The sequence below is a fragment of the Tachysurus vachellii genome, chromosome 14 (assembly GCF_030014155.1).
Source record: "Tachysurus vachellii isolate PV-2020 chromosome 14, HZAU_Pvac_v1, whole genome shotgun sequence".
In the NCBI taxonomy this organism is placed as follows: Eukaryota; Metazoa; Chordata; class Actinopteri; order Siluriformes; family Bagridae; genus Tachysurus; species Tachysurus vachellii.
Window position 1 is genome coordinate 11235162 of NC_083473.1, and position 72089 is coordinate 11307250.

A 72089-nucleotide genomic window follows, 5' to 3' on the forward strand; every position below is an offset into this window, starting at 1 on the left:
AAATATGAAAACCGTTGTGTATGAAACTTGGAAATGCAGTGAGGCAGACTGTGGTTTTATTTTAATCGTAGCAGTGACCATGACTTTGAGCATAATAAAATCTCTGACACCAAGTTAGATTAAAGTGCAAATGTTGATCACATTCAAACTAACCTTATGATTCTGAGCAATACCTTTACCCTGACTAATCATCCTTCTAAAAACAAACTGGTTTAAGCTGAATATATTCTCTGAATTCATGTATTCATATGTATTCAGATGTCTTGTTATTACAAATAAATAAAAGTTGCATCATGTCAGCAATGCAATATGCCTTTCATGGTGTTGATTTTTCCAGAACAACCTGTGTTACAGATCATTAAATGCAAAATACTGTTTCGGCTTTGACTTTACTGCATAACATAACATCTGTTAAACAGCTCCATCAAGCGTGTGAGAGGGAAAACTCACATGATCAACATTAATAAACAGCTACAGTAAGGGTGTAAGATGGTCATAGAGGGTGAGCTTCCAATTAAGGGAAAGGTAGTGAATAATCCCTCAGGCCTAAATCAGTCCCAGTTCATTTAGAAATCTGTGAGCATGTTCGGGTTACAGAACTGACAAAAACAAGTATTAAGTGTCTTGTATAGTATTATGGACATATTCTGTAGTGAGGCTCCTGTAATCAGAGATGAGTAAGATTTCAGATATAAGTATTTAATGCAATACAATGTAATGGTCATAAGAGGGCAGCACTTTCCATTTGGCAAGAGTTCAGGAGCAGCAAGGCAGTGCCAGTGTTCATATTAGCAGAAGAACAAAAGCTTTTGTTTATCACATATACATAACAGCACACTGAAAATCATTTAGCCCTGATTTTTAGGAATTTGGGTTTAGTCATCATACAGATCCCCTGGAGCAGATAGAATTAAAGGCTGTGCTCAGTGGCCCAGCAGTGGCAGCTTGAGATGCTAGTGCTTAAACACCGACCTACTGATCAGTAACGCAAAGCCTTAACCAAGTCAATATTCTAAATCATCATACTATTCACTAGCTAGCCACATTGGAGTTTGTCTAATATACATAATATATGTTTATGTTTGTGTATATTAGCAGTATGCAGTAGTTAAAAAGTCTAAATACAATAAACTATAAAATGAGAAAAATAAGGAAAGAAAAATGCTGATGTGACAAGTTATAGTCAGGCTATGTCATTGGCTCTACTCTATTTCATCTGCTTTGTCAGCAAGTCGGTAACAAACATATTCATTGCCCCATACAACGAGTATAGTCTCCTGAGACTACCAATGTGTTGCAACCTGGAACTGAAATAGAATTTATAGGAATTTTCTTGTCATGAATGTAGACAAAATTACCTGAGGGTCATTATAAATATATCTGTTTCTGGAATGCTGCATGATAGAGAACACGTGTACAGTAAAACAGCATGAGGACCAAGAAGCTATCGAAGCAAACCTAGGACAGCTAGTTCTGGAAAAGAATCAGGGTTTGATATTTTTAAAAATCCCAAACACTGAACATTATAATGAGCACCGTTAAATCTAATATTAAAAAAAATGAAAAACATTCCACAGTCACAACTTGGCCTGGAGGAAGCCATCTAACATAAGATAGTGACAAGGGATGTGGAATTATTCAGAAAAGAAATGAAACATTCAAGTGTAAGAGGATTGAAAGTGTCAATTCTTCTGTTTTACCAACCTCCTGATCCCAGATAAGTCCACTTTAACTCACAACACTATACAACTCCAAAAAATCTCTGAAGCGGATGAATACTTATGTCAGACATGGTACATTTGATGTAGTTTTGCCTAGACCTGAATGTAATTCCCTTCTATGATCATAGGCAGACTTGTAAAGTGAAATGTTACATATTGAAGCTGTGCAGCTGGCTGTGGCATCGTGTCAGCTTTTCTATCAAAATTCAGCTCACTAGCAGCCTGACCTGGTGCAGCGTCCCACTCCACACTGGTTTCTTTTAGAATCACAATTCTACACAGGAAATGTCTTTCCCTTGGCCAGAAACATAGGCCTATTCCTCTTTTACTGATGAAAGAAAGACTCTTGTTTCCTGTTTCCTTTTCTTTAAACTCTTTAAAGGAATTAGACTAAAGCTAAAAAGAAGTGAAAACATTAGTAAGCAGAGAAAGTATCACTAAGCCCTTACAGCCTACACATATATAGAACCCTTTAGCAGTCCAAGGACCTGATGTGTTTAACATGGGTGGGCAATTTCAGACTTTACATTATTCATTAGGATCCATAAATGGGATTGTGGAAATCTTGGCCACATCTTTTGAGTTCAAGGGCGAACGCACTCACGTTTTTGTCACATTCTTGTCACCTTGAGTAATTTGATATTCACCCTAGTGGCCTTTTATGTGTACAGATAGGATGACATGCTGATTGAGTGGTATCAGGCTGTGTAGGATAGTTGGATAATAACATGCTCAACTTTCACTGTGTAAAATATAGGCTCCAAAGGTTTACCCTTGAGATCTACCTAACACTTAAAACTGGCTTATCACTGTTTTTTTTTTAATTTTTTAATTTTTTCCAAGACAAAGGTGGTAGTTAAATGACACATACATCTGATATCCATTGCATTGTAACTGCATTTATTTATTCTACAGATTGAATGACATTCATAGCAATTTCACTACAGGAAATGAGCAGTATGGTAACTGACTACAGAACAGTGTACATGAAATAAATGAAAGTAGTGGATGTGTAGAAAAGTAAGGCAAAATACTAAAATATACTGAACAACTTAGATATTAAGAGTATTCACTTACAGCACAATCCTTGCTTTTTTTGATGGACCATTTATAAATGATGGATTTATAAATACACTAATAATTTAAAAAAAGCATGTATTATAATTAATACATAATTTCAAGTGCAAGTTACATCTGATATTTTTTTATAGTTGAAATATTTTGACTGAAATATTTTATTTAAGAGTCTATATGAACTGATGACCACAGCAAACAAAACAATCAAAATGTCAAGCAGAAAACATATTATAACTCCCAAAGTCATTATCACATTTCACCATACTACAAGTTAGCATACATATTTATGCAAATATAAACAATTTACAAAAATATTACAGCGAATGAATAAATTCTGAGATTCAATCAGATTTGCTAAAGCTCAATCAGACTTGATGTAAAAACAAATGTCATATACACATATGTTTACTCCCAGTAGATTTCTGGATTGTACCAAGAGTGATATTGCGAAGACCTAGCTGTTTGTTTTTAAAATGCAGTAAATCTAGAAGCTTGATTAAAGGATAACTCTCATCGCATCTTCCCATTTATGGATGCTTCAATATCTGAGTGCTTATGAAGCTGTATTTTAATGACTACAAACTCAAAGAAAACCCAGCTGTTCTTATTAACTATTCAGAGAGTATCAGAAGTGACCGTATTACACAAAGCACTTGTTAGAAGCAAAAAGTGAACCAAAACCTGCAAGCTAGTCAAGTTTTGTTACCCATAGCTTACTCAGTATAATAAAGACAGCAGGTATACACAGACACTGTCATCAATACCGCATTCATACTGTGCTCTTCGACACCCCTTTGTCTCCATAGACAAAAACAGAACAAGTGTTGACAGGGAGTGTAAAGTGATCAGTCATAGCAGGGGTCGGATGAGGCCTTCTGTAAGCTGGAGGCCAGAAGGAAAGAGAATCTTACCACTGTGTTGTCCAGCATTTCCTTACTCAAAAAGCCCCTCTCTATGGATTAGATTTCCAGGCAGCCGTCTTTAACTGCACCTGTTCTCTTCTACAGGACAGGCTCTAAACAAAGCTTTTAGGCTCTATGATGGTGGGACGTTTGTCTGAAACTGTGAACCTGAGCAGTTCTCGGGGGGAACACATGCAGGGTAGGGTTTGTTAATTTCTGAAAGCAGAAGAAAAGCATGGAACTCAGATCTGTTGCATTTAGCAGACCAAACACACTGAGTTCTTTTGAATTGTTCACATGCAACAACAAATAATCATATCACAGAGCCTGTATACAACACTCTAATTTAACCTGACCATCTCAATGTTTTTTATAGGTTATAGGTTTATAGGTCTTTAAGAAAGCCCTATCACACAGCCTAGGATTTACATTTTTTAACTTTAATAAAAACCTTTTTTTTGCTTCAAAACCTCAACACTCTTCAAAACGAAAAATGTGCTTCTCAAGGGATCAGTTCTTGATTTCTAATGGAGTTTTACTTGAAACTCTTTGTTGTTGAGCTGAACACAGCACAAAACAAAGAATGCTTTAGTAAACTCCTTTTTCTAGAAGTGAGTTTTTCGCTTGCCACATATTGAGCAAGATACATCAATCCTTTGTCTCTTGCTCAAATTATGTCTAAACACTGAACTTGGAAAACAGGACAACACATGATAGCTGCAAAGAAACCTTTTTTTTAGATGACAATGCACAGAAATGCATGTTTCATACTGACTAAGCAAATGTTTTGCTGACTGCAAAACTGTTGATAGGGAAGATGAAGCCAGTGAAACTGCACACACCTCTGAACTTTGGTGCCGGGCATGTTACAATGTGTACATGTGCATGTATAACTCTAATGTATCTTAATTTTTACCTTAATGTCAGCAGGGCTTTGTATGCTTCAATGATAGGGACTTAAAAGCACTTTTGTACGTCGCTCTGAATAAGGCCGTCTGCCAAATGCCATAAATATAAATGTATGCTGGACTGTTTACATATCTAGCCCAAGTACAGTACAAAAGCACCCAATAGCATTTGTAATATTGTTCCCTCTTGTTTAGCAGCAACAGAAAAAAAAAAGATGCTGATCCCTTTTATAGATTACTGAACTGGAAAATCAAAGTATCGCAAGTCATCTGGGCTGCACAGTTCGAGCTGCACAGTCCACTGTATGTGAAAGTGAATGGAAGGGACAGGTTTAAATAGACATTTTCTATGCACACACATTGATTAAAATCCTCTTCCAAGCACAGTGCGAAACTCAACAGATTAGTGGTTTGTATATAATGTATCTTAAGTTGAGTTTCACACACATTGTGAGGCATCTGCCACTAATTTCCCAAAATTAAGGACATTAAGTGAATAAATAAAATTGTGGGCAAGTGTACAGTGTGAAAACAGAGTATTAAAAAAAAACCCTAATAAATAAATAAATAAATTATTGGATGTGGATGGTTTGATCAGTCTGGTCATTCCTGAATTGTCTATCTCTTGTTTGTAGTAGAGATTATTTGACAATCATGAGGATCATGTAAGACAATATTGTACCACTGCAGTCTGATTGTACTTCAAACATGGAGATACCATAGATTTGACAAAAAAACAGACTTTGAGAAGCATATAGCAGACACAGTGAGAGGAATTACCAGGTCTGTCTAAATTACAGCTCAGTGCTGTGCACCTGAGTGGGCTTTCTGTTAAAACTTGAATAGGCCATGACCTGTCAGTAAAACAAAATATAGGTGTAGTTTAGTTTCTACATCAATACTATTTAGTTGTACTATCAATACAGTTTAGTTGTAAATCATTAATGTATCACGGCATCTGTAGATATAATCACACCTGGATCAGAGTATCACTATTTTTACACATCTGTAGAAGTACAGATGATTGACTATCAAGGTTTTCTTTTCAGGTCCTCTGAAGTGAATTTTCCATTTATAGTGGCGTTAATCTGTTTTTTATTTTTGTTTCACACTACTGAGACTCACATGTTAGCTAGGACAGAATTACAAATATTCTCTTCAAGAGATATCGCTGAAGATTAATTACAACAATGGAATGAAAATATGGACATGTCTAAAACTGTGAAGGTGACCTGACAGGAAGAAGAGTGGGTTAGTTCAGGGTGGATGGGGTGAGTGCTAGCAGTTGGCCAAAGGTGGCCAGCATATGTGTTAATGATTGTAAGAGTTCGGGTGATTGCATGAGCTACATTATATGTGGGGCATATTACTCTTTACACCAGCATGTAGCTAACATTCATCATAACAGCTACATAACTCCCATTTCTTCAGACCAGCTGAGACTTTAAATGTGGGGTAAATAGAAACATATAACAAGTTGTGTGGCTTTTGAGCAAAACACTATTTGAAACATAGCAATGCTGTCAGCTCTTAGAAAACACAGAGAAGAACACAGAGAACACATGTCTTAATCCTATTCATGCTTCTCAATTTCATATTGAGCATGTCTGAGATTGTAACACTGGGCAGTAAAAAAAAAAGTGAAGAAACTGGACTGCAAATTAGGTTTGGACTGAACCACAAATCCAGCATAATCTCCTAGCACATACCATAAACCATAAATTCTCAAACAGTGGTAAAACCCCTATAGACACATAAAACTGACAGAATCATTCTGTGGATGGGATGTTTAAGATGAATGGTTTGGGGAGAATGGACCCGGACAAGTAAAGCCGGCAGCCTCTGTAGGTTTTAAGCTCCTCACATTCTCTTCCTGGAAACATCAGCATCCTGGCACTCCACAGCCGAAAGGGCGATCAGCATCTGTGCAGCATAGTACGTAGCCATGATGATGGCACGTGAGTGCGGCACAGGGAAGCAGAACTTGTTGACGGCAATGGTGAGGTCCGACACCATGAATAGAACAGCTCCCAAACAAGCCGAAAGTTTGGTCCATGTCCACAGGTCGTTGGCCAGCTGCACACCGGCAATGGCCCTCCAGCCCATGAAGCCAATCAGAGCAATGTAGACGGCCACCAGGTATGTGAAGGTGCCAGACAGATAAGGGTATAGAAGGGTATAGCAAAGACCTGAGATAGTGCCGATGACCAGGCCTGCTCGTAGGTTGAGTGGTTTCATCCCAAACGCAGATGAGTACAAGATGTGGGTAATGGCAAACATCAGCAACCCTGTTACAAACAATGGTTAAAGACATCATAAATTAAAAAAACAAACATTTTGCATGTTGAATATGCTTCATGTGATAATTGCTCAAAAGAACCTCAGTAATCAGTTAAATTCAGGGTTCTACCAACTACAAGAAGACTTGTCTTTACATCATACTAAAGAGATAAAATGAAGTGTAAATGAAATTACCATGACTGAAGTAGCCCTGCTCCTGCCAGATCAGAAAGGCGTCACCTAAAGCTGAGAATATTAGTCCGGCAAGGATCTTTCTAGCACTTGAATGGGCTACTAAAAAGCTGATGCCATGGGCCAGGAGAAAGACCCAGAGACAGAAAATAGGCAAACATTTAATAAGGGCACTGAACCAAGATGGGCTGGAGGTGGGCAGCCACAGCACAAAATAGACACAGGTGGCTTTGAAGAATGGCACCAGCTTTGGGCCTTCACTTTTCACCTGCACAAAACAACAGGACAGTTTCAGAAAAGTCACAAAATATATGGATGTCAGTATGTGACAAAACACAGTCCAGTTACGTCTATTCGAGGTCAACTAGTGTATCAGTCTCAGGTTTTCAATGCTCATGAACAAGACTCAAGGGAGGTCTACAGTAGTATCTATAGTATTGTATAAAGTACAATCTAATGAGTTCAATACAAAGGATTTCGTGTTTGCTTGAACAAAATATTTAGACACACAGGGAACAAAATCAACCAACGAGTATTGTTTTTACAGCAGGAGGGAGCTGAGTATCAAATCCACAGTGTTCTAGATCACTTTGGCAGGGAACAGATAGAGGAGGTGGTGTGTCAAAACAAAACAAAACAAAAAAATGTACCCTTGTGCCTACAACCCAAAAAACTAACACAGAAGGCAAAGAGGCAGGATAGGGAAACTCCCAGAGGATAATATAAAATAATCATATCACAGAGCCTGTATACAACACTCTAATTTAACCTGACATCATATCAATGTTTTTTATAGGTTATAGGTTTATAGGTCTTTAAGAAAGCCCTATCACACAGCCTAGGATTTACATTTTTTAACTTTAATAAAAACCTTTTTTTTTGCTTCAAAACCTCAACACACTCTTCAAACGAAAAATGTGCTTCTCAAGGGATCAGTTCTTGATTTCTAATGGAGTTTTACTTGAAACTCTTTGTTGTTGAGCTGAACACAGCACAAAACAAAGAATGCTTTAGTAAACTTTAGTAAAGTGAGTTTTTCGCTTGCCACATAGTTTGCAGAGGCCAATGCTGTGACACACCCACTATTAAAAACAAATCCATAATTATTACAGTTTTACAAAATGCCAAGACCATTGTTAGGTTACCAATAAATGATAGATAAGAGGCAACCGTGCATTGTATTTGTTTTTGTTCTTTCTGTATGGCAAAGGCTGAAAAGATGGGTACTGTATAGTGCTCAATGTGATGATAACTGATACAGGATAACTGATACACCTCTGGTGCCTTAATGGTTTAAATATTTACAAATGCCATAAATATCAGCTGGAAAAAAGGGTCACATAATATCCATACACAAACTGTACACTGTGGAAGTGATGCAATGGAAAGTTACTTTAGGTCCCCTAAGGTATAAATGTAAATATTACAGCTTGTAGTTTTATCTTTGCTGCTCATTTGTTCCCCTTCTGCAAAGATGTTTGCATCATATAAGAAAATGTTGCAAATCTGTATACCGCTGCTTCCTGAGTGCATAAACGTGAAGAATAATGAATTCACCCTGGTATTTCACATATAATCCATATCAAACAGCATGAAAGATTAATGCTAGATCAGTAGATTAAGCAGAAATTTCCAAGACGACAGATAGCATTTCTGTCCAGTCTCATTTTCACTTTTTGTTGTTATGATTCTATGACTATATGTTACACATATTTTATAGCCTTCAAATGTTTCATCTGGTCACTGCATGTTCGAGAGAGTGATGGTGAATTGTCCTGAGTGCATCAGAATTTGCGTACTGGTATCTGTTTAAGAATTTGTCTGCTTGGCTCTTTAGCCTGCTAATGGAAATAGGAACTGAAGTTAGGTTGTTCCACTGGAAAAAAGGCTATTGTTAGCAAGTATATATTTTAATCAGATTGTACGCCTGCAGTCTGGGAAAGGTCAGAGAAGGTTGAAACAGCCTGAACAAGACACAGCACTTCAGCATCTCTCCCAGTAGTTGTTAAGTTTTGCTCCGGCAACACTTTATTCAAAGCTAGTGCTTTTGGGCTGAATGGTATGAAACATCTTTTAATTAGATTAATTGTTTGATATACAGTCAGAGTAGGCTTGAAGTATCAAGATGATTCGTCAATTGGTCGTATAAAGTGAGATGACAGAGATGAATAAACAAAAAAGTGTAGGTTTCCACACAAACTTTATATTTCAGACAAAAGTCCTTCATCAGCTTTGCAAGCAGGAGGTGAAACCAGCACAGCTGAAGCAGAGCTTTTGTTTCAAACAAACTGTTTCTCTCGAAAACTTCTGTAATTTTACAACATCAGCAAAAAATTGCATGCTGTGGTTACTCAATGGTTTCTTTCTTCAGATCCCTCTCAATGTATTCTTCAGATTTATATCTACATATTCCCCAGATCTGTATCCATATATTATCCAGCTCTCTCTCTATCTATCTAATATATATATATATATATATATATATATATATATATATATATATATATATATATTTATATATATATATGTACACACACACACATTACTTAGATCTAAAACTATATATTTTCTTCAAATTTATATCTATATATTCTCCAGCGCTTTCTCTCTCTCTCTCTCTCTCTCTCTCTCTCTCTCTCTCTATATATATATATATATATATATATATATATATATATATATATATAAAAATCAATAAATATAATATTGTAAATTAATATATATCAATAAATATAATATTATAAATATATACACACACATATATTTCAGATCTAAATCTATATATTCTTCAAATTTACCTCTCTCTATATTTTTCAGAGCTCTATCTACTGTATATATTTCTTCTATATCTATATATTCGCCAGCTCTATATCTAGCTTTGTACCTTTATCTCCTTCAAACATAAGTACACTTTGTTTCCCGCGCATGCGTACAAGCAAAGCGGATTAGCACAGGCGAAAGCGTGGTCACATGACTACTTCCTTTCAGCATAAACCCTTTGAAAGCGCAACCACAATAAGGAAAGCGTGAGAATATTCTTCATGACACAAAATAACCAAGAACAACGATGTCATTCAACGGACACTTGGTTAGATCCAAAAGTCGACTCTAGCCTATACTTCCATGCTTATGATGTACAAAAGTGTATAACTGTAATCCAAATATAAAAGCCGTATCTATTACAAGCAGGGGGTAAATAATAAACAAAGACACGCTATGGTCACGTGTTTAACGTTTTAAGGATGCACTATTCAACCATCATGATGGTAAAGAGAATATATAAAGCAAATGAATTACTGATCTAAGAGAAGACCATAACAGGGCTATTTATCTTTATTATTATACATCATTATACAGCCACAGATGTGGAGTTAAAAGAGAGCAGATGGGATATAAGAATAGGGATAGACTTCACACAGTGTGGCACATCAGTAGAAATAAAACGTGCATGTTAGATGTACACATATGATCTATTATGTAAGTAATGTTAAGCATACAGATATTTATCCACTTACCACAGTAACAGGTGAAACCATCTTTATGTTAGGGATGATATCCGTAAGCTGAACGACTGATGTCCAGACATAAACAATACTGAACTGATGCGTATTTATGTTCCTTTGTGCAGAAATTTGTTTTTGTCTCTTGTTTGGGACAGTTCAGCATCGGGGGAGGAGAGAAATCAGCTGTAATTGTGGGTGGGAATAAAAAAGGAAAGCAGCGATTGGTCGGAGTAAAAATATCCGTCCAATCTGAATGTGAGAACGTCCCTGGAAGTGTCCTCCTACTGATAGGAGGGATTTCTCTGTCTTATTTACAACCGTTTCAACCATGCGCTTATTCATTGCTTTATGTTTAATCATTTATGTTCCTTAAATAAAAGCTCGGTTATGTTATAAAGAATGATACAGACTACATCACACTCGAATTCAGCTTATAATTGTGATTTTAACATATTACAATATATATATACCATTTGTCTGATTAAATAATGCCTGGTGAGGTTTTGTTTGTCCTTTTGAAGGTTGAATAAGATTTTTATGACTTACATAAAAGTATATATTCGGATGTATGTAATGTGCTGTTTTTGGTTTTGTCAGCAGTGATAAAATGATATTCTAACCAAGGTTGCCAGGTATGCGTAATGCAACACAGTACATTATAAATATCAGAACCAGAATCAGAATCAGCTTTGTTCACGTGTGCACAGACACACAAGGCATTTGTTGTGGTTTTTAAGGTGCTCTTAGTACATACACACACACACACACATACACACATACATACATACACACATGTATGTTCTCCTGAAGTCTACTATCATCTCCACAGTTCTGAGTATGTTCAGCTCCAGGTTGTGGTGACTGCACCAGATGGCCAGCTGCTCAACCTCTTGGCTGTATGCAGACTCATCTCTGTCCTGGATGAGACCGATGACTGTAGGGTCATCTGCAAATTTCAGGAGCTCGACAGAGGGGTGTTTAGAGGTGCAGTAATTTGTCATTACTTGAAAACTATTTTTTCAGCTATTCAGAGTAGTTTTGCTTTGATTTAGTGTGTATTTGGCCTGTTTTTACAAGGCTTTTGTCCCAACTTCTGTAGGTGTCTTCTTTGGCCTGGCAAAGCTGCTTGAGTTTTGCGTTGAATCGAGGTCTGTATTGAACCACTGTATGTAACTATAGTTTATTTATCCATTGTTTTCTGTCATACACATTGTTTACAAGTCATACTGACTAGACAGCTGAGACAAAAAAACATGATACAAGCTGGATGATATGACAATATGATATCTATAACAAAAATAAAACACGTTAATGTCATTTTTCAAGTACTGTGGTTATTAGTGTTTTATGTCATGGTCAGTGTTGTATGTAATTATTTACTGTATTGTTACTATTACATCTTAAAAAGAAAAAATACAATCACTCTATTCCCCATTCATTTATTGCACATAAACACTCACATTTGAATTGGAAACAATAAGAATTGGAAACAATAAAGACTGTGACAAATATTGTGTATTAAACAATGTCTTTAACATGTCTTTTAATATTTAACAATGTCTGAATAAAGGTATATCTTATCTATCTTATTATTATTCTTATTATTATTATAACAAAAATGACTTGTCTTTGTCAAACCAACACCAACGTTTACCACCTTTACCTATCATCTAGTGTCAAATAAATAACATGTAAATAAATGCGGACCTGGCAACCCGAACGTTTTTTTTTCCAGCTAAAGGAGGATCTGAAACATCAGCGTTTTTTTTCCAGCATGCCCGAGACCGGATATGACGTGCTGGTGCTTACTCTGACGTAGCCACTACTTAGCGTCAGGGGCGACGCGTCTTATCAATACGTTGCATTTGCTATCTTTTGTTTCCCTGTTTTAGAAGGAATTTGGAAATCGACACTATATTTATCTATATTTATATAGATAGTCAAGAAAAAGCATCGGGAAATTAACTTTACAGACTCGCCAGCGTGGTTAGCTCGTTTCTTGGCTACGAGGCTAATTGTAGTTAGCTATAATTATGACACGGTAGCTTTGTGCGTCTCAATGAGAGAACAAATCACCTTCGTGTGTAAGTAAAAGACAAAACTGTCGCGTCAGCTCGGTATAGGAAGATGAACTTATCTGGTCATAAACTTAGAAAGTGCTAAACAGCTGTGTATTTATTAGCTAGTAAGCTATTAGCAGCTAAATCGAAATTTTACAACCAGTTGCTAACAAACTCGCCAGCTGGCAACATGGATTTCGACAGCGTGCTGTCCATCGCCTCCCAGAAACAAGGCCTGAGCAGCTTACCGGTGAGATACTAGTCATTAACATCTGTTTGCTAACTGAAACTGCTACTAAAATACACCAGGCACTAGTGTAACAACACGATTATGGATCCTGTTACCTGTACACGAGAAACCCAAGAACTCGTGGTTTTAAATGGTTCCCATCATTTGTTTTGTGTTGTTTTGTTATAGGTAAATGTTGTGTAGGTGTTTGTTTGACACTCCTGGCTGTATATTGAACTTCTTGTGTCCCTGTTTAATTTACAGAAGAGATACAGCTTGAAACCTGGCCCTCCGAAAAAAGACCCAAAGGTGAAAGGTGTGAATTCTGCTGCCGTACAAGCATTTTTAAAGAAGCAGGAGAGAGATCAGAAAAAGAAAGGTACACTCATAAAATTGATTTGATATGAAACTTGTTTGATGTGGTTTTAATATTGTGTACATCTATCTGATGCTTTTGCATTATCTCCCTTAGATCTGGAACATAAGAAGCAGAAGGAAGTACTCATGGCTAAGAGAGTAGAATTAAAATCGGACCGAAAGGCACGTGCCATGGCGTCGCGCACCAAGGACAATTACCACGGGTACAATGGCGTGCCTATTGTAGATAAGCCCAAGAAAAGGCACAGTAAGTCTGAAATGTTTGAAAACGAATCAGGCAGAGATGATGCTTACTACGATGAGGACAATTATGAATATGCCAGCACTGCCTCTGAATCTGAACCAGAACCAGAATCCATGCCTGCATTAAGGCCTCAGGAACGCAGTAATGGGTCAACCAGAACGAGCAACATTCAGAAAAAAACGAACTTACCACCCAAAACTACTCCACCACTCATGAATTTTGCAGACCTCTTAAAGCTTGCTGAGAAAAAACAGTTTGAACCTGTCGAGTTGAAACCAACAAAGAAAAATGAAGAGAGGCTTCGCACAGCAGAGGAAATTAGAGAGTTAGAACTTGAGCGCAAAGCAAAGAAACAAGATAAAGGGAGAGACATTAAGCCAGATAAAATTTCAGGGCACAAAGATAGTAAATCCAGCACGAATTTTCACAAGAAAAATATGGTTGACCGCGAAGGAACATCACACAGATCATCAAGTGAGAAATCATCCAGTGGACTTAGCAAAATGCCAAAGCTGCACACACACACTGAGCGACCGCACAGTTCTGCCAAATCATCTCATGGATCCAAACCCAGCTCTAGCTCCTCAGGTGCCTTAAGTGGTAAAGCTGCCACGAAGGGAACTTCAGCTTCAGTCAAGCAAACAGGGCCCAGGCCCCAGTCTGGTGAAAAGCCAACAACCTCAAGTGACCTTAACTCTAAGAAAGGCTATCCAGGACAACCTCTAGTAAAAATGAATAGTTCTGGGAGCCGAGCTGATGCTGCTTCAAACTTGTCTAGACCATCAGGTCATGGGCAAGGGGTTAAAGGATCTGGACACACCAGACCTATTCAGGGTATGATGAATTATAAAGGACCTCCTCAAAAGCCAGGAAAGATGGAGGTGCCACGAACTGGAGGCAATCCTTTTCCTCGACCAGGTATCAACAGACCTATGAAATCTGCACCTGCTGGCCCTTCAAAACAAGCAGAAACCCATCATCAGCCAAGACCTGGCAGCAGCGTGCAGGGCCGTCCTGTTCCCGGAGGGACAAAACCCTCTGTAAATGGACAAAGCAGATCTTGTCGACCGTTAAATTCTATGGGACCAGGAACTGGAAGACCTCCATGTACTGTTGTGGCAGAGACTATTTCATCTAAGAACTTCGCACCTAAACAAGGAATGGCTGCCATGCCTCCAGTTCCTCAGGGGACCCGAACAATCATAGCACCAACAGGTCATAGAGTTTTGGCTAGATCAGCTGGTAAGAAGAAATTCATTAACTCACCCTTTACTATTTGGGATGATTATTGTAAAGAACTAATTGCCAGTATAAGCTTGCAACTCTGAGTGCTCAGTAATTTTCTGCAGAGTGGCAGCTACCTTTACATGCTAATTTATTTCTTACTTGCGTACTTCTGAAATACAAAAATTGGCATTGTGTAACAGGCTACATGTACTTTTGACAAATTCCACAGTGTACACATGATGATATATTAATTGACGGTATCATCTGTGTTGTATTACTAGTAATTGTTATTGTTGTGGATTATGGTCTGCTTATTTGAATTGGCATGGCTTTTACACCGGTTGAGTTCCTGATGCAATCCTCCCATTTGATATGGGCTTAGGAACCGCACTGAAAGTTAGCTCTTCTCATTGCTGTGGGAATGAGAGTGCAGGATCCTGCCGCTGGACCACCAGGAGGCTTGTTGTATCACTACTAGTAGTATAATGATTTGATCTGCAACCTGATCTCGATCTGTCATTCCTAATATTCTCTAGAAGACCGAGAAGCGTGTTTAGGGGTAAGACTGAGCAGCAACCGATTCTCGGGTTTAACTGGTGCACCTGGGGGAAAGTGCTTGGGTACTGTTGTCAGTCTGTATCAGGAGATCAGCCAGATATCCCAGAACTAAGCTCTGTTTAAAAATCATGAAATCATTAGTTTATACAGTAGGTGCTTTTCACACTGGGCTGTATTACACTTATAAAACTAATGTTGTCATTGGCTAAAACACATCACTTTACTTTCTGAACAAGTGTTGACATGAGTATAAGGTGTATTTACATTTACAGGAAACACAGCACAGTTTCAGTGTAACTGAACTCGGATCATCTCCTACAGGAAGTCATGAGTTTGGTATCTTGCTGTGCTTCCTGGTCCTCAAGACAGCTTAGCAATGTTTCATGTGAACTGTGCTCTTTCAGAATAAACTGCCAGTATGAAAGCTCTCATAGTTAAGATGAAACCTCAAAAGGCCAGTGTAGCTTGTATTAGCGTAGAAACACGAGCATTTAATTTTCTTTCTCTTTTCTGTAACAAGCTCTGTACTTAAAACAAACAGCAGTAGCATCAAGTTACAATAGCCTAACTTGACTATAATTTTTCTCAGGAAAACATCCATGGGGTTGTTTTGTGAATTTTGAAATGTGATTTCCTCTCTATTGTTTTTTTCCCCTCATGAAGGACCAACGTTACCACCCATAACATCCAGCTACAAACGCAAGTATGAGGATGAAGAGGAGTACGACTCTGAGATGGACGACTTCATTGATGATGAAGGAGGAGACCAGGATGAAATTTCAAAACATATTCGGGAAATCTTTGGCTATGATCGGAAAAAGTAAGTTCTCCAAAAGCAAGGATGTTTTTAGTGCTGTTCATATTGCGGTGTGAATGCATAACATTTTGTATGCATAAGAAATCATTACTGCCCTTGTGTTATTAGATACAAAGATGAGAGTGACTATGCATTGAAATTTATGGAGAGCAGTTGGAAAGAACAACAGAAAGAAGAAGCGCGGAGGTAAACAAACAATGCTACACCCGTTTCCATTTTCTTTAAATTAGCTATAAAGCCAAGGTTTATATTTTTCTCACAATCCTGCTTCATAATTTTGTTCCTCTCGTGTGTTCTTCCTGGTGCCTTGTGCTGGTAGTCTGCGAATGGCTGTGCTCGAGGATCAGGAGGAAGAGCGCCGCGAGTTGGAAGAAATGAAAAGCAAAGGGGGGAAGAGGAAAAAAATATCGTGATTTATTGAGGGACAGATAAACGTAATGAACCCTTTGCTCATCTGGATGAATCTACTGTGTACCTTAATGCGTCTTTGTTTTGTCTTTGCTTCAGTTTGCGCTTGGGAATTAAAGAAGATGAAGAAGAAATACGTATGGAGGAGGAGGAGATGAAAAGAAAGCAAGCGATGAAAGCAAAGCGCAAAAAGACTTGATGTTGAAGTTTCTTTGTTTGATTGACTTGCGTGGAGTAAAGTCAGTTACATAGATCAGGCTCAACACTTCCTTGTGCCATTCTTCAACTAATAACACACTATTTATTTCAAATTACCAAAATAGGGGATCAGTTTTGCACTACCGAAAGCCCATCTTTAATATCTGAGCTTTAGAGAAAGTAATATATATATAATGTATCACTAATGCCATTTTTTTTTATATATAAAGCTCATGAAATTACAATTATGTAAGTGCAGAATCAACATATGTTTGGTATTTGTTCAGGATTTCAAGATTGTGAGTCTTATTTTATTAACAGTATTTAATGATGAAAGAAAACATTCTGGAATATTTTGCAATGTATTTTTCTTGTTAAAGCAATTTGACAGATCATGTTGTGCTGTGATTGATTCATTTACATTACTTTTTTCCATACTTGTACATCAGATCATACATTAGGTCACCACTTGTTATCAGCAATAAAGTACATTTACAATACATTTCATTTATGCCATTTAGCAGACACCTGCTTATCAGAGTGACTTACATTTTTATTTCACTTTATACAACTGAGCAGTTGAGGGTTAAGGGCCTGGATCAGGGCCTTGATTATTTATTTTATTTTATTTTATTTATTTAATTTTACATCCTGCTTTGACATTTACAAAATCTGGTTCTGGTGTTTGCTTGTTTCTTATTTTGGGTAGGATCATTAGTTGAATAATTATAGCCTGTGATATTCTCAGTCTGTGTTAAAGACTGATTTATATTCACCGAATTTAGCAGACACTTTTATCCAGAATAACATAAAGAAGGGCTTAGTTGACTACTTCACAAAATCATATCTAGTCATAAATCATAAACTACTAATGTAGTTTATCCTCAATTTAAACACGATAAGCTACTCACAAGCTAATGCAATAACTTGTATCATACTTTGATAAAATTTTGAAAGAAATAAGTATCGTATCAAATAAGCTGTTAGTTTTTTAAAACCCGTCTGTCTGATATCCAGACAGTGATGGTGAGGTTTACATAAGACAGTAATATATTTTCATGCTGGAACCAGCTTGAGTGCTTTAGTTCCAATGAAGGCACGTTGTAATACTACAGCATAAAAAGACATCCTATACAAATATGTGTATGTTTACAGACTTTGGAACCATTTTGTGTGGTTGTCAGGTAACCACATGCTTTTAGCCATATTGTGTATATTGATGACTGGGTTAGCAACAGGAGGTTTACAGCCAGTAACTAGATTTAAAAAGTATCTACAAGATCAGTATGTTTTTTTTTCTTGAGTACTTTTGGAAGAAACCCTTAAAATGTGCAGTACAGGTGATTTTCCAGAACTAGGAATAGGAACCTGTGTAGTAGGTGGTGATGATTAGAGTAAATAAAATCTGGGTATAGATTAGATCAGATTAGATTAGATTAGATACCTAATAATGTGGCAAAATGTAAGAAAAAATATTTGTTTTAAAAATGTTATTAATTATTAACGAGTACCTGCCCCTGATTGGTCACCTGTCCCATGATCCCTTGTCATGCATGGAGAAGTGCTCTTTAACCCTCTTGGTCCCTTCGGCTCGCCGTACTTGTGCACTGTGTCACTCTGTGTGTATGCGGAAGTTTCTGTTTACTTCTTGTGAGTTTGTCCAAAGAAAGCAGCAGCTTGTAAATAATCTCACAGCTCTCGGTTTTAGTGAAGTTTTTTTTTTAAAGGAACGATGGATCTAAATCAGGAGTCTGTTAAAAAGATTCTCTTTAAGGTGAGTTTCAGGTAGAAAACTAGGACTATGTTGGATTTAGTGTGTAATCAGGTGACTAACAGCAACTGGTCAGACCTGACAGGTGAGTGACATAAACTGCATGTTTGTAAAATCTCTGACTTTAAGTCTTTATTTTTAACAGTACAAATTTCACGATGTTGCCATTGGGGAATTACAGAAAATCCAAGTGAAATACCCAGACATGAAAACAGTAACAGGAACTTACAGTAAGTGATTCATTTCCATATTATTTACCTTTAACACAAAGCTCTGAATCAGACTTAACCCTTGTATGTTGTTTGTATTTTTGTTACTCAGCCAGTGTTCAACACAATCAAAAATTTTATGTTAAAATACTCTACAGATGTTTACTTCATCCCAATTACAAGCAATATAAACAGCATATATGGTTAATATTTGCCCTTTACCTTTACTACATCACATTTTTTAATTAAAGTGCTATTTGTCTTTTTTGTTTGTTTTTTAATAAAATTTAATAATAAAAAAGAAAGTCAAATTAAATCAAGTTATGAGTGGAAAAAAGAAAAAAATCAACAGATTTACAAGGAAGCAAAGTTTTTCAAAACTATTCATGTTTATGAAAATGGGTCCCACAGACCCGAACATCATATAAGGGTTATTAATCATCACCTTTTATCTCTAAAGGGTTCTTTCTCTTCTTATTTTGTACAGAATTCATTTTTTAAAACTAATCTCCTTTTACAATTACTTTAAAGCATTTACTGACAGTTCTCAGAAGGAACTGCTGAAGTTATTGGGAACCATTCCTGTCAAATACCAAGGTGAGAAACTACACCATTTAATCCATCATGTATTTCAAATGGCTCTAGTAAAGGTGCAGGACTTGCATTCATTTCTGATATTTTCCTCAGGACGTTCTTACAACTTGCCTATTCAGTTGTGGCTGTTGGATTCGTTCCCCTTCACACCACCTATCTGCCTTCTTCGCCCAACAGCCAACATGGTGATCAGAGAGGGCAAACATGTGGATGCCAAGGGTCGGATCTACCTCCCTGCACTGCACAACTGGGACCATGTAGGGAACTTAACAGAGGATTGTGTACATGAGAATGTGCAGTTAAATCAGGGGCTTTGAACGCAGGCACAAATGACTATGTTCATTCCAGATTCCCACTAAAAAAAGATTTCAGCTAAACCTTAAACATGCCGTTTAATCACAAACGTGCTTGTTGAAAGACCCATTAAAGGTTTAATACTTTTGGATGTTATAATATACTGCAATATTTTGGAAAAGCTTTACACTAGATTTTCAGGTGTGGCTGTAGGGAGTTGTGTTCATTACGTTACAAGATGTTTAGTGAGTTCAGGCATCGATGGTGTGTGAGGAGACCTGAGGCAAAGTCAGTTTTCCAATAAGTCAGTAGGGTTGATGTCTTCATGGTCCTCGCTTTGTGCGTCGTCATGCAGGAACAGGTTTGGGCTGCTTGGTTGCAGCGAAGACAAATTGTAACGCTACATCATACAGAGACATTCTAGACAATTCTGTGCTTCACATTTTGTGACAACAGTTTGGGGAAGAAGCACGGATGGGTGTGACAGTCAGGCGTCCACATACCTTTGTCCATATAAATGTATCTAATGAAAAAGTTAATTTATGAATAAATTACAGTACAAAAACTCCTCATCAGATAGATTTGTATGTTGTTTAAATTAAGAATTGCTCAGTAGGAAACCGATTTAAAATGCATTTCATGTACATTTTTAACCCGGAGGTTAATTTCCTTCAGTTCAGTGCATTTACCGTTACCATCTCTGTATACAACTTCAGCCCAAGTCATCTGTAATAGTGCTGTTGGAGGAGATGATTGCTAAGTTTGAAGAGGATCCTCCTCTGTCCACAAAGTCTACAGGAGATGAAAAAGACCCCAATGAGCTGCTTGCAATGGTTTCACATCTAAACATTACTGAAGGTGCTTTTTATTTTATTTTGCTTTCTAATACTCAATGTAAAGACTTATAGTGTGACTTTTTATTGTAGCACAGCCCTGTTGAATTCTTGAATTATCGATTCTGACCATATGTAGCTGAAATTAAAATCGAAGCTTAATGTAAATATGCTGTTTTAATACACTGATTTAATGGTTTCATTCATTTCTATAAGATGTTGACATTTTCCATGAGGAGATGCTAATGTATTTTGGAAGGAGTCGCCAGTGTCTTTGCTTTAATACAGTCAGAGGTTAAGCTGCGACTTTTCAGACGTGGAAAACATTAAATGTAATCATAACTGGATAAAAAGTATGATGTATTGTTCTATAATAGATCCAAATTTTCGCTGTTGGTAAATCACTGATACAAGAGGAAATGCAACAATTATAGATGTGCTGCTTTAGAAAAATAGTCAACACTAGAGAGGTTCTGTTGTCTATTTTTCCTTTACTTATTACTTGTTTTGTAAAACTACCTAACTACATTCAAGCCTGATTTTTAAAAGGTTTTTTTTTTAAAATAAAATTGTATTTATAGTAATTGATAAAACTCAATCATCTGTCTTTATAGGTGGAAGTCAGCCAGAGCAGAGTGTAAATAAAATCTCTGTGATTGGAGGAGGAGACTTGGGCATGGCTGCTGTGTTGAGTATAATGGCAAAAGTAAATAGCTCCAGTTTTTCAATCAAGTATCAACTGATCAATCTCTAGTTTCCTCTTCTCAGCCTTAAATTACATTCAATGTATGTACTTTAGTTTTTTGTGTTCTTATCTTTTTCTCCACTTATAAAGGGTTTTGTGGACAAACTGGTTTTAATTGACATACCAGAGAGTTCAACGAAAGGAGGCACCATGGACTTGGAGCTGTTCAGCCTGCCGAAGGTGGAAGTCTCGAAAGGTGTGTGTTTTATTTATGTTCTCATTCAGTGCCTAAAATGACACCCATGGATGGAACTGTTCATTTCCTTGCTTGTGGTGATCGCGTTGTTTTAAAAAGAACATAAAAAGAACATAAGGAAGCTGAGGTGAGGTCAGAGCTCATCATGACGAGTGATGATACAGTATGAACTCACGACCTCTCAGCCTCCATTAGCTCTGTGTTTCCAACTGTGTATTTGGGAACCAGATTATCAGTACAAGCAGCTTGCTCTTTCTATAGATGAGACTCTTTTGGTTATCAGTCCTAATGAACAAGGGCTACACCTACATTCTGCTGCTTCTAGTTCCTGAAGCGGTAGGATGTAGGAGTAGCTGTGGTAAGGATAAGATTTATTTATTACACAAACCAGGGGACTATGGTAACATTTCTGTTTATAAAACGTATAACATCTTTTATGTGGCTTTATGCCTCACATGTATTTCCCCAGTTACTACAGTGGAGCTAAAGAAATTCCTATTCGTATATTACATATATTACATTTGTATATAGAGAACAGTCCATCAGTGCTTTCAGCCATCTCTAATGCAGGTGCTAACAATTCTGTCTCATAAAGTTCCTCTCTAACGGTACCTGCAGATAACCGCCCTCCACCTCCTACTCAGAAGACCGTAACTTATTAATTCTGACTTTATTTTAACAAGAATCTTTTTTGACATTTTAAATAATCTGTGGAATTTACTCCAAACATAAGTTTTATAAGCTATATTTATTATAATCTAATTACAATATTATTATATTAATAATAATATTGTGAGCTATGACCTTCTCAGAAACCATCATCATTCACATGACTCATATAAATCAGCCTTTGCAGGATTCTGTAACTGGTCTCTAACTGAGGCTCCACACTGATTTTGTGTGTGTGTGTGTGTGTGTGTCCTTCCTTTCAGATCTGTCAGACTCAGCCGGTTCTAAGGTGGTGGTGGTTACTGCAAACGCTTGGAATAATGAGCAATCATTTGTGAGTGTGGTTCAGACTAACGTGGATCTCTATGGGAAGATCATCTCGAGTCTTACTCGCCTCAGTCCCAATGCAGTGCTGCTTATCGCCTCTCAGCCCGGTCAGTGTGCTACTGCTGAGCACAGTCCTAACTGTTTTCAATATACACTCACCCAGAATCCTGACTCTTTGGCCTTTGCTAGACTGTTAGACTTATACAGGTGTTGTGGTGCAGAACACCTGGGCTACTTTGTGCTAAGTGTTTGGCTCAGAGGCATATCTTAAAATCTGCAGCTCATGGGCATGTGAGTCACTGACATATGTAACTATTTCAGTGAAGTAGCAGTGCGATGAGTAAGAACTGATGACTGTGGAACATCTGGTGGGTGAGAAATGGGCAATGATGCTGGCTTGGAATCCATCTAGAAATGAACATTTAATGACATGTAGTCTGTCTGACTGTCTGTCTGTCACAGTGCATCTCAATCAGCTCTGAAGTTCAGTTGGGCTGCTGCTCAGGGAGTCTCAGAATAAGTAGACAGCCAAGGCAAAGTTAAAAAGTTACCAAATTAAATACATTAACATGATTTAATGCTGGAAAAATATTATATAGAGATGTCATAGGTATATCATATAGATATGATACAATAACATACATTTTTTTCAGGAAAATTCCACATGGGTTAAAACCTCTTTTTTTGTATCACATGAAGTCCACAAACACCTTTTAAGAAATGCTCTTGCTTTAATAATACAATAAATCTTTTGAGTTCTGTACCTGCGTGTTTATCTGATCTGGAACTGTTTTTATCTTAGTGGAGATTATGACCCATGTGGCATGGAGACAGAGTCGTCTGCCACCTACGCATGTGATCGGTGTAGGCTGTAACCTGGAGTCCGAGAGGCTCTCTTACATCCTCAACGTTGCAATCCTAGCCAACAGCACAAACAAAAAAGCCTGGGTCATAGGAGAGCAGACTGGCAACAAGGGTGAGCTCATCTGTGATTTTTCTGTTATTACCGATGATTCCTCTTGTTCATAATGATGCCTGTGCTTGTAAATGGTGGCGTGGATGAAGAATATAGACTTGCGCTGCTTTTGTTTGGCTCTTTGTGATTGCTGTCAATGCTAATTATCCTGTCATTCACTTTTAGCTGCTGTCTGGGCTAATGTAAGTGGGGACAAACACCAAGTGTTAGTCCCAGCGTCCAAGTCCACAAGACCACTGATAGACAGGTAAATATGTGGGACTTTTCAATTCCAATTACTAAACTATTTGTATAGGACTTTTAATAATGGACATTCTCACGAAGCAGCTTTACAGAAATCTATACATTTTATATGTAAATTTTAAATTTAGCCCTAATGACCAAGCCACAAGCTGTTACTGTAGAATTAATAAGACATTAGTACAAGCCTGATTAATTAATTCATTTTTTTTTTGTATGTGTATAATTGACACCATGCAGAGCGTTTGAGATATTGAAGGGGAAAGGTCAGAGGTCCTGGTCAATGGGGTTGTCCATCGCTGACATCACACACTCCATTCTTACAGACCAGCATAAAACACACTCCATCACTACTCTGGCTCAGGTTAGTCACACTCCTGTCTGTTTGATGGCATCACCTTTCTTATTAATGTTTCACTGTTAAGCACATGATGAGTTGCCATGTTGAGTATTAAAGCAATCTGATTCCTAAAAATATGTCAAGAATCTCTCCAGTAAAACTGTTCACTTACATTATCAGTGTTAATTATCAGCATTTAAAACGGTTAATGAGCCACATTTTTATGTTAGCATTATATGTTTCTATGGCAAACCAGAGGAGAAAGTTGTAGTTTTGCTAAGCAGAAATAAAGCAAAGGGTTTCATGTCTGGTATTTAGCAAGACTTTATCATGTCATTTTATACCATAACTTGTGTATGTGTGGATATATGCTGCAGGACCCTTGTAATACAGGTCAGCTAAAGCCCAGGGTCGCCTCCTGTTCACTATATTAGCCACAGAAAAGCAATAACTACATGTAAGACCAGCACATACTTTTTTATTGCTGACAAAATGTTTGTGTTGTATTTGTTCTCTCTTCAGGGATGGGGAGGTATCGGCTCGGAGGTGTTCCTCAGCTTGCCCTGTGTGTTAGGAACTAACGGATCCACCCGTCTGGCAGGTGTCGCACTCGGTACAGATGATGATGCCAAGCTGAAAGAGAGTGTCTCGTCTCTGAACAACCTCATCACGCAGCTGAGGATTTAGCTCTAAAATCCTCTCAGATCCCAGCAAAGACTTACAACGCCATCAGCAGCATAGTAACAGTAACAGAAAATCCTGTTGCAAAACAAACCTCATGCAGATCTACACTTTCTCACAGCTCAAGCAAGGCTGTGCTACATTCTCACACTGCATGGTGCCTTTCAAATTCAGGAAGACTCAGGAAGACAGGTGTTGAGAGGGAGAAGCCCTGTTCGCTCTCTCTCTCTCACACACACACACACACAATCTAAACAAAATGAATAGAATTGAGCTCTTTTCCGTTGTCTTTTCTGGAATCTGTTACTCAGTTTGTTCATGCCAGGTACTTGTACAATTTATTATTATATCATATATATTCATTTGAGGAGAACTCTTGTTACTGTTCTTTGCACTGCATTGGTTGATTTTATGCAATCCTACTGATTATTTATGGAACTGATTATGTAAGAAAATGAAGGTAACAAAGAACAATATTCTGACCCACATTACTGTGATTTGAATTATACCAAAGCAATCTGAACCAATGAAATGCCCTTTTCTATGTTTCTTTTTTCACCAACTATATGTATAATGTAGTTTACTTAATGCTTTGTCTAAAAACAATGTTACACTACTTTTATTTAATGTGAGCAGGTGTAGAGTAAATATTAGAAACTTGGACCAAGACTGCACTGTGTTGTACTTTACTAAGAGTTGAAGTGCTTCCATGTGTGTTGATGTAATGCGTTGTATCAGCTATTGTGCTTTAGAAAGAAATCACAGCTTCTGAAAACACACTGCTAATAAACATTATAAACATCCAAAGGAATAATATAATAAATCTTGTCCAGATTAGTACAGGATCATTTTTACACCAAAACAATGATAACACGCACGTTATTTTTTCCATCTTAAGCTTTTTCATATCATTTACTCTGCATGGCATCACAAGCAATACATATGTCCATTTTTGGTTTGCTGTGAAAGTATTTACAGCAGAGAAACACAAATCTAAACATTATTAAATAATTTTTGTCATAAAAATAAACAGTGCAAAAGAAATTCCACTTCATGACATTCCTTTTGCCAGCAAATGGGAACATTTCTCTGAAACACACTTGTATAGACAGAAGTAATGTTAAAGTAAGTATGTGAGCATCTAAGTGATGGCGTCAATCTTCCCTGAATACAGTTCGGAGTCTTCCACAGGATGGCGCTACTGGTCAGGCAAAAATACTCCATGGAAAATAATGATCTACTTTAGGGTTTGTGCCAAAAAAGAAGGTGGTCCTCATCATATATTTTTTTTGTAAAAGTATGTATTTTACACTTTACATGACCTTTGCATAAAAACAGAACAAAAGCTGCCTAAACAACCCCTGTACACACACATTCACAATACTTTTAAGCCATTTTTCTTGGGGGAAAAAATAAGATTGTGCTTTACACTGTTGTTGTAGCGCTGTAGATTATCATCTCACAGTATACACAAAATAATGGCACCCTACTAATAATATAATTTACCCATTGTAAACAAAAAATAAATCAGAGTTTTAATACTGGCAACTGACTTACTATTAAAAATGTATGAAAACTTACAAAAACAAATACAAGAACAGGAATATAACAGCTACTCCTAACACACACACTCACACACACACCATTTCCACCCATATGCTACATTAGAAATCACTTAAACAAAAAAGTAGTCACAAAATACTGAGCGCCTTAAGGTTACCCTAAGACACGAGCATTTTCTTGACTTTGGGGAAATCCTAACCATCACTGGACACAACACGGCCTCTTTTGTTCTTTTTTTTATTGCAATGGCACAAAAGAGAGTGCACAGTTTCCTGTGCTAGAAGGTCACTGGTTTTGGCGGTTGGGAAGTCGGGACATGCATCCGGTTAAAGTCAGCACACGCTGCTGTGGGTCCAGACGAAAGTGCTGCAGGTTTTACTGGCAGTTTGGGACGTGGCAGTTGATTCCTGTAGGCGTGGTTCTGGTTCTGCCCAGACTGGACGGCAGCATAAGAGAGCAGAGGAGAGGAAACAGTGGAGGGCGGGTCATCAAACTCAGGTGGGGGTTGATTGAAGGTGCAGTTTGACGTCTCACAGCTACCAGTGTTGGTGTATTCTGAGGGGAACTTCAGTGGTGCCGCTGGAGCCGATTCGGGAATGTAAAAGAAACTGGGTGGAGAAGGCCATGGCTGAGAAGAAGAGAGGTGCAAGTTCTCTCGAATTTCTGGAATTTTCTCTCCAGGCTGCTCTTCTTCTTCAGACAGATTGTCATAGTGAGATTGTTCAGAGGGCCTTCGAGCTCCTGGGGATGCTGGGACATAAAAATTGACAGGGAACTTGCCGATCTGTCGCTGTGCCCTGTAGGAGGATGGTGATGTAGACAGTTCCTGTTGGATTGGTGCTGGTGAAAGCGAGTCCCCTGAGGGGGAAAGGTAAACACCAGACTCTGGGTCGAGGCAGGGTGGAGGAGGTGGAGGCAGCTCAGGGAAATTCAGAGAGTCTACGCTGTATAAATCAGCTTCGGCGGGCAGGTACGGTGGAGGCCACTCACCTGAATCTGCCCGGGAATGGGTTTCTCTACTCTCCGGAGACAGAGAATTGCTCACAGAAGAGGATAATAGACTTACCTCTGCAACAACAGTCTCTGGTATTTCTGTCTCAGGCTGTGAACATGAGCTTTGGAGTTCTGGACAGTGTGTCTGGGTGTACAGAGATACTGGTTTTGCTGGAGGAACAGGTGGGGGCTGATTCTTTGTGATGGGGTTATTTGTGTGAGGATGAGCTGGGAGCTGTTCATCATCTTTGACTGGCTGAACAGAGGATATAGGGGTTAGCACAATTGGACGCTCTATGCCCAGAGGCTTCATTGGTAGCTCATCACCTTTGGCTGTAAAAACAGAAAAACAAATATACTTTGGTTAAAGTGCTTACTGTATCTTTTCTCAATCTTCTTGGCTACCAAATTGAATCAATAGAATAGTCAAGAATTTAGTATGAATAAATAAAGCTCCTTCCTTTAGCATTCGTTTCAAAGAAATGCTCCCAAATATAGGAATGCAAGCTGCCTGGGCTAAAACCCAAAAGTGATCAAGTGTGGCATGATGTTTATAAAATCAGACACCTTCCTTATTGTGGAATTCCATGAGGGTCTGCTTGAGTTCAGGAAGTGATGCAAATCAACAGTAAACAATGGAGCAGCTCTTTACTCTCAAGTGAGTTATGATGTATATACTAAAAACTGCTTTGGTTCAAGCAACATACAGAAGTATTAGCTGTTAAATCTACAACACTGACTATACAGTTTGCTACACTAAGGAGGGAATGTGCCTACATCAGACATGTGCCATCAAACAGCTGGCTATGTAGACTTTAACTAAAATAAGACTGAGGTGTGAAATAAGACTGAGGTCCCTCACTTTCTGTCTCTAATGCACATTGATAGAAAATGACTTAACTTTAAATTCTGACTAGGTTAAGCTTATTACAGCATTTCTGACAGGAAAGATATATTGTCCTGATTGGTTGATGTCAGTAGTCTAAAGAATGTGTTTTTAGCAGATATTTTAATAACATCTGACAAATTAGGTGATGATCATAAAATATTATAAAATGTGTTTTTGCCTACTTCATCCTTTAATCTAGTTGTGCTTGGTTTATGGGGAAAATGATTAAGCTTCACTTAGTGACTTAAGTCTCAGCACTTCATTCTTAAGAGAAAAACAAATATCAGTGCATACGTGCAGGAGGAAGATCCAGCTTCATTTTCCGTAGCTCAGACATGGCGGCCTGCAGCTGCTCTATAACCGCATCATCGCCCATCTGGAAGGAGGAGGAGATGCTTTCCTGCAGAAACTCTCGCAGTTCCTCCAAAGGCATCTTCAACAGACGCTCTGAGAAGGTAGAAGCATATTGTGTGTCCAACATGACATCATAACAGACTTAATAAACTCCTCGAAGACTCTGAGTGCGTATACATCAAGTGATACTTACTTTTATGAATTCTAAGTGTTGTGTAGGCCATAGCAGGTAAAATCTTCTCTCCTTCAAGTATATAAATGTCCCACAGGCGCAGCGTCAATGTGAATGGTGTCTGTTTGATGAGGACATTGGGGTTGACAAATTATAGAAAGTCCCAACATCAAGCTTATAAAAGTCTACACATCAGAAGATTCAGCAGGAAGTTCCTGACACCACTACAAAAATGGAGAAGTTTGCAATACGAAGTGTTTTTTTTGTAATGAGGTCAATAAGTATTAAGTAAGAGAACAGATCGTGGGCTGTTACAGTTCTGTTTTGGTGTATTTTGGATTTGTGTTAGCAATAAAAAGACTGGTTAAACAAGTAATTCATATTGTGTGTATAATATTAGATTTATTTATTACCAATTTCAACAACTAGTGTCTTTGATGTGAGAAAATACCCATTTTTGGAAAGACGTGAAGGCTGTATTTTGTTATATCTAAATATTTATATTTTCTTTTCTTTAGCGTCTCTAATATGTGTTTATTTTCCATAAACTCTGACACTTACAGTTCTATTGATTGCATATATCTTATAACAGTTTGGATGCCCATGGTTTAAGGAAGGAACATGACGTTTGTGCACAATGTAATGTTTACGTCCACATTTAAGAGGTTTGCTTAAAAGCTGATGAAACACCATTCTTGAACGGCGGTTTATGGTTCAGGCAGGATATCTGAGTGTAGATACAGTAGATAACAGTGATAAACTCCTCACCCTGTCGATGAAACACTGCAGAAACCATTTGGTTGTGTATATACCAGTAGTCATCTGCTCCTTATCCTGAACAAGAAAATGTCAGAAAAAATAAGTCTGTTAAGGTAACCTACCATTTTAAGTTCCTGTCTGACTAAATTGATCAGAATAGAAGAGCTTACCAAATGCCTCTTTAGCTTTGGAAGGAGTTTAGCCAGGATCTGGTCATGATGGGCCTGGAAGCGATGCAGTTTGGGGAAGCCAGGGATAAAGAATCCTGGAAGAAGTCATAGAGATGATATTGTAAAAACCTCACCACAGTTCAACCAACATGAATACTAGGCACTGAGGAAATTAAGGCATTCAGACAGTAAATATATATATATATATATATATATATATATGAGAGAGAGAGAGAGAGAGAGAGAGAGAGAGAGAGAGAGAGAGAGAGAGAGAGAGAGAGAGAGAGAGAGAGAGAGAGAGAGAGAGAGAGAGAGAGAGAGAGAGAGAGAGAGAGAGAGAGAGAGAGAGAGAGAGAGAGAGAGAGAGAGAGAGAGAGAGAGAGAGAGAGAGAGATAGAGAGAACACAATCTTATCTCACCATGCATAGCATGCTTCTGGTTGGTGAGAAGCTGAGACAAGGCCCAGAATGCATCCTCCTCGTTCAGGTACATCAACAAAATGGCTGCGATCTGACTCATGCCCTGGCAGTAGCTTACCTCCTGCAGAACCCCCACCAGAAAACCCAGTCACTTATCACAGATGCAATTACACATAGCTTGAAAAATTATATATTACCTTCATATAAAGTAATTGTAAAAAAGCAAAAAAAAAAATCCAGGATGTTTTTTAAAGCTGGAAACTCGGACCGGACCTTATTAAGGTTACACATAATAAAGACAGACATACTTATTTATAAACAGCCCCTTCTTTGTATTATTTTATTTTTATTAAATGTATTAATTTATAGTTAGAACCTATAACAGAAATGAACTTCTTTGCAGATATTCCTCAACATTAAATGTTACTATAAATGGTTAAAAGATAAGCATGACCTTTAATAAATAAATATTGTCAAGGATGGCATATTGCTAATAAAGTATTGCTAATAAAGTGCAGAAAGTGTGGATCGATTGTCTATAAGCTCTGACAGTAGGTTCCATCAGCTGTAGCATAAATAACTGGTTGTATAATATTGTGCTTCTGATATTTTATGTCTTTAATATTATCAGCACATTCACACAGGGACTTGTACAGCTAATGTGTCACATTATCTAGGTTTAAAAATAAGCAGTTTTTTTGCGAACACGGTTAAAAAGAAAACCTTGAAGAAGAGCATGCTGATAAGTTGCAATAAATGTTTGTGTGACATTTACAAAAGGAATCTCCAGTGTTAGTGCTTTGTGACTCAGCACAGTCAGTCATGTCTTATTCTTAACATCATACATATATAACATACTAGCCGTCATATATTTTTATATCTGGTTCTTGACACATAACTGAACACATTCAGATCAACACAACTACGTGGTTCAGATTCTCTCTCTCTTTTTATTTATTTCCATCGAAGCCAAGTGAGTTGAAAGCAGAAGAGCAAAAGGCGTGTAAGGTTTGTTGCTCTTCGCTTCTCCTCTGTTTAGCTAAGTGGATATTTCCTGTATAGGTTAACACACTCACCGTGTTGTAGACCGAGTACGCGGTTAGCACATGGAACAGGGCTTGTTGTCTGTTAAAAGACAAAAAAAAACAAAAGGCAATGATTAGTTTAAATCTCTGATCTGAAAAAGACCGCACAGACAAAAATGAGCTTTAATATAAGTATTTGCTAGCTACTGCTAGTAACATGAGCAATGATACTAAATGAAAACAGTCAGGGAAAACAGGAAACAGATGCATGAAAGAATTGTGTATAGGGTTGCTCTGACATGCACAGAGGTGTTAACAGGGTGGAGGGGCAGGCGTACATGTTCCTCACTGAGGAGAGGCAACACTGATACACATCCTCTCCTGTATGTAGTCCAGCTCAACCACATCGAAGTGTCAAAGCACATCATGTCCAGCTGCCTTGTGAGCCCAGACCACAGAACTGATCATTGCTTTATGTTATAAATCATGACCGCCGAACAGTATCCCACGTCCAGGTACCTCTCCATGTCCTTTGTGTGAACAAAATCTGCCCTCCTGACGCAAGCTTTGTTTTGACGTCTCAGTTTGAACCGTGAGTTTTAACCATAATTAGCCTCTGAGTCAATGATGAACTAAAGGAAACCACAGGACATTATTTTACCCCTCTTATTGTTTAGGATGAAAACAGTACATTTATTCTGGGCAGTGAACGGTGGGCTGTTACTTCCTGTAACGCCTCGCTCACTTACAGGAAATTGAACTAAAAAAAAAAAGAGAGAGGAAGTGGCTCTTTTTTGGTTACAGCTTTACAAAGTCCAAAGTGTTTATTTCACAACCACCAGAACACATGATGCCATGGAGATAAAACACACCAAAACAATAGCTGGAAAAAAAAACGCTTCAGAATCAAATAATGGAATGTAAGAAAAGAAAAAAAACAGACACTGCTGACTTTTAATAAGGATGAAACGATTTTGGTGAAGTGCAAAGCCACAGAAAGTGCTGGGCATGTGCAGGTTTCAGTACGACAGGAAGACAAAGCAGACCATTAGAGCATGTCATCTTTCTCCCAGGGCTCACGTTTAAATTTGTGTGTGTTTAGCTTGAGACATACTTGACTCCAAATCTCTCCATGAACATTATATGATTCCTAAAAGTCCTGTTGACATCCAGGTCTATCTGCTTGATTTCTGTCGAGAAGCTCCTGGCTTGTTCCTTCATTTTCTGCAAAAGAGATAAAATATTATTAAAATATTATTAAATAATAAAATATGCTGTTTATTCCAGCTGTTTATAACAGACAATAAGATTAAAACAGAGTAACTGTACAGTATGGAGGAAAGTGCTGCATTTTGGTCTATCGGTTGTTATGTGCACATCTCAGTCACATACAGCTGTGCTATGAGAAATGAGGTAAACACCAAAGGAAAAATATATCAGTCTAGAGACGAGTGTGTCTTGTTCTGTTCATTCATCAACCCCATGTGGCTCTGTTGCTGAGAGGACATTTGACTAAGGACTCTAAAAAGGATGAATGGGGTCGTCTTCATAAGGTGCATCCGAAATCTCATACTTACACAAGATGCTTTTGTAGTATAAATAATGTGAATAGTGTGATTACCTGAAAAAATTCCAAAAAAATCTATTTGTTAGTAATAGGCTTTTAATTTGTTAAAAACTATTATTCCAACTAAGTACTATTGTATTGTAATGTATTGAACTGTTTGCACATATGTACTTTACACAGAATGTACTTATTACTTATGTAATGTACTTAGATCTGGGTGAGTTTTATGTTGCTCTGCGTTCTGTGGAGCACCATGGTCCTGGTGCAATGTTGTCTCATTTCACTGTGTACTGCACCACCTATATATGGTTGAAATGACAATAAAAGCCTCTTGACCCGGACCTTGACTTCTGGTTAGTTTAAAAAAAATAATAAATCCTAAAAAATACTACCCTATAAAGTTCATACACTTGATGGTAGAGTAGACATCACACAGCATAAACACACACTGTATAGTACGCCATTTGGGACACACCTATTACTATGGATGACTTATTACTTAATTGACATGCGTTCATTCATAAAGTATTATCACAATCCATACCCTTGTGTGTCTGCTGTGAGATTTAACAGTTTGATATAAAAAGACTCTTAGATGGTCTATTATTCCTAATTCTGCATAACTGAAGTTCTCTTGTGGCTACGTAGCTGAAGATGATTAAACTTCTATCTCTCGTGATGTTGAGTAGTTTCTCTTAGTCAGGAATTCATTTATCACCTACAGGCTTCCCAATGAATGAACTACCACTAACACTACCGTGTTCACAGTTAGAACACGAATGTGGTGTTGGGTTGTAAGAATCAGCCGTGTAGTTTTAGTGACTAGTCTAGTCTGAAGTTTAAGATGAACTTCTGTTCTTTTAAATAGTCCAATTAAAAACAATTTATCGTACTATGGTCCCAGGACAAAAAAGGAAGATTTAAGAATGTCTGGCCAAACAAATCACAAATCTCCTCTGCGTCCTGTATTTATGAAATAATAGGGCACAGGAAAGCCCAAACACACATCCTGCCCAAGTCTCTTACCTCATATTTCCCCTCATTTTGCTGCTTCACCTTCTCCAGATCCAGCAGGAGAGCCCAGGCCTGGCCACGCAGCTGCAGGGGAATCCCCTTAAAAACACGCTTGACCATCTGCATTACACACACACACACACACACACACACACACACACACACACATATTTGGACTGGGATCACTGGACTTGGATCTATTATCTGTGTCCACTGTAACTGGAACATTGTGGCACTCACCTTCTCACTGTTATGGTACCTGCTCCAGTTTTTCACCATCTTAAGCCATTTGTCCACCCGTTCCACCTCCTGATTTTTGTGCTGTGGGAAGAACATTGTGAAAGCTGATGATCGAAGGGAAGAACATATGCACCATTTCTATACATCATAATTGAGTACACATGGGTGACAAACTAAGGGGAAAAAATGCAACAACAAAGTGTCTGAAGTTTTGGCCATTTAAAATCTCACAGAGGGGGTTTTATCTGTTGTCTGTAAATAGAATCATTCTTATACTCATTGTGTTTGTGTGTGTGTGTGTGTGTGTGTGTGTGTGTGTGTGTGTGTGAGAGAGAGAGAGAGACCTTCTCCTCCACTGCACTCGGAGTGGGTAACTCCTCCTCACTGGAAAAAATAAAATCAACAGTAATAAAATGAGACACAAATCCCACACACTGTCTCACACACTTACACTCACACACACTCTCACCCACACCCATTCACACACTCTCACCCACACCCTCTCACACACTCTCACCCACACCCACACACCCGCTCTCACACGCTCTCACACACACACGCTCTCGCTCGCTCTCTCACACACACACACACACACGCTCTCGCTCGCTCTCACACACACACACACACGCTCCCGCTCGCTCTCACACACACACACACACGCTCCCGCTCGCTCTCACACACACACGCGCTCTCGCTCGCTCTCACACACACACGCTCTCGCTCGCTCTCACACACACACACACACTCTCGCTCGCTCTCTCACACACACACACACACTCTCGCTCGCTCTCACACACACACACACACTCTCGCTCGCTCTCACACACACACACACACTCTCGCTCGCTCTCACACACACACACACTCTCGCTCGCTCTCACACACACACACACACTCTCGCTCGCTCTCACACACACACACACTCTCGCTCGCTCTCACACACACACACACACTCTCGCTCGCTCTCACACACACACACACACTCTCGCTCGCTCTCACACACACACACACACTCTCGCTCGCTCTCACACACACACACACACTCTCGCTCGCTCTCACACACACACACACTCTCGCTCGCTCTCACACACACACACACACTCTCGCTCGCTCTCACACACACACACACTCTCGCTCGCTCTCACACACACACACACACTCTCGCTCGCTCTCACACACACACACACACACTCTCGCTCGCTCTCACACACACACACACACTCTCGCTCGCTCTCACACACACACACACTCTCGCTCGCTCTCACACACACACACACTCTCGCTCGCTCTCACACACACACACACACTCTCGCTCGCTCTCACACACACACACACTCTCGCTCGCTCTCACACACACACACACACTCTCGCTCGCTCTCACACACACACACACTCTCGCTCGCTCTCACACACACACACACACACTCTCGCTCGCTCTCACACACACACACACACACACCACCCCTCTTCCGACAACATCGCTCGCACACACACACACACATCGCTCGTCGCTCTCACAACACACACACACACCTCTGCTGCTCTCACACCCACAAACCTCTCGCTCGCTTCCACACACACACACACTCGCTCTCCACACCACGTCTCGCTCGCTCTCACACACACACACTCTCGCTCGCTCTCACACACAACATCGCCTGCCTTCGCAGCGCCTCCACACACACATCCGCTCGCTCTCACAACTACACAACACCTCGCTCGCTCGACAACCACACACACCGCGCCCCGCGCCTCCACACACACATCACCACATCTACCGCTCGCCTCTCAACACACACACTCTCGCTCGCTCGCTCTCACACACACACACACACACTCTCGCTCGCTCGCTCTCACACACACGTGTGACACACACCGCTCTCTGCTCTCAAACAGCTCGCTCGCTCTCACACACACACGCAGCCAGCGCTCTCACACGCTCTCGCTGCTCACACACCACTACGAACACTCTCGCTCGCTCTACACACACAACCACCTCGCTCGCTCTACACAACACACACCTCTCGCTCGCTCTCACACACAAACCGCCCCTCCCACCACCCTCCACGCTCTCACACACACACGCTCCCGCTCGCTCTCACACACACACGCTCCCGCTCGCTCTCACACACACACGCTCCCGCTCGCTCTCACACACACACGCTCCCGCTCGCTCTCACACACACACGCTCTCGCTCGCTCTCACACACACACGCTCTCGCTCGCTCTCACACACACACGCTCTCGCTCGCTCTCACACACACACGCTCTCGCTCGCTCTCACACACACACGCTCTCGCTCGCTCTCACACACACACACACGCTCCCGCTCGCTCTCACACACACACACTCACACTCTCGCTCGCTCTCACACACACGCTCTCGCTCGCTCTCACACACACACACACTCTCGCTCGCTCTCACACACACACACACTCTCGCTCGCTCTCACACACACACACACTCTCGCTCGCTCTCACACACACACACACACTCTCGCTCGCTCTCACACACACACACTCGCTCGCTCTCACACACACACACTCGCTCGCTCTCACACACACACACACTCTCGCTCGCTCTCACACACACACACACTCTCGCTCTCACACACACACACTCTCTCTCGCTCTCACACACACACACTCTCTCTCGCTCTCACACACACACACTCGCTCGCTCTCACACACACACACACTCTCGCTCGCTCTCACACACACACACACTCTCGCTCGCTCTCACACACACTCTCGCTCGCTCTCTCCCACACCCTCGCTCGCTCTCACACACACACCGCTCCCCGCTCTCCCACACACACCGCTCTCGCTCGCTCTCACACACACACCCCGCTACACCCCCGCTCGCTCCTCCACACACACACGCTCTCGCTCGCCTCACACACACACACACCTCCCGCTCGCTCTCACACACACACACCTCCGCTCGCCCCCAGCTCTCCTCACACACACACACACTCCGCTCGCTCTCACCACACACACCCCCGCTCGCTCTCAAACACACAACCTCCGCTCGCTCTCACACACACACACCACTCCCCGCTCCGCTCGTCTCACCAACACACCGACACACCCGCCGTCTCACCCCACAACACCTCTCGCTCGCTCTACACCACTCTCCCCACACACACACACACCTCCTCGCTCCACACACACACCTCACACACTCTCGCTCGCTTACACTCCACACACCCCGTGCCCACACCACACCTCTCGCCGCTCTCACACCACACACTCTCCTCGCTCTCCACACACACACACCTCGCTCGCTCTCACACCACACACACAACTCTCGCTCGCTCTCAACACACACACCTCCGCTCGCTCTCACACACAACACACCCCCTCTCTCTCACACACACACGCTCCCGCTCGCTCTCACACACACACACGCTCCCGCTCGCTCTCACACACACACGCTCGCGCTCGCTCTCCCCCACACACACACGCTCGCGCTCGCTCTCCCCCACACACTCTCTCGCTCGCTCTCACACACACACTCTCTCGCTCGCTCTCACACACACACACTCTCTCGCTCGCTCTCACACACACACTCTCTCGCTCGCTCTCACACACACACACTCTCGCTCGCTCTCACACACACACTCTCTCGCTCGCTCTCACACACACACTCTCTCGCTCGCTCTCACACACACACTCTCTCGCTCGCTCTCACACACACACTCTCTCGCTCGCTCTCACACACACACTCTCTCGCTCGCTCTCACACACACACTCTCTCGCTCGCTCTCACACACACACACACACTCTCGCGCGCACTCACACACAACACACCTCACCGCTCGCCTCTCACACACACACACCCACACTCTCGCTCGCTCCTCACACACACACAGCACTCTCGCTCGCTCGTCACACACACACACACTCTCGCTCGCTCTCTCACACACACACACACACTCTCGCTCGCTCTCACACACACACACACACACACACTCTCGCTCGCTCTCACACACACACACGCTCTCGCTCGCTCTCACACACACACACACTCTCGCTCGCTCTCACACACACACACTCTCGCTCGCTCTCACACACACACTCTCGCTCGCTCTCACACACACACACACACTCTCGCTCGCTCTCACACACACACACACACTCTCGCTCGCTCTCACACACACACACACACTCTCGCTCGCTCTCACACACACACACACACTCTCGCTCGCTCTCACACACACACACACTCTCGCTCGCTCTCACACACACACACTCACACTCTCGCTCGCTCTCACACACACACACACTCTCGCTCGCTCTCACACACACACACTCTCGCTCGCTCTCACACACACACACACTCTCGCTCGCTCTCACACACACACACTCACACTCTCGCTCGCTCTCACACACACACACACTCTCGCTCGCTCTCACACACACACACACTCTCGCTCGCTCTCACACACACACACTCTCGCTCGCTCTCACACACACACACACACTCTCGCTCGCTCTCACACACACACACTCTCGCTCGCTCTCACACACACACACTCTCGCTCGCTCTCACACACACACACACTCTCGCTCGCTCTCTCACACACACACACTCTCGCTCGCTCTCACACACACACACACTCTCGCTCGCTCTCACACACACACACTCTCGCTCGCTCTCACACACACACACTCTCGCTCGCTCTCACACACACACACTCTCGCTCGCTCTCACACACACACACACTCTCGCTCGCTCTCACACACACACACACTCTCGCTCGCTCTCACACACACACACACTCTCGCTCGCTCTCACACACACACACACTCTCGCTCGCTCTCACACACACACACACTCTCGCTCGCTCTCACACACACACACACACTCTCGCTCGCTCTCACACACACACACTCTCGCTCGCTCTCACACACACACACACTCTCGCTCGCTCTCACACACACACACTCTCGCTCGCTCTCACACACACACACTCTCGCTCGCTCTCACACACACACACACTCTCGCTCGCTCTCACACACACACACTCTCGCTCGCTCTCACACACACACACACTCTCGCTCGCTCTCACACACACACACTCTCGCTCGCTCTCACACACACACACTCTCGCTCGCTCTCACACACACACACTCTCGCTCGCTCTCACACACACACACTCTCGCTCGCTCTCACACACACACACACTCTCGCTCGCTCTCACACACACACACTCTCGCTCGCTCTCACACACACACACTCTCGCTCGCTCTCACACACACACACTCTCGCTCGCTCTCACACACACACACTCTCGCTCGCTCTCACACACACACACTCTCGCTCGCTCTCACACACACACTCTCGCTCGCTCTCACACACACACACTCTCGCTCGCTCTCACACACACACACTCTCGCTCGCTCTCACACACACACACTCTCGCTCGCTCTCACACACACACACTCTCGCTCGCTCTCACACACACACACACTCTCGCTCGCTCTCACACACACACACACTCTCGCTCGCTCTCACACACACACACTCTCGCTCGCTCTCACACACACACACTCTCGCTCGCTCTCACACACACACACACTCTCGCTCGCTCTCACACACACACACTCTCGCTCGCTCTCACACACACACACTCTCGCTCGCTCTCACACACACACACTCTCGCTCGCTCTCACACACACACACTCTCGCTCGCTCTCACACACACACACTCTCGCTCGCTCTCACACACACACACTCTCGCTCGCTCTCACACACACACACTCTCGCTCGCTCTCACACACACACACTCTCGCTCGCTCTCACACACACACTCTCTCGCTCTCACACACACACTCTCGCTCGCTCTCACACACACACACTCTCGCTCGCTCTCACACACACACTCTCTCGCTCTCACACACACACTCTCTCGCTCTCACACACACACTCTCTCGCTCTCACACACACACACTCTCGCTCGCTCTCACACACACACACACTCTCGCTCGCTCTCACACACACACACTCTCGCTCGCTCTCACACACACACACTCTCGCTCGCTCTCACACACACACACTCTCGCTCGCTCTCACACACACACACTCTCGCTCGCTCTCACACACACACACTCTCGCTCGCTCTCACACACACACACTCTCGCTCGCTCTCACACACACACACTCTCGCTCGCTCTCACACACACACACTCTCGCTCGCTCTCACACACACACACTCTCGCTCGCTCTCACACACACACACTCTCGCTCGCTCTCACACACACACACTCTCGCTCGCTCTCACACACACACACTCTCGCTCGCTCTCACACACACACACTCTCGCTCGCTCTCACACACACACACTCTCGCTCGCTCTCACACACACACACTCTCGCTCGCTCTCACACACACACTCTCGCTCGCTCTCACACACACACTCTCGCTCGCTCTCACACACACACTCTCTCGCTCGCTCTCACACACACACTCTCTCGCTCGCTCTCACACACACACTCTCTCGCTCTCACACACACACTCTCTCGCTCTCACACACACACTCTCTCGCTCTCACACACACACTCTCTCGCTCTCACACACACACTCTCTCGCTCTCACACACACACTCTCTCGCTCTCACACACACACTCTCTCGCTCTCACACACACACTCTCTCGCTCTCACACACACACTCTCTCGCTCTCACACACACACTCTCTCGCTCTCACACACACACTCTCTCGCTCTCACACACACACTCTCTCGCTCTCACACACACACTCTCTCGCTCTCACACACACACTCTCTCGCTCTCACACACACACTCTCTCGCTCTCACACACACACTCTCTCGCTCTCACACACACACTCTCTCGCTCTCACACACACACTCTCTCGCTCTCACACACACACTCTCTCGCTCTCACACACACACTCTCTCGCTCTCACACACACACTCTCTCGCTCTCACACACACACTCTCTCGCTCTCACACACACACTCTCTCGCTCTCACACACACACTCTCTCGCTCTCACACACACACTCTCTCGCTCTCACACACACACTCTCTCGCTCTCACACACACACACTCTCTCGCTCTCACACACACACACTCTCGCTCTCACACACACACACTCTCGCTCTCACACACACACACTCTCGCTCTCACACACACACACTCTCGCTCTCACACACACACACTCTCGCTCTCACACACACACACTCTCGCTCTCACACACACACACTCTCGCTCTCACACACACACACTCTCGCTCTCACACACACACACTCTCGCTCTCACACACACACACTCTCGCTCTCACACACACACACTCTCGCTCTCACACACACACACTCTCGCTCTCACACACACACACTCTCGCTCTCACACACACACACTCTCGCTCTCACACACACACACTCTCGCTCTCACACACACACACTCTCGCTCTCACACACACACACTCTCGCTCTCACACACACACACTCTCGCTCTCACACACACACACTCTCGCTCTCACACACACACACACTCTCTCGCTCTCACACACACACTCTCTCGCTCTCACACACACACTCTCTCGCTCTCACACACACACTCTCTCGCTCTCACACACACACTCTCTCGCTCTCACACACACACTCTCTCGCTCTCACACACACACTCTCTCGCTCTCACACACACACTCTCTCGCTCTCACACACACACTCTCTCGCTCTCACACACACACTCTCTCGCTCTCACACACACACTCTCTCGCTCTCACACACACACTCTCTCGCTCTCACACACACACACACACTCTCTCGCTCTCACACACTCTCTCGCTCTCTCTCACACACACACACACACACACTCTCTCTCACACACACATCGAAGAACATCGTAAGACTTACTGCAGGAAGCCAAAGCGGTCCGTGACCTTGTAGACCTTGTAGTCGGCATCCTCCCAAGGGTTAATGTGCACGCCCTCCACTCTGCCCTGCAACCATTCAAATAAAGCCTTCAGGGGAAATCAGCAGGAGCAGAGAACAAGCACAATGTACACAAGGAGAAACAGTATGTACTAGCACACCCGCAGGGGGAAATGAGGAGGGGCACATTATTACACACTGAAATAACAAACTTTCATGTAAAATTTCACTTTGTTTGTCTCCGCTCTGTAGTAGCACTGACCAACATGGACAAACGACATGAAATGTGGTAAAGATGTTGACGTGACGTAAATTAAGGCTGAATAATACAACAGAATATTTATTGGGTGTTTGATTTGATGTGCAGCAGAATAAAAAACCTTAAATTGAATGGTTTGGCTATATTCCAGGATTACAAACACACACAAAACACAACAAAGTCACTACTTCCCTACACACAGCAAAGAAAGTGACTTTACATATGTTGCTTTAGCAAATTCAACCAAGAACTGAAAATCATAGTTGAATCCCAAATGGCTTCTTATTCACTAAATTTACCCAAACAAATAACAGACTGATCTTCTCTCTATAGTGCATAACTTATAGTGCAGACAAGGTAAAATGACCAATGCATTGCACAAGCTACATCTTTACATTTACAAATAAACTCAAGGAAGATAAAAGTTATTAAATCCACTTCAAAAAAGCTTATGCATTTCAACCGCGTTTGTAGTTTTCCACCTATTGGAAATCAGGTGGTTTGGTCTAAACCTACAAAACCAAATTGATGAACTACAGATGTGGATCTGTTTTTTTAAATCTCGATTCCTTTTCCTTCTTGTACATCATCACTGCTTGCTTTTCTGTAGTTACCTGGCCAAGCATGCAATCGTTTCTGACAGCTAATAATAGCATGCTGACTTGTTCCTCTATGTGGTTCTGCTCTCTCACACTAGTTTCTCACATATACACAGCATGAGAGAGAGTCAGAAGCAGACTCTCGTGGTTAGTCTTCTTGCCCAGATATTTGGGTCTAAGGCAAAGTTTTATTCGGGTGATAGTGCCGTCAGTTGTTTATATGTTGCTACAAACAGAGCTGTGAGCATTTTTTTTTTATCTGTAAGATTGTCCAACATGTTCAAGCTGCATGAATTAAAATGAAGGGCAAGATGACAAACATCTCAATCTATCAAAATGCCTTTAAAATGCCTTTGGGTATTTAGCATAACTGCATCTCAAAAAGCTTTAAAAAAAATCACCCTAAAAGAGGTTGAAGATGTATTTGGCCAAAATCTGGAATAGCATTTAAAATTTGCCCTAACAACTAAAGTGGCAAAAAAGGCAGGGGAATGTCAGGTTGTCTCGTGCTGTTGTAGCCCATTAAGGTTTGTAGTTTTCAGCTTTCTGAGTTGCTTTTCTGTTTGCAGCAGATTTCGTTGTGTTTTCCACAATATTGTGAGTAATCTTTAAAGACTAAAGAGTGTGAAACTCCCAGAAGTTCCACAAGAGATCAGCTGTTTCTGAAAACACTTAAACCAACCAGTCTGACACCAAAAAACCACACTGAGATCACATATTTCCCCATTCAAGCGCTTGATGTGAATATTAACCCAGGCTCTTTAACTAGGCATCAAAGCATGCGTAGGATTTGACATATTTTGTACATATTATTTTCTTGTACTTTAACAATTTTACTGTTGAATAAACCTGGAAAATAGCAACAAGAAAAAAGGAACAGAAGGTTAAATAAATAAAAAATAATTCTGTATTTTGCTGCAGTCCAGTACACAAAACACAATAAACCTCCACACTTTTGTTAAATTGTGCTCTTAATTTGTTAGTTCTCGCATTGTCACCACAACACTTAATACTGATTGTGCAGTATTAGCAGATAACACTAGTGATTGATACCCCAAAACCACTCTGAAGTGAGATAAGATCCCTATTTCTAGCCAACATTTTTGTAAGTGTGTTTGAAAATGCAACCATAATTAAACAATAGCTTCTGACTATCAAAAAGCTAAGCAGGAAGTAAAGATGTGGTGTTACAGCTGCTCGAGCACCAACAGTAATCATGAGATCATCATAGATTCACACTTCACTGGTTGCTATGGAACTGTTCAGAAGTTTGTTTATCCCCAAACGTGAGCTGCTAACTGCAGCAGTGCCTGAATGGCACTTAAATAAAATCCTGTCTGAACAGGAAGCTTTCAGAAGCAATGTGTTTACAATGGCTGCCTTCCAATTTGGCTTGAACTGAACCACTTTACAATGATATCTGACAAACCTTGTCATATTTTAAGATGATCTCAGCTCGTTCTTCAGCTATTAAGGTGTCAATGTCCTTCTTCATCTCAAATCTAGGAAAGAAACAACAAAAAAAAAAGATTCAAGGTTATTTGTTTAGCCGTATACAGGGAGAACCAGGGCTGGGCAATATGATGATATAATATGGTTATATATATGAGATTACTGCAATAAACTATGCCACAATACAAGTTTCTACGATGTTTCCAGTATTGGGATACAATTTAAACATTTACTTTTGTTTTGTTTTTAATTGCATGTAATTTTAAATAGATTTGGAATAATGAATATTTGTACATATTAAAAGAATCATCTCTGTTGTTTGGAAATGCAACAATACAATTTTTGAAAGTGATATAGGGAAATACAGGTAATGCGTTTAAGTGAAAAGACTTTTGATTATTTATCACAACGCCCACCTCTCATGTATATAATGTGTAGAAATTGAATTCTGTTCTGCCAGAAAAAGGTCAGAAATTTCAAAATACAAAAGTCGCAATATAGTGAAGTCAAGTAAGATGATGTCACATCATTTATGAAGGTATTATTGGAACAAAACAACTGAGCAAGTGTGACACTGGAATTTGGAGTTGTACAAAATAGTCACACTTGACTATCAGTAAATATACAGACAAAGACAAAAGTCACTGTCTTTAGTGCAGATGATCAAACATTTTTTGCACTTCTGGAAATCAGCATGTGATTTCATGCGATAAGAGTTACATACAGTACCTGCAGAATATTTCATCATAGTTTTTGTTTCTTAGGTATTTTAGTCAGTAACTGCAACAGCTTCATTCTGCCACTACGGGTTGGGATTTTTTTTGCTTACAAAAGAAAAGGTGTCAGTGAAATGTGGAGCAAATTAAATTTTTACACCTGTAGATTACAGTTTCACTGACAGCTTTTCATTTGTAAGCCAAAAAAATCCCAACGTTTGAGACTTTGGCTAACTTTTGGATAATCAAAGAAGCTTGTTTGGACGCCTGTCCCTTTGGGGTCTGAATGAAATAATCTCTCCAGGCAGCCTCGTCTTCCAAAAACTTTCTTATATCAGTCATCGTTATATTTTTGTTTACAGTTAAAATATATATGCTGGGCATCTATGTTAAATAAAGTATACTTAACTTTCACAAAGCATGAGGAGCTAAACTAACATAGAAACATCAATTACAATGTGTGCGCTACATTACTAATCTTATGTTTCACAGTGTCCACCTCACTGATGACTACTCTTTCATAACATAATGTGTAGTCATTAGTGAGGTGGACACTGTGAAACATAAGATTAGTAATGTAGCGCACACATTTTAATTGATGTTTCTATGTTAGTTAAAATGGTTAAAATGTGCTTTGCTTGATGAGGATACACAGCATCCTCATCAAACAAAGCACATGTTAACCATAATCATTTGACTACATTATATGAACTTATCAAAACACACCAACTCCAGACAACGGTTTATTATCAAAGGGAAATCTAGTTAAAAGTCTACTTTAACATAATTTTTGGGTTTGTCTGGACGTCTGTTGTCTACATCAGACATGCATCACTCACCTACTCAGTAATGCAGACCACTTCACTCCTGGTGCTAAAACTGCACACCAAACCCTGCACAAGCTCACAAGCAAATTCCCAAACAGACAGTCCAGATATCCCACACATGTCTGAAAGTCCTGTAAGCACTGTCCATGTTGATTAGCACACATTTACCAATACACAGTATATGGCTTAATAGGAAATCTCCTGTCAGATATCTCCCCTAAAACCACAGCTGCAAAAATGACATCAATATCTTAGGAATCTGAGACCTTATGATATGACAAATACTTCATCATACATTATGTGTCATACTGTATGGCTTTGATAACTTACAGCCAGCAAAACGGCAGTGCTTAATTTAAAATAACCTCTGAAGACCCATGAGAAGGCTTTTCTTTATAGTCTATGGAAATAAATATTTCACACCAAAATAAAGGGTAATATAAATCAATAGAAATTTCATAATGTTAAAGATCTAGTAAAAGAAAGTTAGGCTAAATCAGATCAGCACTGTTCTATTCTTCATTCTTTTGTTTTAATGACCACAATCATGCCACCCTGACCAGCCAGAAAGTCTGGAGTGACGTTCAACTTGTTCATTCTGTAGAACTTCCAAACAATCAAACCGATCAGTCAAACTGATCATGGCACACAGCTACTAGTCCAACTCCTGGTTTTATGCACTGGTTTCAATACAGGAAACTGCCTTAAACATATTTTCAAGCTTATTTGAGTCAATCTACATGAAGATCTCTAAAAACGAAGAGGGACTTACCTACTAAGAAGCCAAGTAAAAGAGGACCAAGCAGGGATTGGTTAAAACAAGACCTTAAGGGTGACAGCTAATGATATTTAGAGCATTAGCAGTATTAAAAGGTGAGGCTCATCAACCTTCATCATATATGAGTGCTGCCTGCAAATGACATTGTTGGGACACTGTCCAAACATTCCAGTAAAGTGTTTACTTTTACGTTCGATTTAGTCTCTGTATAATGGAGACAAATCAAGCATATTTCAAGGCATTTTCTTTCAAACTCTCTCAAACAGGCATGAGAAAGACCATCAAGCATCTGTATGCACCCATCAAAAAGACTCTCAAAAAGAAGCTAGACTTTAAGGAAATACTTCCAATACAGTAAAGCAACTGGAAATGGAAACTCCTGTAGTGAGATTTCCTCTGACTGAGGTCCACACTACTGTGCACTGGGTTTAATAGATATTTTAGATGGTAAAGTAATGAAGAATAGCTTTACAGGTCACATATTGTAAATAGCAGTAATTACTCTGAGCCACATGCCTGGGTGGTCTCAGCAATCCCATAAAAAGCACCGCCATGGAGCGTCTACACCACCATCTGCACCAACACCTGTCAACTCAAGCAAATGTCTACTGAAGAAATGACGACAACTTTCTCCCAGGATCACAGCTGTAACTCTTTATTTGGATTCTTGCTGGTCTGTAAGATTTGAGTTATGGCGATGCGAGAGTGAGAGTGAGAGAGAGAGAAAGAGAGAGAGTGTAAAAATGACAGAAATGCAGGGAATCTATAAAACAGGCCACTTGGCTATAAGCAGAAAGATCTTTGCTGATCATAGTTATATTGATTGAGCAAACAGCTCTCTGTTATGATGTTGCTCATGATAGTGAAATTAAACTGAAAACAATATCACAACACTACAACATAAAAATACCTCTTTTCTAATTTTTTTAACTATGCAAGATATGAATCACAAATACCAATAGCAATCAATATAGATAAGAAATTTAAAAGGTTCACATAGCTAATCACTTACAAACTTGCTTATTCTGATAACAATACTGTTGCAATGACAAATTAAGACACAAATTTTCCTAAAAAAAAAATGTGGGTATTGCATGATGTGTTTACGACATTTGTTTTTTTAATATAAATTACAAACTCTGAAGCCAGCTAAATTGACGTGTTGTACTGTTAAACCTTTCAGCTTTAAAACTGAAAATTTTACTATACATCTTTTTCAATGATTGTTTAATTACATAAACCTTAAATAAGTGGCATCAAAGTTATTTTTAAGCTTTTTTTTCTGGCAACAAAAAAAGTGTGTTCTATATTATGTATCATGCAGAACTATTATTTTTTTAACAGAAAATCGTAATGGTACAATTTTACACAAATTGTTAGTCTGATGCCTCATGTACTTTATGTTCTATGCGGTCAACATAAAATCAAATCATCTGCTGCCACTCAAACTCGTTGGAATACAGCTGCAGAAACTATATTTATTCATAAGGTGTTAAATGTGACACATACATATACATATATATATATATATATATATATATATATATATATATATATATATATATAAAAAAACATCATATAACATCAGCAACACACAACCATCTATTAATAGATCCTGTGATTGTACTTTACAATGCTCCTTACATTCTATAGTAAGTTTGTTAGCGTTGTTGTTGTATACTAGCATATCAATACCGTATTCACTATATCGAACAGTACTGCAAGGTCCCTAGCAAGGTTTAATAATCTTTTAATCTCTAGACTATCCAATGGATAAAGCAAAAAGATGCCAGACCTGGACAGCCCATTCCCTAGCCCACATTCTTTCCTATGATCTTAAAACTCCCTGTTCTGTCTAACTAAACGAAAGCAAAAACATGCTCAGCTCATTAGTGGCTAAATGCAGTCCTGTTGGACAGGTGACATTTCCTCTGCTGTCCATGTGATGTCCCTGTGAAAAGATAAACCTGAGCAGGATGTGTGGAGGCTAGTGGTGGGACGCGGTAAAAGTTTCAGACAAAACAACATACGTTATACAATAAGGTCTTCGTTTTCCAATCTGAACATTAAACTTACAAGGAAATCGTATCCAGGGAGAATGAACGGAAAAAAAAACAAGAAACAAGGATCAGGTTTGTGTTTAGGTATGACTTATCCGTCAAGCCCAGACATGCAGACTAGTCTAGGACTGACAAGCAGATGTCCAAATAAAAACAGTGGAAGTGGAAAACTCTGTTGGCGTATGTAGGAAAAGATACATTAGAGCGATGGGTGTTGAGGATCTGTTACTATTTTTATTCGGTAGGAATTTAAATCGTGAAAGATGTCTGATGTTACAAATTAAGATTATGGAGAGATGTCGTGATAATGTGGTGGAGATAGAGAGTAGACTGGAGAGTAGTTTTTTCTTTTAATGCAATAACTGAAAAGTCAAAAGTATCGAGTAAATTACAGATACATAATAAGAAAAAAAGCACACAAGTTAAATACGGTAAGAAATTAAGGGTAGTTACTTTCCGTATCTGGTGTTGTGAATGTCACTGTGGTAAAGAGCTTGCACGCTACTCACAGCTTTGGCCGATATTGGAAACTGTATTGCAACTTGATCACAGGCTTGTGTTTGATACTGAGACTTGATTTAAATTTGAAAGTGTTACTATTTTTTCCCGCTACTAAGCATTCATGTAACATAACATGTTTGTATGACCCCGTGTTACGTTTTTACTACAGACTAAATGACTTTTGAGGCAGCTGATCTTGCCTGTGCTATTCTTGTCTCTTTCAGCTCATTCTGGAGTGTGCCACCTACAATGGGCCATTGTCTGTGGTCCAGCATAACATCCTCTGAGGATACTATAAACCTTGGGTCAATCCCAGCAGGCAGCACAACAGTACAAATCTGGATCTTCATGTTAGTATAAGAAGATATCCAAAGTAAATATTCTTAAAAATAAATAAGTAAATAAAAAATTTTAAATTTAAAAAAAGCTCTACATAATCTGGACTGCTCAATGGGATGGGCAGATATATCTTAAAGCCAGAGACTTTGGCCTCAAAAAGGTAGACAAAGATTTCATGCATCATTTCTGCACATACTTAACGTCTACTATGTCTGTGGTAGTGTAAATGTCCGACAGCAATACAGATTGTGGTCTAACTCACATATCTGGTCATGCTTCTGCTGTAGACCAGAATATCCAGACCGCATTTAAGCTCTCTGAAATGATTTCCTGCTTGCCAAACACGTGACACCTTGACTGGACCTGCACAGAGGCCATCAGACTCCATCAGACTCAGCGGAGGCCTGAGTGCATTGGCTCTCTTCTCACTTGCACAAATGAAAAGATGAAAACCAAAGTGCATAGGTGAAAGAACCCTTTTAAAATAATCACGAAATAAAAAAAAATGAACAGTAGTAATAAACTGTATTGTATTTTCATGCACATTAGAACTGTACATGATCAAACTCCTCTACAAAAACAAATATCTACTGAACAGGCCAAACTATCAAATAAAACCCTGCTTTTCTAGGCAGTTTTTTTTAAATTGCCTTTTTAATTGCCATTTTGAACAAACCTGTCAAACCTCTCTCAAATATTCACTGCAACACCTTAACAAAGCCTTAAAAAAAAAAGGTAAGAATAATACTAACAATGATATTCATAAAAAAATAAATAATTCACCTTTATTTAATTTCTACAAAAAAGTTACCACTGAAAAGAAGTGAATACAGAAACTGTACAAAATCTGACCTTTTTAAACACCTTTTTAAACTGAAGCAACAAATCATTAACATCTAACTAGAAGCTTTCAGTCCGAGTCTGTATCTGTTATCAAATATACTGAAGCTAGCTGTTATCTCTTGGAAAAGTGTACCGCAATAGAATTTATCAAAATATCTATATTACATCACCATATCGCTCGGCTTTAATGATTCAGTCCGGAATGGGCTGAAGGCCTGTGTACGGCTGAGAGATACGAGATGCATGAGCTAATATACACAAGATATTTTAATCTCGCTGATATCCAGAAAGAACCAGTGCCGATGTTGAATAATTAAATAAAGTTGCAGTGTTTTATCATTAACAACTCTGTAATCAACTACATCATATCTGAATTCGTAGCTTACCGATGGTGAATTACTTAAGGGCAATTTGGTCAATTACAGCCCATTACAAGCATGTGTGTGCAAAAGACAGAGAGATGTGAAACAACAGTCACACTACCTCCCATACTATACACTGTGGCCTGAAATTAAAAAGGAAACACTGCAGCATTAGACAAAGTTTCAGATCTGTTATGGATTTCCCCCTGACTGATTTTTTAACTACTAGGTGTAACCCTTACAAAGGCAATGGTGCAACACTAAGCCCAAACAAACTAAATGCTCCAACATACACAAACCAAATGCAGATATTTCTTTACTCAGGATGAATCACTTCAGCCAGTACACTGAGAACTAGAGTAGGCTTATTATTAAATGCAGTATATAACATTTTCCCCTGAGGGAAAACAAAAAGGAAAACAAAAATAAGTGTACATGTTTGTGCTGGGCTTTTTTATTTTATTTATTTTTCAGTCATGGATGAAATTTCGATAGTGCAAAAAATCCCCATTATAATAAAAAGTCACCGGATGTGTGATCATAGTTTATTTTTTTTTAATAGGTTAAAAGGGGAAACAGACCTTTAGGTTTTAGTTTATCACATAACATCGTTGATAATACGGATCTAATAATGAAGTAAAAACACAGCTACTGCAGGTCAAGAAAGAGCTGAAAGTTAGGTTTAAATAAAGTGAATAGTAAAACTGTTATCGTTTAGAGAGTGATAAACTGCACAGGGCTGCACTGTATCTGGCTTAAGGCAAAAAGCTCCAAAAAATAACCGAGGAACTTAAAAGATATAGAACGACTACATGTAAATAAATGTTTCGTAGAAAACAGATTTCCATTTATTTATCAGAACAAGTATCCAGCCTTTGTTGTACACTTCAGGTCAACACTACAGGAGTGTGCAGCAGGTAAAGATCTGCAACATCAGCCTCTGCCAGTCTGCTGAGTGACGAGAGACGCACGGCTAGTTGTCAAGCTGTTCATAGAAATCCCCCAAAAGCAGCACACGAGTCCAAGTGACAAGAAACAACTGCCCTATTCATGTATGCTGCATCATTCTTCTTGTTTACTTTTAGAGGGTTTGTGGGAACATTATGGTGTTTACCTTAGTCTTGTCACCGAATAGATGAATGATACACATTTGAAGTCAAGAATTCATAAAAGCATTAAAAAAAATTCTACTAATGTAGAGTTTTCAGTAAACTGTTCTTGTTTCTTTTCTCAGAACAGTCATCAAAGTGTTAACTAAAATGATTCAGGTCCATTCAGATCAAACTTCGTACATGAAAGTTTAGCTTAAGTTCTGAGACATCTGATACATGGGGCAAAAAAGTTGTTGTTTCCAAAACCCAGATACATTGCGAGTTCTGCTTTTCACACTTGCACATTGGTTTAAGGCTCTGTCTGATATTCAGTTCTTTCTACATATGACAGATTGTGCAAGACTCTGACTCATAATGCACTCATCCCCGTTAAATAAAAGCATTCACATGGCCATCCTGGTAATACTGTGCTAATTTGGACATCCTCTCAGCTGTAAGAGCTCATTTTTAGCCACATCTGAAGCAGACGTTGCTCCACATTTAACCAACATGAGCGGACGTTATACTTCGTACCAGTGACCAGGACATGTTTATATTGGTGCGTCACCATTTGTGCATTGCTGTTGCTCAGTCAGTCAAAAGAAAAGTAGATGCTGCAAGCAGAGGTTTTTTTAGTATACCACCAAAATCTATTTAGTATTTCTCTTATTTGTTATGGTGAACCTTCAGGTAGCTCAGGATTATCCAACTGTTGTTTCTTCAAGCTTGGCATAGACTTTGCTGTATTAAGATTCTTTCTTCCTAGTAGAACCTGACTGCTGAAGCAGGCTGGCCAAGGGGCAAAATGTCTACAACATTGTTATCCAGATGACTTCACAAGATGATAAGAAAAAACTTGTGCGGAAAGGCTCAATGTCCCGTGGGATTCAATTCACACATTAATGCTCCCAATAATAGATCACAAACACAAAGGGAAATGTTGGAATTTTGGGACAAAACTCATTCAGCTTTAATAAGTGCTTTATTTTAGTTAGTGTCACAGTGAACCAGGAGCCCATCTCTGGAACACAGGGTACAAAGCAAAATTACACTCTGACACACACACACAAAATTTAGACAACTGTTTAAAGGCAGATGTTGCCAAGTTAAGCAGAACATCACAGATGTGATGGAGAGATGCTTTAAGACAAGCAATAACATGTTCATGTCACTAGAAAACACCAGAAGATCAACAAAGAAGTAAATCTTAAATCTGATCCAGTATCCGATCCAGTGTTTCGAATACACTGTTTCGAATACTCGTCTCAGTATCGTATCAGTACAATGGAGACAAATGAAAATGTTTGAGATTTCATATCACTTATTTCATTAATCCATGAAGAGCATCCCTCTCTTACTACTACTAGAAATGTCAAAAAATAAATGATATTGATGAATAAACCTCATAATAATAATAATAATACACGCAAAAGACAAACCCCTGAGCTGATTTGTTTCTGTGATCAGGGTTATGGCCTCTGAATAGGAAGTTGACATCTTCCACGCCCTTGTAGTTAGTGAGCTGAAGGAAGCAGGTCTGTGACCACACTGCATCCTGTTTAGTGAACGCATTCACACACTAGGTGCTTTAATGGGATTTCTGATGGAATATTGTTGTACTTCACTAATCATCAGTTTGTTTCTGACCATGAACACAATTCAACCGACACAGGGCAGTCTGGTGTCTGAAGCAGCTTTTAATTGAAAAACTATTTATATCACAACGTAAAAAAAGCTGCTGTTTTATCAGTGTAGTGGTTAGAGTGAGAAGAAAGGCGAGAAGTCATTTTAAAACGCAGATTATTTACTAGTGTTCATCATCTAAATGTATCGACACCTGAAACGACACATGTATGTATCGACACCTGAAACGACATATGTATGTATCGACACCTGAAACGACACATGAAAGTATGAACACCTGAAAAACCTCCATTGCAAATATTTTCCATAAACTATTAGAACTGACTTAAAATGTATTTTGTGTGATTCAAAAGCTTCAAAAAGTGTTAGCCCTCATTGAAGAAACTTTACATCGTGTGTGTGTATATGTGTGTGTGTGTGTGTGTGTGTGTATGTGTGTGTGTGTGTGTGTGTGTATGTGTGTGTGTGTGTCTTCTCCTCGGCCATCACTATCATCATGTTCGAACAGTCTGGCAAATAAACTCGTGTAATTATGTTTATATATATAAAAAAAACACTTACCGTTTAGTATAAATCTTCTGCACTCCGAAGGCAGCTACACAAATAGTCTTTTTTCATAGTTTATTAGCGCACGTAAGGAGAAAGTGAGACGAACTCGACACACATCCATTCTAACTTGACTCCATGTGAACAACCGAAAGCCAACACGATTCAGCACGATGACTCGCATCGACTCGGTTCCTTTCAAACGACTCTTTAACGCTACCGAATGAGTAGATTCAAATTAATCCACAGAAGGCTTCTAAAGCAACCTGTATCAGATAACAATTTTATCCCGTTTAGGATATAATTATGACCAAAAAACTTGACAAAAACTTTCCATCACTTTACTCAAAACCGGCATACATGTGAGTAGCGCGAATGCAGGAAAAACGTCCCGCCTCCTGCGCTACGATTGGTCAGTTCGTACTCATGAGACTGCGTACTGGACAATCGGATTGCATAAGCATGATCTAACAGCCAATGATGTCGCGATAGAAGATATTTATCTGAATACAGGTAGGAGTTAAAAAATATTGTTACAAATATCGTTTGAAGCAACACAGTAAACCAACACGGTATGTATATGAAAAAAGTAGACATTTCTAGAAACATGAGGGAGAAAAAATGTTTCCGTAATTAATTGGTGGAAATAATAATATACTAATATACTTTGGCACTACTTATAAAGGCATCAAGCGCCATCTAGTGGTGATTATTAGTCATCCATCCATCCATCCATCCATCCATCCATCCATCCATTTTCTACCGCTTATCCGGGGCCGGAGTCATTAATCATGAAGGAATAAAGGAATTATCCTTTGCAGGATTAAAGGAATAATTGAGGTATTTACATCACCTCCAGCTCTTATCCTGTACAAAATGCTTATCGACAGGCTTCAGTCATCAAATAAACTCACCATTGCACAGAACGAGCAATTAATGAACTTACCTGAAGTTCCCTGCTTCACCACAAGAGGGCTTCTGTGAAGACTAGACGTGTAAAGCAAGACAGGAGATATTTAATGACACTGGTTTGTAGTATTAGACTCACATTGTGTTATATAATTAGAAATAATGCACAAAGTAGAAATCTAAAATTTAAAGTAAGAAGTGTTTCAAATAAGTCTAACCCCAGGGTTTTATAATAAACACCCTGCTCCTGTCATTGCTGGTTATTTACGCATAACCTTTTGATTTTTTCATGCACATTGTTTATTTATGAGTAACAGGAATGAATTTAGGTTCATATGGATTCTGTAGAATCCAGTGTACTGAATTATTCTGATTATATAAATGATAACGGTGGTTTCGTAAGGATCTAGCCTTTTTTTTGTATGTTAGGGTTGTCTTTTTATTAAGAATAAAAAGATTGTTGTTAGGAAACTACGACACTGTGTGTTATAGCACCGGAGGACAAACCCTTCTACACCCATCACTGTGTTACAAACAAAAAACAAACACACAAAAAAAAACACGACACCATGAATGTGAAGTAATTAAATCACAATTAAAAATGTCTGTGTATAAAATAAATCTCTAACTGGAACAAAGTCTAATGGCATCTTATCTTCCATCCATTTTCTGTACTGTTTACCCAACACAAGGTTGTGGGAAACCTGGAGAATATCTCAGTGCACAAAGCACTGGACGGGGTGCCAACCCATCACAGGGTACAATTGCTCACACACTCATTCACACTATTATTTAGAGATGTCAATTAACCTACATTACCTAGTGCATGTTTTTGAACTGGGAGGAAACCAGAGTACCTGGAGAAAAACCCCAAAGCACGAGAAGAACTCTGGGCACACGGGGCAGAGGTGGAAACTGACCCCTCATACACAGAGTCCCATGGGTCTTAACGTTTTGTCCATAATATTTTGTCATTTCATGGCCAATGTAAACCTTTGGCTCTTAATAGATGTCAGATACTAGATATAGTCAGTGAAAGTAAGTGAATATCCTGTTTTTTTATTTTCTATTTATTATTTTTTTAAAATGTGTATGCTGTTTTTTTAGTATGTAGTGATTTGCAGAAGAGAAATAAGAAACATTTCCAAGAAGTCTTCCCCATGCAGTGTGTTAATCTTAATAATAGTAACTACTTTGTCATTACTGGCTGTGTACTGCTAAGTATATGCTAATCTTTGTGTCTAGTTTCTTGCCTGAACAAATGTCATCTATAATTACAGTTTATTTGGAAAAATAAAATGTCAACTACACATCAATAGCTTAGTTACGGGGAAGTATAAGAAGGAAAGCAGCTCACAGAGGCAAAGACTAGATTTTTTTTCTGGTCAGATTTGTGAAGTGACTGCCTGAATTATGTATTAATTCTCCCAGAGTCTAAATCAAAATTGATGTGTTCAGGACCTGGGATGCAAGTCAAAACTCATAACATATATCAAGAAAAGGCAAGGCAAGGCAGGAAAACAAAACAAAGCGACTTGAAATTGTTTTATTTAGAATCCATAAGCTAAGAAGTAATGGTTCAGCTTTAAAAACTATATCCATTTAGTCATTTTAGTGAGCAAAGAATGTTATGTAATTCATTTATTCAATCAGTTTCTGATCTGTTTATTCTATGCAGAATGGCAGGGAACCTGAAGCATATCCCTCCGGACTTGGGGCACAAGGCTGGGGACATCCTGTACAGGGTGTGAACACATTGCAAGGCACAACTGCACACACTATTGACAATACACAATTCACTATTTGTCTTTGGACTGTTGGAAGAAACAGGAGTACCTGGAGGAAACCCCTGAAGCACAGAGGGAACATACAGCCTGTACACACAGAGCAGAGGCAGGAATTAAACCCCCAGCCTCAGAGGTGTGAACATGGTAACAACTAATCCCACAGTATTCCAAGTTATATTTGAATATAGTATTGGACTATAGAGTAAAATAGTTTGTGTTGTACAGGTTGAGAGGTCCTGTATAGATTACTTGATGTTCCTTCTCTCCTCTTCCTCCTCCCCTCCCTGTTCCTGCTGTCTGACAGGCAGTGCCAGTGTCCAGCATGGAGAGGAACCGACAGGCTCTTCAGCCTGGAGGGCATGAGCATGGTGTCTCTGGATAGTCTCATGCATCGTCTGACATTTAGCAGTAGCTTTGTGCTCAAACACAAGATCAGATGTGATTGTACAACGTTTAGGGTCAGCTTTTTAAAGGCTCGATTGGATTTTCTAGTGGAAGCAGAAGGCTGTACTCCATGTGGCAGAAGATATAAAACAGAGAAACTCAGTATAAATGCATTACAGGATGGCTCTTCAGGATAGTTTACAGCTGATATCTTAAGCAATTCCTGTTAAAGAAGTATTTTTAAAAAGGGATCCCTATCTGCTGTGTCTGTAGTCTTGTGTGTGATTAACATGGCTAGGAATTATTTTCCTGTTTTAATAAAACCTGTTTATTGCTATGTTATAACAGCAAATCTTGTGTTTTATTCCTTAGAGTCATCATTTATTAGAATGTGTTTTCAGTGCTGCACTTGAACTGGACTGAACAGCAGTCATCTCAGCAAATATGACCATTATGTGTTGGTCCCATTGCTCAGTCTGTTCTCTCACTGACCCTTTAATGTTCTGATAAACCTTTCACTGCCCTCACATTCATGATCATTATGTCAAGACAAAATAGTCAGCCTTTACATCAAGCACTTATATCCTCAATCCCTTTTCCATTTAAGAAAAATTCCCAGCTGCCTTTGACACCATGGTGACAATGTTACATTGTTATTCTCGGCAATAACCATCTGTGACATTATCCTTTCCACTGTGAAGGACAAGGCTTGTTTGATGTGAGGGGTGTAATTTGTAAACAACAAGACGGCCTGATGTGCGTGGTGTGACGTTTTGGCAGATGCATAATAAGAGACACCTGCAAGTGGCTGTGGGCCTTTTCAGCGAGCAGACTGCCACCCAACTCGTGTAATTCAGTTTACGACTCTCTGTTTTCTGCACGGTGAAGAGGCATACTGTCTGTAGCATCCTAAAGAGTTTGCAGGGCCAATTAATTGTGTGAAACCAAGCAATGGTGGATGCCTTTTGAAAGACAATGGCTCTATTGGAAAAGAGTTAGCTAAGTGGTGTATGAATGGTGTTTGTGCTAGACATGTGCTAAAGGGTGATAACAGCTATTTCAAATCCACCCCAATTTGTGACTTCACAGGAAGCCAAATGGTTGTCTTTCTATTTTGGGAATGTCAGTACTTCTTTAGAGTTTATTAGTGAGGTCAGAGAGTGTATCTTTATCATTAAGGGCTATATGTAGAAATGTGGGGTCAGGTGATGGAGTCAGGGCAGTTAATGTCACAAATGACATAAATACACCTGCCTTCTTCAGAAATATAAAGCAATAGGAAGCTGCATGACCCCTGAATCCAGTAGCTCACAAAAACGTCCATACAGTACATACACACACAATTCTATCAATGGGATGTGTATATCATTGTGATTGCTTTAATTTCCTGCCTATTTTCATCCCTAAAGTCTCGATAATCTAACAGCAAAAGGAAATTGACTTCTGACAAACACTATATCAAGTGAAGGAAGCCTGCCTCTGCATCCACATCTATCTATTAGGCCCTTCTTAAAGTACGTCCACAGTAATGGGTTGTCTGTGTGGCTTGATGAGGCCCTGAGACACTTGTGTGAGTTCAGGGGGCGGCTGCACAGATGCCTGCCACAGCTGCAGCCATTATCCAGAGGAAGTGACCATCATCAATAAGCCAAACCGTATGTGTCACGTTCACGTCACAACCCCAGCACGAGCCGGTCTCTGAAGTGTCATTGATCTGGCCTTATGGGGGCTTTAGTTCTCTAGGCACGTCAAATTTCGAAAGCTATTTGCTCACATCAAACACAATAGGTGATTTCAGACATAACATCTTGCTTGGATTGCTTTGTTTCAGATTTTCTCTGACAGCAAGCCACAGAAAACCTGTGGGCACTACCTGCTTATTATTCACAATTCTTAAGTCATTCTAAGTAGTAAATCCAGCTGAAGCTCCTCCAGTTTCTCCCAGTCTGAGATGAAATTCATATAAAACTTTAAAATCACTTAAAAATGTAAACTTGAACATTTAACCAGTCGTTTGCTAGCAAATGTTTGTTCTGTCAAAGATTTCCATGTGTTGCCCGAGCCTATAGGTAAAACCCAGGAAAATGTGGAAGATATACTGAATAACAGTGTATTTAGCAAATGCATGATCACAAGTTAGCTACTGTAGCTAGCTATCAAACCTAGCAGACTACTGAAAGCACAATACTATTTGGCTAAGTTAGCTAGCTAACTAATGTTACCCGTTTTTATATGCTATTGATAATGGAGGTTGTAACAGAGCATTTTCTGATCAGTTGTGTCAACTGTAAATAAATAAATAAATAAATAAATATTGTAGGGAAATTACTAAAGCAGCTTTTCCACCTTTTTTCAAATTATTTATACTATTACTTGAGAAATTTTCTTGATCACTACTTTTATTCAAGTGAATCTGTACAGTAGCATTATTTTTACGCAAGTGAACTGTTTTTTACTCTTTACAGTGTAAAGTTTACACCACTGCACCTATTTGTGTATGTAACATTCAAGCTTAAAAGTATTTCTGATTTTTTTTTTATATAGCTTTCAGATAAACTCCCTAGCCTGGAGTCTACTTTTAAATACACTGTTTGTTGGAAAATAAGTGCTGTCTATTTAACAGTGTTTAATATGCACCGATAGGTCGTGTCTTAAGGGTGGAAACTCAGCAACACAGTCAATAGGCAGCTTTCTTTAGGAGGGAGAAACATAGATTTGTTTCTGTGAATAATGTCAAACATTTCCTCAGGGAAGGGTGATAAAACAAAGGTATTAGACTCTATCCTTCTTGTTTCTGTTATTTTATCACAAGATTTTCATGTAAAGGAGAACTGAAAGATTTAAAAACAGATGAAGGCAGAAAGAGCAGAAAAGGCTGCATGTGCTGATACAAGAAAATGTCAGAGTTTAATTAGAAAGTGTGGCAGTGAGATATCGGGGCTTGTAATTATCACATCCTGCTCTAGTCTGCCCTCCAGCAGGCACTACACATGGTGCCATTAGGAAAGGTAAATTTAATAAAACGTTCACTCCCAAAGAAAATATGGGACTAATGTGGGTTGTGTGGAGTCTTCTTGCACTCCAGCATTGCCTCCAGGTAAAAGCTCAAACACTCATTAGTGGTTTGTATTGCACATTCACACGAAAAAAGAAAAAAGAGTTTTTCACAAATTAACGTTATGTTAAAGTTGTAGGTGCAATGATTTAAATAACCTGTCTACATAAATCCATAATTCTGTAGAGCAAATGAACATCTGGTACTATGCATTTTTAAATATATCAAATATAGTATATAATTATCAGAATATACAGTAACAGGATGTATTTCATAAAATTACACAAAGTTCTGATTGAAAAGCACACTGATTATTACTTTTATAAATGTCCCCCACCTGCATCACATTTAAGTCGACCTAGGAACATATTTTATAACTAGATTTGTAAAGTTTGTTGCGACAAACTTTGATGTTGGCTTTGACGATGCAAGTATTCACAAAGGCCGGTGCTTTTTGGAGGTGAGTGGACATAAGGGTCAGTGTTACTTTTGGAAGCAAGTAGACAGAAAGCTTGGGTGCCAAAACATTTGGAGATAAGTGGAGACAAGCATGTGATGTCATCCGAATACTCTTGAGGAAGTTCTCCTCATGTGCTGAGTGTTTTGATATGTCACAAGTCCATGTTGTGCTAATTTTTAATTTTCACGTGACATCACGTGACATCATCAGAATACCTGTGAGGAAGTTCCCCTCATTGTTCTGAGTGTTTTGATATGTCACATGTCCATATTGTAAAAAGTTTTTTGATTTTGCATATTTTGGGGGCGGGGCTGTGGCACAAACGAAAGGCCAGTCGGTACACCAGTTTAAAACTTTGTTCAGAGTATCACCCTAAAGGAGCTGGCCAAGTTTGGTGTAGATAGTTCGAAAGCTTGCCGAGTTATAAACCTCCAAAGTTTATAATGGGAGTCTATGGGAAAAAAGGCCAATTTGAGACCTGGTACCGGAAGTACCGGTACTCGGATCGCTTAGAAAAGTAACAACAACAAACTTCAGACCAGGGTCTACAACATATCCGAATTTAGTTCTTGTGGCTCGAAAGCCCTAGGAGGAGTTACTCTTTATAAATTTTTGTCTAAGCTTAAATTGGAAAACAGAATGTTGGCTTCTACAAAGCCAACATAATTATCTATTGATTGATTCATTGATTCATTGATTCATTCACTTCAGTAACTGTTTTGTCCTATTCAGAGTTGTGGTAGATCCCAGGAACATCTTCAATGAGATGCCAGTCCACTGCAGTGCTCAATGCATATGCACATTCATATGCTTATTCACACCTAGGGTCAATTTATCTTAATCAATCTGTCTACTTTCATGGTTTTAGGAGGTAGGAGAAAACCATGGAACCAAGCAGGATCCTTTTTGAAGTTGTGGAGAATATCTTGAGGGGAACAGAAACTCCACACAGACTGTAACCTGAGATCAGGATTACTGAAGCTACCTACTGCAGCATTGCAACCTATTATTACAATATTTCATTTATTTAAAAACAACACTTGTTTTTTTTTTAAGACCTGCTGTCGAAACACTTTCCTGTGTTTTAGTATAAAGATAAAAATAAAAAGTTCACTTACACTGCTAAAGCATTGATACTGTATTGTACAGTTCCTTGAGGATTTTGTGATTTTGCGACGGCATAAATAAACGTAAATTCAAGGAAACTCTACAATATTCTGAGGTTTTCCACAAAAATTGGCAAGACGCATGATGTGACATTCAGTCAAAGCCCTCTTCCATTTATCCACATCTCTAATATCATAAGATATTAGAATTCATTTTAAAAAAGGAAAAAGAAAATTACATATGTGGCTTGACAGGTAGTTACTTAAAAGTGCGTGCAATTTTGCCAGTTCAAATAGTCTGAAAAAAAGGACAAAAATGTCAGCAGGTTGCATCACGAATTAAAAGTTTTTTTTACTTCTTTTGCTGCACCAATCACAAAGAATGTCAGCAGGACTGACTGGAGACTCTTTTTAATAATGTTACCATAGAAATCATACAAAGATATAAAAGTCCTTGTGTATGATTTCATAATAAGCACATTAATAGGAATTTAACATTTGTCTTATAGGTTTAACACTAATGTCAGTTCTGCTCTTATAGAACATTACTTAATATTCTAACCAATCAGAAGTGAGACTGCACTGTGGTATAAGGCTTGTATAATGCACATTCTCACAGGTGCTATAGACATAGATAGGGTAAGCAGCCATGAGTCAAGCATCACCAACACAGCTCAGTGAGCATCCATCTTCAGAACACTCAGCCACCTCTGACAAATTACATGTGTAAAAAGTAATGAAAGTGCACTCTACATGATTAGCCATTTTGTTTGGCAGCTGTATTTTGACACACTGCAAAGCAAATGGGTAATTACCTTCACTCTACATCACATTTAACAAAAAGGACAGAGCACAAAGCATTTACACTAATTCTGTAGTTACTCAAAAAGCAAGTGATTTTGTGACACTGTCAAACCAAACGTATTCATTTAACATTAAAAGATTTGCACATTATATTTATGAATAAAATATTACCATTGATACCATTGATGCTAAAGAAGTAAAACAGAAAATATATCCTGCTCTTTTTATTGGAATAGGAGGGTGGTTTGGTGGCAAAGGCTGATCAAATGAGAGTGCACTCAGTTGTCTGTGTTTGTTGCCTTGGGCTATGGGAAATAAGAGTCAGATAGCTGTTTACAGGGATTAGATCGTGCTGCACTTCATGTGCCCCGTGACTGGCAAGGAAACATACATACAGAAAAACACAATACTGTTCTGCCACTAACCGGGACCAACCCACTTTTCTTTTTATTTTCAGTCTGCCTTTATGAAAATGGCATATGGGGAATTTGATGGAGCATATCAAGAGGTTGTTGAGGAGGGTTACAAAACTGATATTTATACACAAACCTCTTTGGTGGTGTGAAATAGCCACTAACCACATTTACTGATACCTTCGGCAGTCGGCCAGGTTACCCCCATAAATATGACCAACTCCAAACACGTCTCTGACGGTTTGTGGTTTATTATTACCATGGAATTGAATGTGAATATAATTAAATATTTATTTGTTGCTTCTTTCACTCAGAAGGACTAATGACCCTCAAAGATGCAATTGAAACACTAAACGCTCAATAGACAAAAAAAGAAAGAAAGAAACAAAACAAACAAAAAAAAAGAATTGAGGAGGATGAGGAATAATCGCCCAGCTGGGCGCGTGCTGCAATTACACCGTCTAACAATTATACACTGAAAGCGAACTGCTGAGCACAATGTGAGGAGGATGCTCAGAGAATCAATACATAATTGTGATAATTGTGTGCCTTGTGCCAGGGAACCTCTGTAACTTTCAGAAAAAGGAGAGAGAAAAAATGAATAAACAGTGAATGATTGATGAAGGACAGAGTGACGTTATTTCGTCATTGCTGTCATTTGTATGAAAATCCTGTGTGCTGAGTCTCCTCACCCAGAGGAGTGACCTTTTATAATAGAAATATATATTATACCATTTACTTAACTTTTCATTATTAGAAAATTTAAATCATAATTTAAATCTTTCTTCTGTGTTTAAATCCAGTATAAACATATTAAGGCCCATATTCAAAAATAATAATTGTTTTACAAATAAAACACTTTTATCATTTTAATCTAATTAAACTACACTAGACATTAGATAATTATCCCTTACTTTCGACGCATGTGTACGCATTTCAAGAAGACACCCAGAGAGAACTCTGACAAAAAAATGACAGTCTAACCCATATTGCCTGCTCTGAGGCTAAGATGAAAAGGTGGCACACTTTATCCTAATGTCAGTCTGTGTTTTATCTCATTTTATACCTCTGTCTCTCTTAATATGAGTTGAATGAAGCCCTTTTAGCGCAGAGAGCCCTAAGCCACATCAATGCTCTTTAGCATTTCTGCTGTGCACCCTGCAGCATGCTAACCCCTGCACATTCGAGAAGCTATTCTGTAGCTGCAGCAGTTACTAAAGCAGTAGTTCATGCGTCTGGTCTGCATACTGCACATCATGATAGGATCAGACTCAGAATGGCTTTATTTCACTGTGCACATGTGCAGTTACAATATACTTTGGTGCAAAGGTGCCGACATACAGGAACAACAACAAGATATAGTGTATACAAAGAGCACAACACAGAAGAGCATAACATTGGACATAAAATGGTTGGGCATTTGGTGCATTTGTCCTTGTCTAAGTCTTGTAATGAAACATCCTTACAGCCAATGGCTACAGCCATCTCAGCAGTTAAGGCTTTGTGTGATTAGAAGTTAGGGAATTCATGCCCCAGCACTGCAAAGTTATCACTGGTGGGCCCTTGAGCAAGGCTCTTAACCCTCTCAGCTCTGCATTATGGCTCTGACCCCAGCTTTCTAACAAGCTGGGATATGCAAAGAAAAATAATTGCACTCTAATATAATGTGTATGTGACAACTAAGAGCTTCAGGATTAGTTTTTACAGGTTTTGTCTGTTTGCTAGAATAAGGTGAATCATCAAGTGGTCTGAGTTACCCCTAAGGGGGTATGGGGGACAGCGTGGTAGGCATCCTTTGATCCTGTTACTCTCAGCTGGAGATAAAACTCAAATTAATGGTACAAGGAACTTGCAATGCTTTATTCAGAATCAAATTTGGCAGTCTGGATGGGAATGGATATTGAACTGCGAAAGTGACTGAATTTTCTATGGCCTTTAGACTTATGAGAGATGTTTTCATAATATGGGGGATCTATTTATTAACTAACACTGTTATAGTTACATTTTGGTTTAAAGACAGTCATTAATTTTAAAATTGGAAACTGTTCTAAAAATTCTAAAAATGTACTTTTTGTCTTATTAAACATAATCACAATGAATGTGAACTTGACTGAAAAGCAATATTTTAAAAAAGATAAAGACTTTTGTCAGTTCTTTTGTGATTTACTCTACTATATTTAATTTAATTACTTTAATTACCTTATAATTTAAAAATTTTTTTAGCTGTCAATGAATATATTTTACAGACACTTTTACAATAATTTTTAATGTATACATTTATTTACAGGATGATTAATTATAAGCAGATTGTGGTGATGTTTGTTATTAATATTTTGTTTAAAATAATCTCTTATTTGTCGGCGACTAATGGTATTTTAAGAACCAGAAACACTTAAATAAAAGTTAATTTCTTACTTTGTGTATCAAACAGCGCTCAATGACCGCAGATTAGTCACAATTTTTGCTCATCAATAACTGGAAAATGACAAAGGATGCAGCGCTAATGGGATTTAAATTTAAAAAAAAAAAAAAAGAGCAGGGGTGTGAGAGGCTATAAAGTGTTTGACGACGAAAATGAGGGGCTCTGGGTTTGACGTCAGTAAAGAGAAATAGACTGTATATATATGGGGCTTAGGTAGTCACTGATGGAAAAACACACGAGCGTTCTCGAGACATCTCCGAGTCTCTGAACAGCGAGATCACTAGAAACCGGGAATGCCAAATTCAACCAGTTCCACTTCGTCCACCAAAAGCATGAGAAGAGCCGGATCTGAACTGGAGCGTTCCGACTCCATCACGGTAAGTGCAGAAGCTCTTACCTTTACAACATGACAAAAAGTCATAGATTATTATGATTTACAGTTATTTTCAGAACAAGGCAGTGCATGCGTTACGCAGACGTGTTGAAAACTAACTCGTGCGCCATGCGCTTGTTCGCGCTTTGGAGATGCGCATCACTTCCAACCAAATCGCACAAGGTAAAATGGTCCAAAGGGAGAAAGCAAGAGAAAATAAGCCAAACACTATGCTGCCGTTGGACCGGGTTTCCCAAAAGAACCACATGACAGAAATTAGCATTAGATCACTGGATGATGAGAACTCTCTTCAAGTTAAGATCTTAACAAAAATCAGACAAACTGCGCGCCTTAAGTATGCATCTTTTACCTATATTTTTATATTTTGTACCTTTACATATTCACTCTAAAATATATGTATGTATTTTTTAATAATCTCTTTTTTTAAGTTACACTGATGTGGTACTTTAGTTTTTTAAGTTTCACTGAAGGTTAAAGGTGAAATTTAAAGATTACTGTGTTGGATAACCACTTTTTCAGACAGAAAACGTATTAGATTTGTTATCTTAAGCAACGTAAATACTTTCTATAAGCATGTCCCAGCAATCTCCCCAAGATCGCCGTCTGTGTGTGCTCCAGTCTCAGCCTCGCTTCGTGGGACGCAGGCAGAGTCTGATCGAGGACGCGCGGAAAGAGAGAGAAGCGGCGGAAGCAGCGGCTGAAGCGGCGGAGGCCAACGAACACATCGTGTTTCAGGAGGACGACGGAAAAGCACTGCTGAACCTTTTCTTCACCCTGAGAGCCTCCAAAAGTCCGGTCCTCTCTCGCATTCTCAAGGTCTTTGAGGTAGGAAAAGCGCAATATACGAATAAAACGGTCTCAGTCTATAATTTCTCTGGTCGGATTTGTGGTGCCATCAAGAGAACAGCTTTTGTGCCTGCTGTATATATCTTATGTTTATTATATTACCCATAAAAATAAATGAAGGCACACAACGGAACTTTAGAATAAAAAGAAAAGAAAAGGAAAAAAGATAAATGAAATTTCAACCTGTTGACATAAGTATGAATTATTCATTGAGTTAAAAGTGCATTATGAGTGATTTATGTATTTAAAAAACCCTTTAACTGAAATAATAACTAATGGTAAATGTTTACCAATGAAATGTAAGAGTAATAAATAATAATTGTATTAGTATTGGGGAAAAACCTAAACACATTTATGTATCTACTTTTAATAGGCGTCTTATAATTTATTTAGATTATACACATTCTGGTTTTATAAAACTAATTTAATTATTTTTCACCAGCCTCAAATATATGTATGCATATGCATGTAATCAGCTTTTCACACAAACAGTATAGAGAACATACAAGTGTTAATTTAAGTTATTATCACTCTTTGAAGCAATAAATGCTACTCATTTTATTCACAGACCTTTGAAGCCAAGATGCACCATCTTGAGACCAGAATGAGCCGTAATCCTAAAGACGGACCGCAGGACTTGGATTATTTTGTGCGCTGTGAAGTTAATCTATCGGATGTAAATACCCTTGTCAGTTCATTGAGAAGGGTTGCAGATGATGTCAGAACCACTAAAGAGATGAAATGTAAACTTTTTGCATGTCTATTCTATTACAGACTGTGTTTTATTGTTATACTTTTAGGGCTACAATTGAAATGCCTTGTGTCATAAACTTGTTTGGTTATTATATTCTCTTAAGTTCACTGGTTCCCAAAGAAAATTTCAGAACTGGATAAATGCCATCACCTGGTGACCAAATTTGATCCAGATTTGGATCAGGATCATCCAGTGAGTAAATTTACTTTTGTTATTTGTAATGATTGTTATGTCTCATTTAGCTCAAAGCTCATTTAAAAAGAGCTTTAGGTCAAATCTTTTCAAAATGTTCCTGTAGGGATTCACAGACCCTGTGTACAGAAAACGACGAAAACAGATTGGGGATATTGCTTTCAAATATAAGCAGTAAGTCAAGACCAGAACACGGCTACTGTCATACTATTGCCCTATTTTTTATGAATTTGATTCATTTACAAAAAAAAAAAAAATTGTATCTTTGCAGAGGGGAAACAATCCCTAGGGTGGAGTACACCCAAGAAGAAATTGAAACCTGGTATGTGTGGCTAAACTAATATTGAAGTCAAGACTGTGCCATAAAACATTCATGTATATGTTGTTTCTTCAGTGCTATGTATCTAGATAAAATGATTATGATTTTACCCCATGGCATACTGCATTAACTCAATCACTCAATCTGCCCTTTAAGCAAACTGGTTTACACAGTATAAATCAGGTCAACCTGCTAGACCATACATTATGTTAGGATGTTTTCTGTTTCTGTAATTTTTAAATTTGATATGAAAATTTAATAATAGCCCCACTGGTTTGCACCTGTGGCAAGAGAAGCGGCGGCTGTGAAGTCAAATGTTTTTGTAGGAATTACATACCTCATAATTTGACCTTGGAATCTAAATGCTGTGTGTGTGTTTGTGTGTGTGTTGACAGGCGAGAGGTCTACACTACCCTCAGAGATCTGTACACCACCCATGCGTGTAATGAGTATTTAGAGGCTTTTAGGCTGCTGGAGAAACACTGTGGCTATAGCCCTAATAGCATCCCTCAACTAGAGGATATTTCTTGTTTTTTGAAAGGTATTGAGCAGATTATCTTCACTTGTGAATTATCCTCAAAGTTACTTCATTTTTACTTCAAAGGACTTCATATTAGTCATGCAGCTCCATAGTAGAAATTGGAATATAAACTGTGGCAACACGTTTAAGGTAAAATTAAACGACTGAAATTACAGTTAAGTGCAGAAGTGTACAAAGTGTGTGCTTGAAATGGATTTTACAGATGTTCGTTCTTCATCACAAAACAAACATAAAAAAAAAAAAAAAAAAAAAAGTACAAAGAGCAGTCAAAGAAGCATATTAAAGCATAACAAATATTAAACAAATTATTCCTGGAAATTGAGATGCTTATAAAAAATACTTTTCTCTTGAATGTAGATTATGTTTTTGGTTGTTGTATGTTGTTGTATATATACATTTTAGGAGCAGTAGATTAGATAGAATAATATAACTATAAAGGAAGAGCAGGTGGTTCATTGGGTCATTGTTGGGGAGGCCTAGTGGTTAAGATGTTGGATTACCAATCTGGTGTATATAAGTTTGAATCTTCTGTCCAACAGGCTGCCACTGCAGGTCCCCTGAGCAAAGCCCTTAACCCTCAATCGCTCAGCTGTATAAAAATGACATTAAAAAAGATCACTGACATATTATCCACGGATATTTCTCTGTGTTATCAGAGCATACAGGGTTCCAGCTGAGGCCTGTGGCAGGTTTGCTGTCAGCACGAGACTTTCTGGCCAGTCTGGCATTCCGTGTGTTCCAGTGTACACAGTATATTCGCCATGCCTCTTCCCCCATGCACTCCCCTGAACCGTAAGAAGATTATAGTGCCTTCATATCATTTACTTCACATCATTAACTTATATGAATAAATACAAATGGAAACCTGAACATAATCATGTTTTGTTTGTAGGGACTGTGTGCATGAACTTCTGGGCCATGTTCCTATGCTGGCTGATAAATCATTTGCTCAGTTTTCCCAGGTAAATATATTATGCAATTTTTGGTGTCTTTTTTTTAAAATATACTATATTCTCAAAAGTAGGTTCCCCATCATAGGAAATAGGACTCATTGATGTATGACATGATGGCTTTAAAATTATGCCTGTTAAGCTGATGTATTCTTGATGTGAAGTTGTTCATTTCCTAAAGTAAAAGAGACTCGTTAAAAATTATGAATGATGTATAAATGAAATATGGGAAAGGAAACTATATTAAAAAACAGTAAATGCAACAAATAATTATACAAATCACCAAGGATTCTCAACGACAGTCTTCTTGTTTCACGTACATTCAAAGTCTTATTTTGCTTAGCAATTTTATTCTTTTTATACCACACCAATTTGATGATGGAACTAGATCTTATTAATTAAAGAATTTGCTTGTATGCATTTATACTTACTTTTATTGTAAAATCTTCTTAAAATGTACTATATGGCAAGCTTTATGTTCCCTGAACAATTGTTTGTCTTAAAATGACAAAAATGCAGCTTAGGTTACTGTGAACCTGCAATTTGCAAAGACTGGCTAAAAACATAAAACATTCATGTAAATTGTATAAACTTTGCATAACCCTTGCAGGCAGAACTATAGTCAGAGCTGCAGTTATAGAGAATGTATCCATATATATTTAATCTTTAAATAAATTAATGAAATTTGTATATAAAATATGAATCTTGGCCTCCTGACCTCTGGTCTAGAATACTTGCCTGTGTTTAAATGCATTTACTAGTCTTAACTACTTAACATTTACTTTAGATCCTGTGTAGCTTTTTTATCCTGGGTGGGAATCATTGATGTTAAAATCAATCATCAAATTAAAATCAAAATGTTAAACCTGCTAAAACATTCAAGACAAATTTTTCCTTTAAGTTCAAATGTTACTAAAGAAATATATGATACCAATAAACTAATAAGAATATCCTTGTATTTACTAAAATGTGTCTGTATTGTCACATAATTTTAATGGGGAACTAGATGCAAAGTGACTAAGAGCTCCTTCCTGGCCTCTGTAATGTCCGTGTGGATCTGATATGTCTGTATTTGCAGAACATTGGACTTGCCTCTCTTGGTGCATCAGAGGATGACATTGAGAAACTGTCAACAGTGAGTATTTTATTCCTCATAGAATAATTGATCTGTATTTTATAACCTCATGGAGCTAAGCTCTATATGTGCATTTTCAGCTTTACTGGTTCACAGTGGAGTTTGGATTGTGTAAGCAGGGAGACACATTGAAAGCTTATGGAGCAGGCCTTCTTTCATCCTACGGTGAGCTAGTAGTAAGTTGCCCTTTTCTTACAGTCCAACTGACTGTTGAATTCCTGTGATCGGCAGGTGATCAGAAGGTATTGAATAATTTTCTTTAACTCATGGTGTTAGCTGCAAGGCAAATCACAGGTTTATAATCAGTGTTATACATATTATAATCAGTTAAAGTTTCAAAATAAAGTTCACTTTATTTACTCCACATGTTTCCTACCAGCATGCACTTTCAGATGAGACGGAGAAACGAGAGTTTGACCCAGACACTGTAGCCGTGCAGCCATACCAAGATCAGAACTACCAGTCTGTCTATTTTGTGTCTGGGAGCTTTTCTGATGCTAAAGAAAAACTGAGGTAAAATAAACAAACAAACAAACAAACAAACAAACAAATAAATGAGTGTTGCAGTATTTAAAAAATATTAGGCAAGTTATATTAGGCTGTTTTTTATAAATTTAAATGTGCTTATTTTTATTGACAGAATGTATACGATGGGCATCAAGAGGCCATTTTCAGTGAGGTTTGACCCATACACAAACAGTATAGAAGTTCTTGACAACCCACTGAAGATCAGAGGAGGACTGGAGTTGGTGAAGGATGATCTGAAGGTCCTTACGGACGCCTTGAATGTATTGGCTTGAGTTTATTGCTTCATGCCACCTGCTGCCCTGATCCTCAGTGATTACTATATGGCATTTTCTTTTCATTGTATGTCATTGTGTGTATGTTTTTGTTAAAGGTGTTGCTTTTAAAATGCTCAGTGGCAACAAAATGACCTCATGCTGGAATTTGTTTCCAAAGACCTCACTGTATCACTCTATATATTATCCTTTAGGTAATGCTACTTTAAGTATTATCCTTGAGTTTTATTAAAAAATAAATCAATAAAATAAAATAATATATAATTATTATTAATAATATTATTATTAATAATAATAATAATAATAATAATAATAATAATAATAATAATAATAATAATAATAATAATAATGGTTTAAGTGCCACAGTGATGATGCTTTAGCTATTATTTGCAGGTGGATGCGTTTTTTGCATTGTGGTGGCTAAAATCAAACAGCATTTCTGCTTTACTTTCCATTGAGGAAATCAAATGCTGCTAATAAAACAACAGCATATATCAACAAGATATAAAATTAAACTATTTGAAATGGCTGACCACAAGTGTCTTATTGCTATCTTTCTAAAATATACAAAATAGTAACTGATTAAATTCTGAAATATACAATGTTTATGAATAAATATTGATGATCTCTGACACTGTTCCATGTGGAATATGCTAATACTATTATTTGACATACTGCAGACTATACATACTTTTACTGTTAACTGAAAACAAAACACCCTGAATGACTAAAATAATGCTCTAGAACTTAATACAGAATACTGTATCTTCTAAGGAGTTTTCTACATTAGGAGGAAAGTCCTCAAGTCTGTCCAGCTCTCACACCTCCAAAGCTGTACAATCTGCTCAAATAGATCAATATTCAAAGCTCCAGCTTTCATCTTAATACCACTGGCAATGCCACTGTACTTCTTACAGTATGTCACAGATCATTAAATAGCTGAAATCTTTGCTGTAACTCAGAGCAACTGTGTTTTATAGCTGCATTTCTTTCTGGAACTTTAAAGCCAGTGTTTGCTGTCTCCACTTCTAGACTGAATTTCTCATTAATATGAGAGTAAACATGGCTAGAAAATAGTGATTGAAAACAAAAGCTCTTGCTCATTTGTTTTAAGGTAAAGCTTGACCATTAACCCTCATAGTTGAGATTGCTGAACTACTA

At 39.3% G+C, this 72089-nt stretch overlaps 6 protein-coding genes across 7 annotated transcripts in view; 4 read left to right on the forward strand and 2 right to left on the reverse strand.

The window, feature by feature from the left end:
* Positions 1 to 308, forward strand: part of LOC132857193 (immunoglobulin superfamily member 22-like) — an 18289-nt gene extending 17981 nt beyond the window's left edge. Inside the window, exon 23 of the mRNA XM_060887198.1 lies at positions 1 to 308. This exon is cut by the window's left edge and continues 363 nt beyond it. The gene's annotated coding sequence lies outside the window, so the exon portion shown is untranslated.
* A 2292-nt stretch (positions 309 to 2600) lies between these two features.
* On the reverse strand, positions 2601 to 10739 carry tmem86a (transmembrane protein 86A). The gene is made up of 4 exons (XM_060886486.1): positions 10596 to 10739; positions 7084 to 7348; positions 6473 to 6896; positions 2601 to 3916 (listed from the first exon to the last, which is right to left on the reverse strand). Exons 1-4 carry the CDS (start codon positions 10614 to 10616, stop codon positions 3910 to 3912), a joined length of 717 nt encoding a protein of 238 aa, XP_060742469.1. The 5' UTR covers positions 10617 to 10739; the 3' UTR covers positions 2601 to 3909.
* Positions 10740 to 12389: 1650 nt separating this feature from the next.
* Positions 12390 to 17204, forward strand: spty2d1 (SPT2 chromatin protein domain containing 1). 2 transcript variants are annotated; one of them, XM_060886497.1, is made up of 6 exons: positions 12390 to 12893; positions 13137 to 13251; positions 13345 to 14736; positions 15943 to 16099; positions 16205 to 16282; positions 16416 to 17204. In XM_060886497.1, the coding sequence occupies exons 1-6, from the start codon at positions 12834 to 12836 to the stop codon at positions 16507 to 16509; spliced, it is 1896 nt and encodes a 631-aa protein (XP_060742480.1). In that variant the 5' UTR covers positions 12390 to 12833; the 3' UTR covers positions 16510 to 17204. The 2 variants fall into 2 exon arrangements, with proteins under 2 accessions (XP_060742480.1, XP_060742479.1); XM_060886496.1 differs by having other exon boundaries at positions 16604 to 17204.
* A 1089-nt stretch (positions 17205 to 18293) lies between these two features.
* Positions 18294 to 24655, forward strand: uevld (UEV and lactate/malate dehyrogenase domains). The gene is made up of 12 exons (XM_060886193.1): positions 18294 to 18476; positions 18619 to 18703; positions 19214 to 19279; positions 19370 to 19533; positions 20287 to 20428; positions 21018 to 21109; positions 21239 to 21344; positions 22277 to 22447; positions 23143 to 23316; positions 23482 to 23563; positions 23797 to 23920; positions 24419 to 24655. The coding sequence occupies exons 1-12, from the start codon at positions 18435 to 18437 to the stop codon at positions 24581 to 24583; spliced, it is 1413 nt and encodes a 470-aa protein (XP_060742176.1). The 5' UTR covers positions 18294 to 18434; the 3' UTR covers positions 24584 to 24655.
* A 1203-nt stretch (positions 24656 to 25858) lies between these two features.
* si:dkeyp-19e1.3 (USP6 N-terminal-like protein) lies at positions 25859 to 54015 on the reverse strand. The gene is made up of 14 exons (XM_060886192.1): positions 53673 to 54015; positions 43928 to 44000; positions 41623 to 41708; positions 34087 to 34126; positions 33743 to 33823; positions 33515 to 33622; positions 32036 to 32145; positions 30973 to 31021; positions 29897 to 30017; positions 29478 to 29572; positions 29317 to 29382; positions 28570 to 28669; positions 28317 to 28469; positions 25859 to 27466 (listed from the first exon to the last, which is right to left on the reverse strand). Exons 2-14 carry the CDS (start codon positions 43991 to 43993, stop codon positions 26418 to 26420), a joined length of 2124 nt encoding a protein of 707 aa, XP_060742175.1. The 5' UTR covers positions 43994 to 44000; positions 53673 to 54015; the 3' UTR covers positions 25859 to 26417.
* Positions 54016 to 65238: 11223 nt separating this feature from the next.
* On the forward strand, positions 65239 to 70928 carry th (tyrosine hydroxylase). The gene is made up of 13 exons (XM_060886675.1): positions 65239 to 65374; positions 66010 to 66216; positions 66806 to 66980; positions 67095 to 67183; positions 67290 to 67357; positions 67455 to 67505; positions 67898 to 68043; positions 68700 to 68835; positions 68936 to 69005; positions 70072 to 70128; positions 70209 to 70304; positions 70508 to 70641; positions 70769 to 70928. Exons 1-13 carry the CDS (start codon positions 65291 to 65293, stop codon positions 70926 to 70928), a joined length of 1473 nt encoding a protein of 490 aa, XP_060742658.1. The 5' UTR covers positions 65239 to 65290.
* Positions 70929 to 72089: the final 1161 nt, after the last annotated feature.

Bases quoted from the DNA above. Each gene is read 5' to 3' on its own strand.
- tmem86a (XM_060886486.1), bottom strand. From the start codon at position 10,616: ATGGTTTCACCTGTTACTGTG. The intron at 7,349-10,595 runs GTAAGTGGATAA...TGTTTTGTGCAG, and splicing joins TGGTTTCACCTGTTACTGTG to GTGAAAAGTGAAGGCCCAAA. The intron at 6,897-7,083 runs GTAATTTCATTT...TGTTTGTAACAG, and splicing joins GCAGGGCTACTTCAGTCATG to GGTTGCTGATGTTTGCCATT.
- spty2d1 (XM_060886496.1), top strand. From the start codon at position 12,834: ATGGATTTCGACAGCGTGCTGTCCATCGCCTCCCAGAAACAAGGCCTG. The intron at 12,894-13,136 runs GTGAGATACTAG...TTTAATTTACAG, and splicing joins AAGGCCTGAGCAGCTTACCG to AAGAGATACAGCTTGAAACC. The intron at 16,283-16,603 runs GTAAACAAACAA...TCTTTGCTTCAG, and splicing joins CAGAAAGAAGAAGCGCGGAG to TTTGCGCTTGGGAATTAAAG.
- uevld (XM_060886193.1), top strand. From the start codon at position 18,435: ATGGATCTAAATCAGGAGTCTGTTAAAAAGATTCTCTTTAAG. The intron at 18,704-19,213 runs GTAAGTGATTCA...ATTACTTTAAAG, and splicing joins AACAGTAACAGGAACTTACA to CATTTACTGACAGTTCTCAG. The intron at 23,317-23,481 runs GTGAGCTCATCT...ATTCACTTTTAG, and splicing joins AGAGCAGACTGGCAACAAGG to CTGCTGTCTGGGCTAATGTA.
- si:dkeyp-19e1.3 (XM_060886192.1), bottom strand. From the start codon at position 43,993: ATGAAGAAGGACATTGACACCTTAATAGCTGAAGAACGAGCTGAGATC. The intron at 32,146-33,514 runs GTAAGAGACTTG...TCTCTTTTGCAG, and splicing joins AAAATGAGGGGAAATATGAG to AAAATGAAGGAACAAGCCAG. The intron at 31,022-32,035 runs GTATGTCTCAAG...GTCTTTTAACAG, and splicing joins ATGGAGAGATTTGGAGTCAA to ACAACAAGCCCTGTTCCATG.
- th (XM_060886675.1), top strand. From the start codon at position 65,291: ATGCCAAATTCAACCAGTTCCACTTCGTCCACCAAAAGCATGAGAAGA. The intron at 65,375-66,009 runs GTAAGTGCAGAA...TGTGTGCTCCAG, and splicing joins AGCGTTCCGACTCCATCACG to TCTCAGCCTCGCTTCGTGGG. The intron at 66,217-66,805 runs GTAGGAAAAGCG...TTTTATTCACAG, and splicing joins GCATTCTCAAGGTCTTTGAG to ACCTTTGAAGCCAAGATGCA.